The following is a 72089-nucleotide window of genomic DNA, read 5'->3' as shown; positions in this document are numbered from 1 at the left end:
CCCCTGTGAAAAAAGGAAAATTAAAAAAATCTTTTCAATTCCACATTATATGCTGGTTGGGTTTTCTAATGATACCAATATACCAATGTCAACTCTCTACGACGAACATACCGTTCGGCTAGAATTGAATGAAAAAAAACCATTTGAGTATATAGTTCCTCCCCAACCCCCTCCCCAAGTTGTTCGGAACAAATAAGTACTCATTACTCTATAATTTTATGTTAAAGACAATTCCACACAGTCCAAGAATTTTTTGTTATTAAAATTGTCATAAGGTATGTACAAATCCATTAATATCCTTGTAAAAATCACAAGATTTATTTCAATTATGCATAGTTAACGTTCATTTTATGCCCTGGAACATGAATCACTCTTTGATTCACAATGCAATTTTTGTAAAAGCAAGAGAAAGATGTTAAACAAAGTTTTATGTGGTGTATTTTGAGTGAACCATACATTTAATGCCCTCTTTCTTTTTATTGGAGAAAGAGGTTCTCAGCCCCAATCGGTTCTATAAAACCCTAGGTTGCATGAGTATTAAAACGAGAGAAATTGTAAATCATAAATTATAAGATATTTACATTAGAAATTACTGGATTCACAACTTTCTCGCCAAAGATTGCACGTTTAACCAGCACAGCAAAACGAAACTGCCAATTTCCTCTTTATGACAAATTTTTCGAGCTCTAGTTACCCAGCAAATTTCTTTCTATTATTCCGTTTTTCAAAATCGGTGTTTTCCTTTATGTTTTTGGGAGGGGGGGGGAGGGAAAGATTAGGATTATTTTTTGTCAGAACTTTATTTTTCAACGTTTACCGAAAAAATAGAAATTTATTGCATAACGATGTTTGGCAACCATTAGTCAATAATCCATCCTTTTACCGATGAAAACTGGCTATGATTGGCTCAAGGCAAAGCATTAGCGTTTTTATACAACTCTGCCAGCTTTGCGATTCTTTTCCACGTATCTTTCAGATGCGTTGGTGTTACTATCATTTTCTAGCTCTGTGAAAACAAAATTTTTAGTTTTTCTAAAATTATGTGAATTGAATTTTATTAGTTATTAGATTTGGAACTAATCCCATTGACTTGCTTATCATATACATTTTGCTAAAAATTCCGTGTTCTTTTCCCTATTTGTCCCCAAATAATTTGCTAAGAAGACCGACCAAGAAAACACTATTGCTTCATAATAGAATAATATATGTGAAACTGCACTTTTTTATTTCGATTCTGTTAATGAAACATTTTTGTAAACTTTTCAGTTTTCTCAATTTTTTTTAAAGAACTCCAGCTTTTTCTACTTAACAATAAGTTTTCAATTTCTGAATTTTGCCGTTCATCTAATCTGATCATCATTATGTTTTATTTTTCAATAGGTAGAGTACAAAAAGTATCAGTCCTTTGTTTTTGTTTGTCTATTGAAAAAAATAAAATGTCTATTGGTAAAAGTTTGCTTAATTTTTACCTCATTAAAAGTCGATAAACCCCTGTGAAAAAAGGAAAATTAAAAAAATCTTTTCAATTCCACATTATATGCTGGTTGGGTTTTCTAATGATACCAATATACCAATGTCAACTCTCTACGACGAACATACCGTTCGGCTAGAATTGAATGAAAAAAAACCATTTGAGTATATAGTTCCTCCCCAACCCCCTCCCCAAGTTGTTCGGAACAAATAAGTACTCATTACTCTATAATTTTATGTTAAAGACAATTCCACACAGTCCAAGAATTTTTTGTTATTAAAATTGTCATAAGGTATGTACAAATCCATTAATATCCTTGTAAAAATCACAAGATTTATTTCAATTATGCATAGTTAACGTTCATTTTATGCCCTGGAACATGAATCACTCTTTGATTCACAATGCAATTTTTGTAAAAGCAAGAGAAAGATGTTAAACAAAGTTTTATGTGGTGTATTTTGAGTGAACCATACATTTAATGCCCTCTTTCTTTTTATTGGAGAAAGAGGTTCTCAGCCCCAATCGGTTCTATAAAACCCTAGGTTGCATGAGTATTAAAACGAGAGAAATTGTAAATCATAAATTATAAGATATTTACATTAGAAATTACTGGATTCACAACTTTCTCGCCAAAGATTGCACGTTTAACCAGCACAGCAAAACGAAACTGCCAATTTCCTCTTTATGACAAATTTTTCGAGCTCTAGTTACCCAGCAAATTTCTTTCTATTATTCCGTTTTTCAAAATCGGTGTTTTCCTTTATGTTTTTGGGAGGGGGGGAGGGAAAGATTAGGATTATTTTTTGTCAGAACTTTATTTTTCAACGTTTACCGAAAAAATAGAAATTTATTGCATAACGATGTTTGGCAACCACTAGTCAATAATCCATCCTTTTACCGATGAAAACTGGCTATGATTGGCTCAAGGCAAAGCATTAGCGTTTTTATACAACTCTGGCAGCTTTGCGATTCTTTTCCACGTATCTTTCAGATGCGTTGGTGTTACTATCATTTTCTAGCTCTGTGAAAACAAAATTTTTAGTTTTTCTAAAATTATGTGAATTGAATTTTATTAGTTATTTGATTTGGAACTAATCCCATTGACTTGCTTATCATATACATTTTGCTAAAAATTCCGTGTTCTTTTCCCTATTTGTCCCCAAATAATTTGCTAAGAAGACCGACCAAGAAAACACTATTGCTTCATAATAGAATAATATATGTGAAACTGCACTTTTTCATTTCGATTCTGTTAATGAAACATTTTTGTAAACTTTTCAGTTTTCTCAATTTTTTTTAAAGAACTCCAGCTTTTTCTACTTAACAATAAGTTTTCAATTTCTGAATTTTGCCGTTCATCTAATCTGATCATCATTATGTTTTATTTTTCAATAGGTAAAGTACAAAAAGTATCAGTCCTTTGTTTTTGTTTGTCTATTGAAAAAAATAAAATGTCTATTGGTAAAAGTTTGCTTAATTTTTACCTCATTAAAAGTCGATAAACCCCTGTGAAAAAAGGAAAATTAAAAAAATCTTTTCAATTCCACATTATATGCTGGTTGGGTTTTCTAATGATACCAATATACCAATGTCAACTCTCTACGACGAACATACCGTTCGGCTAGAATTGAATGAAAAAAAACCATTTGAGTATATAGTTCCTCCCCAACCCCCTCCCCAAGTTGTTCGGAACAAATAAGTACTCATTACTCTATAATTTTATGTTAAAGACAATTCCACACAGTCCAAGAATTTTTTGTTATTAAAATTGTCATAAGGTATGTACAAATCCATTAATATCCTTGTAAAAATCACAAGATTTATTTCAATTATGCATAGTTAACGTTCATTTTATGCCCTGGAACATGAATCACTCTTTGATTCACAATGCAATTTTTGTAAAAGCAAGAGAAAGATGTTAAACAAAGTTTTATGTGGTGTATTTTGAGTGAACCATACATTTAATGCCCTCTTTCTTTTTATTGGAGAAAGAGGTTCTCAGCCCCAATCGGTTCTATAAAACCCTAGGTTGCATGAGTATTAAAACGAGAGAAATTGTAAATCATAAATTATAAGATATTTACATTAGAAATTACTGGATTCACAACTTTCTCGCCAAAGATTGCACGTTTAACCAGCACAGCAAAACGAAACTGCCAATTTCCCCTTTATGACAAATTTTTCGAGCTCTAGTTACCCAGCAAATTTCTTTCTATTATTCCGTTTTTCAAAATCGGTGTTTTCCTTTATGTTTTTGGGAGGGGGGGGGAGGGAAAGATTAGGATTATTTTTTGTCAGAACTTTATTTTTCAACGTTTACCGAAAAAATAGAAATTTATTGCATAACGATGTTTGGCAACCATTAGTCAATAATCCATCCTTTTACCGATGAAAACTGGCTATGATTGGCTCAAGGCAAAGCATTAGCGTTTTTATACAACTCTGCCAGCTTTGCGATTCTTTTCCACGTATCTTTCAGATGCGTTGGTGTTACTATCATTTTCTAGCTCTGTGAAAACAAAATTTTTAGTTTTTCTAAAATTATGTGAATTGAATTTTATTAGTTATTTGATTTGGAACTAATCCCATTGACTTGCTTATCATATACAATTTGCTAAAAAATTCCGTGTTCTTTTCCCTATTTGTCCCCAAATAATTTGCTAAGAAGACCGACCAAGAAAACACTATTGCTTCATAATAGAATAATATATGTGAAACTGCACTTTTTTATTTCGATTCTGTTAATGAAACATTTTTGTAAACTTTTCAGTTTTCTCAATTTTTTTTAAAGAACTCCAGCTTTTTCTACTTAACAATAAGTTTTCAATTTCTGAATTTTGCCGTTCATCTAATCTGATCATCATTATGTTTTATTTTTCAATAGGTAAAGTACAAAAAGTATCAGTCCTTTGTTTTTGTTTGTCTATTGATAAAATAAAATGTCTATTGGTAAAAGCTTGCTTAATTTTTACCTCATTAAAAGTCGATAAACCCCTGTGAAAAAAGGAAAATTAAAAAAATCTTTTCAATTCCACATTATATGCTGGTTGGCTTTTCTAATGATACCAATATACCAATGTCAACTCTCTACGACGAACATACCGTTCGGCTAGAATTGAATGAAAAAAAACCATTTGAGTATATAGTTCCTCCCCAAACCCCCCCCCCAGTTGTTCGGAACAATTAAGTACTCATTACGCTATAGTTTTATGTTAAAGACAATTCCACACAGTCCAAGAATTTTTTGTTTTTAAAATTGTCATAAGGTATGTACAAATCCATTAATATCCTTGTAAAAATCACAAGATTTATTTCAATTATGCATAGTTAACGTTCATTTTATGCCCTGGAACATGAATCACTCTTTGATTCACATTGCAATTTTTGTAAAAGCAAGACAAAGATGTTAAACAAAGTTTTTTGTGGTGTATTTTGAGTGTACCATACATTTAATGCCCTCTTTCTTTTTATTGGAGAAAGAGGTTCTCAGCCCCAATCGGTTCTATAAAACCCTAGGTTGCATGAGTATTAAAACGAATGAAATTGTAAATCATAAATTATTAGAAATTTACATTAGAAATTACTGGATTCACAACTTTCTCGCCAAAGATTGCACGTTTAACCAGCACAGCAAAATGAAACTGCCAATTTCCTCTTTATGACAAATTTTTCGAGCTCTAGTTACCCAGCAAATTTCTTTCTATTATTCCGTTTTTCAAAATCGGTGTTTTCCTTTATGTTTTTGGGAGGGGGGGAGGGAAAGATTAGGATTATTTTTTGTCAGAACTTTATTTTTCAACGATTACCGAAAAAATAGAAATTTATTGCATAACGATGTTTGGCAACCATTAGTCAATAATCCATCCTTTTACCGATGAAAACTGGCTATGATTGGCTCAAGGCAAAGCATTAGCGTTTTTATACAACTCTGCCAGCTTTGCGATTCTTTTCCACGTATCTTTCAGATGCGTTGGTGTTACTATCATTTTCTAGCTCTGTGAAAACAAAATTTTTAGTTTTTTTAAAATTATGTGAATTGAATTTTATTAGTTATTTGATTTGGAACTAATCCCATTGACTTGCTTATCATATACAATTTGCTAAAAATTCCGTGTTCTTTTCCCTATTTGTCCCCAAATAATTTGCTAAGAAGACCGACCAAGAAAACACTATTGCTTCATAATAGAATAATATATGTGAAACTGCACTTTTTTATTTCGATTCTGTTAATGAAACATTTTTGTAAACTTTTCAGTTTTCTCAATTTTTTTAAAGAACTCCAGCTTTTTCTACTTAACAAAAAGTTTTCAATTTCTGAATTTTGCCGTTCATCTAATCTGATCATCATTATGTTTTATTTTTCAATAGGTAAAGTACAAAAAGTATCAGTCCTTTGTTTTTGTTTGTCTATTGATAAAATAAAATGTCTATTGGTAAAAGTTTGCTTAATTTTTACCTCATTAATTATTTTATGTGTTGAAATGTTGTTTCGGGCTCGAATTTGGGGGGGGGGATTTGACATTATTCTGGGGCAATTGAACCCTATTTTTTGTAATTTTGAATTGTTTTGGTTTCTAGTCAGAACATTTTTTGAACAAAAGATGTAAAACTTGGAAAACCACACAAGTTCTTGTCATGATCTTGGAAACCCACGTGCGGATCTTGGAAATGCCCTTATAGGAATCCAAGTTCTTGCTTGGATTTGGCGTGAATATCGCCGGTTGGAACACTGGGAGTTCATTGAACTGGTTGAAATTCTTGCGAAATCCTTGCCATTATCAGTTTTGTCTTTTGTTTCAGTTTTTTATTGAACATTTTTTCTTACACATTTTTTCTTAAACTCCAAATGACATTCGTTCAGCTTCATTTGTTAGTTTACAAGGTTTTTTTCGAATTAGTAACTATGTTTTTGTTGCTATAATTAACAGTTTCTTTTCTGTCAAAACCATGATATTTTTTTATATTTTGCTGAAAAGAAGAATTTTCATATATTTTATGCGTTCTAACACTTTTTTTGATGGAAATTTTGATAGAACTAGAGATTTTGAAGTGTTATATTCTTTTATGTTTTTAAAAAAGAGCCTGAGTTGAAATTAATTTGGTAAGCCATCTCTAGCCTTCAATTTATATTGTTTTGTGGAATTCGACTCAGTTTTTCTGGATAGAAAAAGGCCACTTTTTGTGATTATTTGCTTTAGACTGAAACGTTTGAGAGCTTGAATTTTTAATTATTTCTGCAGTTATTAGCGACTCCATTGTTTATTCTGTTTTTCTTCTTTTGCATGTCAGTTAGAGTGACATAGAATCAGGAAATGTTTTCGGCTGTTTTGAAAACGTAAAGCGGCCCAAGTATCAGTCCTTTGTTTTTGTTTGTCTATTGAAAAAATTAAAATGTCTATTGGTAAAAGTTTGCTTATTTTTTACCTCATTAAAAGTCGATAAACCCCTGTGAAAAAAGGAAAATTAAAAAAAATTTTTCAATTCCACATTATATGCTGGTTGGGTTTTCTAATGATACCAATATACCAATGTCAACTCTCTACGACGAACATACCGTTCGGCTAGAATTGAATAAAAAAAACCATTTGAGTATATAGTTCCTCCCCAACCCCCCCCCCAGTTGTTCGGAACAATTAAGTACTCATTACTCTATAATTTTATGTTAAAGACAATTCCACACAGTCCAAGAATTTTTTGTTTTTAAAATTCTCATAAGGTATGTACAAATCCATTAATATCCTTGTAAAAATCACAAGATTTATTTCAATTATGCATAATTAACGTTCATTTTATGCCCTGGAACATGAATCACTCTTTGATTCACAATGCAATTTTTGTAAAAGCAAGACAAAGATGTTAAACAAAGTTTTTTGTGGTGTATTTTGAGTGTACCATACATTTAATGCCCTCTTTCTTTTTATTGGAGAAAGAGGTTCTCAGCCCCAATCGGTTCTATAAAACCCTAGGTTGCATGAGTATTAAAACGAGAGAAATTGTAAATCATAAATTATTAGAAATTTACATTAGAAATTACTGGATTCACAACTTTCTCGCCAAAGATTGCACGTTTAACCAGCACAGCAAAATGAAACTGCCAATTTCCTCTTTATGACAAATTTTTCGAGCTCTAGTTACCCAGCAAATTTCTTTCTAATATTCCGTTTTTCAAACTCGGTGTTTTCCTTTATGTTTTTGGGAGGGGGGGAGGGAAAGATTAGGATTATTTTTTGTCAGAACTTTATTTTTCAACGATTACTGAAAAAATAGAAATTTATTGCATAACGATGTTTGGCAACCATTAGTCAATAATCCATCCTTTTACCGATGAAAACTGGCTATGATTGGCTCAAGGCAAAGCATTAGCGTTTTTATACAACTCTGCCAGCTTTGCGATTCTTTTCCCCGTATCTTTCAGATGCGTTGGTGTTACTATCATTTTCTAGCTCTGTGAAAACAAAATTTTTAGTTTTTCTAAAATTATGTGAATTGAATTTTATTAGTTATTTGATTTGGAACTAATCCCATTGACTTGCTTATCATATACAATTTGCTAAAAAATTCCGTGTTCTTTTCCCTATTTGTCCCCAAATAATTTGCTAAGAAGACCGACCAAGAAAACACTATTGCTTCATAATAGAATAATATATGTGTAACTGCACTTTCTTATTTCGATTCTGTTAATGAAACATTTTTGTAAACTTTTCAGTTTTCTCAATTTTTTTTAAAGAACTCCAGCTTTTTCTACTTAACAAAAAGTTTTCAATTTCTGAATTTTGCCGTTCATCTAATCTGATCATCATTATGTTTTATTTTTCAATAGGTAAAGTACAAAAAGTATCAGTCCTTTGTTTTTGTTTGTCTATTGATAAAATAAAATGTCTAGTGGTAAAAGTTTGCTTAATTTTTACCTCATTAATTATTTTATGTGTTGAAATGTTGTTTCGGGCTCGAATTTGGGGGGGGGGGGATTTGACAATATTCTGGGGCAATTGAACCCTATTTTTTGTAATTTTGAATTGTTTTGGTTTCTAGTCAGAACATTTTTTGAACAAAAGATGTAAAACTTGGAAAACCACACAAGTTCTTGTCATGATCTTGGAAACCCACGTGCGGATCTTGGAAATGCCCTTATAGGAATCCAAGTTCTTGCTTGGATTTGGCGTGAATATCGCCGGTTGGAACACTGGGAGTTCATTGAACTGGTTGAAATTCTTGCGAAATCCTTGCCATTATCAGTTTTGTCTTTTGTTTCAGTTTTTTATTGAACATTTTTTCTTACACATTTTTTCTTAAACTCCAAATGACATTCGTTCAGCTTCATTTGTTAGTTTACAAGGTTTTTTCGAATTAGTAACTATGTTTTTGTTGCTATAATTAACAGTTTCTTTTCTGTCAAAACCATGATATTTTTTTATATTTTGCTGAAAAGAAGAATTTTCATATATTTTATGCGTTCTAACACTTTTTTTGATGGAAATTTTGATAGAACTAGAGATTTTGAAGTGTTATATTCTTTTATGTTTTTAAAAAAGAGCCTGAGTTGAAATTAATTTGGTAAGCCATCTCTAGTCTTCAATTTATATTGTTTTGTGGAATTCGACTCAGTTTTTCTGGATAGAAAAGGGCCACTTTTTGTGATTATTTGCTTTAGACTGAAACGTTTGAGAGCTTGAATTTTTAATTATTTCTGCAGTTATTAGCGACTCCATTGTTTATTCTGTTTTTCTTCTTTTGCATGTCAATTAGAGTGACATAGAATCAGGAAATGTTTTCGGCTGTTTTGAAAACGTAAAGCGGCCCAATTATTGGGGTAAAATTTGTTTAGACATTTTATTCTTGCATCATAGTTGAACTTTTTTTAGACATCGCACTTGTGCACAATTTTTGTCAAGGCAACGTATCAGATACATTAGTCTATAAAAAATGCTCCATATATTCAATCAATAAAACCAATTCTTCAATCGATTACTCGTACCGAACTCCAATTGTAAATCAGTACTGGGCAATTGTAAATACAAGTCTTCCATGTAATATAATTTGCGCGCTTTCTTGTTTGAAATTTGCTTGTTTCAAGCGTATTTTAAGGGCGTAAAATACAAAGTGGCACCAGTCACGGTGCCGCAGTAAGAAGAACAAGCATCTAGGCAGCAGGAGATCATTGTTGCGATCCCCGTATGCAACTTTATTTCCGCATTTGTCGTAGACTTGCCAAGTCTTGGCCGAGTCTGACAAGTCTTAAATGTGTTATGATCATAGCTCTGAATCGGTACTGACACCTAGACTTGTAGACTTGGAATTAGACTTGCCTGATATTGACTTGGCGTTAAGTACGGATATTCAGCGTTTAACCGGGACGAATACAAATTTTATGTGGTGGTGATGCAAATTATCAAACCTCCTTATTTTTATTCCTTACTTACATTTCAAATGTGAAAATGATACAATACCTAACCCGAGATTTCTGTTCTTTTCGAACAACTAAATGACTACACATAATTCTCATTTTGGTCCAGAAATTGAAAATAACCGAAGCGTGCGAATGAACAGATTTTGCTTTTCCGACAATAACGCATTCCTTAAACCAAACAATCTTTTATGATTGAAATGTAAGTCTAGGTCGTGCGACTCTTTTCAAGAAGCGTATTTTGTGAAATTAACGAGCATAGTGGCGACTCAGGATTTATAGTCACAGTTGTTAGATTAGATTGCAGTGCAAGAATGCCGTTATTCGCATGTGATTGTAAATTAAGTTATGGTCTAGGGAAATTATGTCCTTTTTAATACCCAACAAGGGAGATTTCAGCAGAGGTTGGATCACTTTAACAATTGCTGCGTGAGGTTAGTAAAATTTCAATACTAAATGGAAAAGAGTTCTCATTTTCAAAAGTTAGCTTCAGTCGAACTCAAATTTAGGATATTACTCCTTCACTTTTTGCTCTTTACTCAATATTCCAGCATAGTTCACGTCAGGGCCGAGTTACAGGGATAAAACTGATTGAAACTTTAAAGTTCAAAAAGGAATTTTTTGGCAGACGGTTCCTATAGTTTTTATAAAAGTTACTAACAACACCTCAGTCGAATTTCCCAAACTTTTTCCGAATTTTTTCCGAGAACTGACTGTTTTGATAATTGTTGCTCCAAAATGTCTATAAATTGGCATTTCAATTCAGACAAAGGCTATTTTCTGACCATGCCAGTTCTTCTTGTTTATATTCATTCACAAATTTGCTGACAATCTTTGATCTTATACACAGGAGCATTCTCCTGTTGAAAATGCACTCTGTGCCTTGAAAATGCAATTTTTTGGTCGTTTTTCAACTTTTCCAGATAAACTAGAACTTTTGGCTTGTTTGACGATCGTTCAAAAAGATTCTCTCAAAGATTGTTTTGTACTCACCAACTTCAGTGATCGCATTTCCAAACACAATTTTTTGGCGAAGAAACCTAGTTCTCTTACTTCGAAAAACTCTCACAATTCCTTGGCTGGATATGTATTGAGCCCGGAACCTTCATGGTGAAGTTTTTAAGCACGCTGTATGCTAGATCTCTAATTTAAGCTGACATTTTTTTCTTTTTATCCACAAAATTGTACATTTTGAATCGCAACAACTTGGCGAACAGCAAAAACAAAACCATCTCTGTGTAGACGTTGAAAACGAGGTTGAAATTTTTGCATTTTCACGCGTTAGCTCTAATCAAAAAATCAAAAGTTTTGAGCTACAATAACGCTTTAAGAGCGATTGTTATACGCAGTTTTTGGTACCATAATATATTATTGCTGATGCCAAATAACGCTATTGTCAACTGCGGAAAACTGCTGAAAGAAAAAAATACTTGCAATGTTTGATTGGAAGTTGACACGAAAATGAATTTTAATCTAAGAAAGTTTCGTAGTTAATGTTTCCGGATCTTACGCTTAAAAAAATTGATCAAACATTTTTTTGTTGGCATTTATACATCTGAAATTTGTTGAAATTAATCTTTAAAAGATTTGGAATACAATTTTTTATGAGCTGCAAATAGACATCAATTAGCTAAATAGAGATTTATCAAAAAAATGTTTTCTTAAACATCCTTTTAAAACTTGCAGCATCGTTGCCAAGCATTTAATAGTAAAAACGCAAATGAATGATACCATAAATGAAAGTTTAGGCAAATTGCTTTTTATTAAATTTTCCGGGAAACAACTCAAACGTGTAAAAACTTGTAGAATGAGAATACTCTTCAGCATTAAAATGCGGTTTTTGTGCTGAAAATAAGATACTTGAGGTGTTCTGTCTAAATTCATATCACGAAGATGAACTACTTTCTCAAGATTATAAATTAAAAATTATAAAATTTTAAATTAAAATTTTTTATGAAATGTCTGGAGTTGTAGGATTGAGCTCAATCCATCCAGTCTTGGTTGTTTGAATTTATTAAATCCCGTGACGTCATTTACTTGTTCGATTACATCTCCTTATTTTGAACACAGCCTTTTTCTATTTGACATATTTGTTCAACTAGCACAAAAGAGCAACACATGACTCTTTTTCTTTTAACTGTGTTGTGTCATTGTGTAAATTTACACACCAACTTAACCGTCACCCATTTTGCAGTCCGCTTCCTTTTATGTATTTATTCTTTCAGTATTTCATACATCTTTTTAAAAAGTACCAAATTAAACTTTAAACGGATAAATTTTTACCTGCACTTATTAGCTATTATGTTATCGATGAAGTTATTCAAGTTTGTGGCGTCTAAGATAAGGTTCAGTACCGTTTTTTTAGACACTCCAAACATGATTTTTTTTAATCGCTAACGCTACTCGGCTTGACGTTTCCTCATTTTCATTCAAGGACCACATATGATTTCACACTGTCCATGCTTTATATCACATATGACCTAGTATAATAACTAAGAATAAAATTTGACCTAGTATGATTACTAAGAATTATAATTTACCTACAATTATTACTTAAGAATCATACATGACCAAGTAAGAAATCAACGAATGTTGTATGCTGACCCGGGCACTCCGAGTTCATTTGATCCTCTCCTAAGGTCACCCATTCGGCCCTGTCAACAGCCTATATTTTCATTTTTGAGGAAACGATACTTCATTGCTACCCGAATTTCCCTAGCAGGGAGCAGACGAGGTTCCTGTAAGAAGCTATTATCTTGCAAGATCCTGCAGGATGATGACTACCTTGCAAGATCTTGAAAAATGAATGGTTACCTTGCAAGATTCTTGCAATTTTTTTCGGTCGAGCTCTGTTCTCATTGGTTGTTACAAATACATTATATTTCATCTTGCGTAGAAATCGTCCCATATACAGTTACATGAGTTTTAATAGATAATTTGAAACAAAACTAACTTAGATAATTGTGTTTTAATTCATGAGAAACTTGTTTTCAGCCAGATAATCAAAAATATTTTTGTGTTAAGAATTACGGTTACAAATAGAGAATACCTCAAAAAATTTTGAATTGTTCTTTTAACGTTCTCCGACCTCCACAATTACACTCTAAATCTAAATCAACCCTTCAATTTAAATTTTTAAAAATACACATTATTTATTAATATTTGTTTTTATCATTTGCTAACGCTTTCTTCATTTAACGATTTATATTAACAAATGAAGTTTCATCTGAACTATTGTTTTTTGCGTTAAAAAAAATATGCCATAGGTCTCTAAAAGGTATTGGTTGATAAATAATTGTCTTCAGGCAAAGTTACACTTTTTGCTTTAACTACAAATTAGTTCATTATATAATTTTCGTCACTTAAAAAAGAGGAATCATAAGAATTGTTACGGTTTTTCTTTGAATGCATCTTTCTATATTCAAAAACTATACCCCATTTTGATATACTTTTTAATTTCACATGACTGAATAAACGTTTCTTTGCAGAAATTGTAATAATATCGTTGCATAGTGTTTAAAGGATAGTCACACATCTACTGTTAATTTTCCATTCAATTCCCATCGAAGAGAATTGTCTTTTTGTGTCCTATTGGTTCTCTCATTAGAGGTTGAAAACAAAAATACTTTCGTTTTGAACATAATTAGCCAATTTTCGAAAAGGGGATGCCCAATATTTCCGATAAATAAATTTTGCCTAATCAAGAAGCTCTTGAAAAAGAAAATAGACTTTAAGCATTTTTCCGAAACTCTTCATCAAATTCGAAAAGGTGGAAAATCTTGGTACAACGTAGATATCAAAGTCAGCCCTTTTCAGGATAGAACGGGATGACCCGGAACGAGTTTCTAGTACTTGATAAAAATTTCGCCAGTTAAAAACACGTCTCGATTCGATGAATAAGTACTGTTCAAATCTTTTTCAAGTCTTATGACTTGTGAAGACCTTTCAAGTTTTGCTCGAGATTCGTTAAGTCCAAGTCCCTCCCTGGTCGCGACCTGGCAATTCCTTAGCCGAATCTTGGCCAAGATTTGACAAGCCTTGATTCAAGTCTTGTCCACCTTAGTTATATTTAATGCATTTAATATCTAGCCGAAATGGTTGACATTTCTTTTTGAAAAATTTGTTAACTTCAGCAAAATATTTCTGATATGAGCATCTACCAACTCAAATTGTCCCATATGTTCTATCAGAAGTCAATTTTTTTCAATAGGCAGAAAGAAGGGGTGGCCATGACAGATATGTATATGTATATATAAGTATGGGCGATATCTGAAAGTTTTTCACGCTCTATCAACTGGGCTTTGTGGTAGTGCTCGCAATTTATTGTACTTCTGTTTTCACTTTAGATAGTTTTGAAGGCAAGTCATTCTACTTTGCGGCCTTTTTTAACTAAAAACTGTGCAACGGATTTGACTGAAGGCTTGACAAGACGAAACTTGATTCAAGGCACGCCAAGTTCAAAAAGTGACTTAATCAGAGCTCTGATACAGTACTGATCCAAAAATCGCAAGTTCATTGAATCAGTTCTGATTAAGACTTGAAGTTCAGTCCAGCAGTGAAGAAGATCTGAGATTTCATTGAGGGGAAAAGACTTTAGGCACTTTCGCCATTAAAGCACAAATCTTAAAGGCATGAACACCATTATTAAAATCGTGAACACGTGATAAATTTTTACTTGATGGTGCAAATAACTTCCGCAGTAGCAAATGGAGAAGTGATTATTTATCTTTTCGAAAACCGTATTAAATTTGAGAGGTAAAAAAATCGAGTGCATTTGAAATAAGATGCATAAAATAAGCAATTGAATAGTTTTTTGTCGTTTAAAAACTTTCTCAAATAATACAATGTCTTAAATTTCCCCACAATTTATGAAATTGACGTTTCATAATAAACTCGATACCATAAGTGTTTTCCAAATTTCAAGATATGTTCATTACTGTTTTCTGCCTTTTCAGCCGTGAACTCTCGATGACACATTATCGTATAATAATAAATTTGTTTGAGTATGTTACAATCCATACATCACGTACGTCAATTAGGCTAGAAGCTTGTTTTCAGACGCCGTACAAGATTTTCAAAAGGGTTGCTCAATTACGTTTCAATTACGCTCATTAAGATTCTTTTTTTCTTACTTACTTTTTTTAAAAAAGAAAAACCTAGAGAATAAAGATAAATATCTGTTTAAAGAAAAAATTGTTCATTTTTAAAAAACGCTAACCAAAACAAATTAATGAAATACTGTGAGTCTGTTATGTACAGATCTCTGAATTTGTGGACAAAATTGTTCCATTTGCTGTTATAAAAACTTATAATATCTCTCATAATCTGTCGGTCCAAATTAAAGATTGAGTTGAACAATATCGTGAATGAATCGTATGCGTTGCTGATAGCTCAGCAGAAGCAAACTTTTTTGTGTTCGTTTTACACAAAGAGCACAATGTTTCTGAATGAACAGTTTTTTTCGAAATTCAGTACCGAAATGAATATCTGCAAAATTAACTGTTGTAACGGATTACTCTTTGGAATTTTTTTCCACTACGCTTTGTCGTAGACGCTTTTCCCAATTTCAAGTTCCATCTTAAAAGTGCATTGTTTGATGTAATTTTGGTTATTATGCTTGTTTTCTTGCCATGTAAATCCTGCTTGGATGATCAAAGACGAGAAATGCTTCTTTGAAATGCAAAATCTGATCATTTCAATAGTAAGTGGTTCATCTGACGTCACCTTTTTATTCTCAACAAATCTTCATCTTAACAAGGAGGCCCGGTTATGTGCGTTCGCACAAAAAGTTCCGACCCCGCTCATCCAAATTTTTGGCATAATTGTCTACCAAATGAACAACCAATAGTATTTCAGTTTTTTTCAAGTATTTTTCAAAAACAATGTATGAACAAAAAGATCGCCTCCAAAGCAACAGACTCAGTGGAGTAAAAAAAAGTTTGCATTAGATTGATGAGATCAGCCATTATTAGGAAGGCACGTCAAGACGAACAAAATCAAACAAAAAAACAACAAACATTAATTACATCCAAAATTTGTGTCGGCTTTTTTTTCTAAAAAATTATTAACAAGGTTAAAATAGCGTCAGATAAAACTAAAAAAGAACAAGTTAATCTCTGTTTCATTAAAAAAGATATGGGACCATTCCATAATAAGACCCGGTAACAATTAGACAAAAACGAACAAAAAAGAAAAATTAAAAAAATTTTGGCTTAAATTTTTAAAACAAATAATTTCAGAGTAATGAAAACCATTAGATAGCAATTGCAAACATTCACTAGGTTTATGATCACATACGATTTTCCCGGAGGGCACTAGGACTTGTAGTAATTCAATTTTTTTTTAGGTTACAAAAAGAACAACAAATCGAGACAACAAACAATAATTCAATTAAAATTTGCGAGAAAACGCTTCTGAAGACGTAAAGCCAAATTTTGCCCCTCAATATATGTTCAAATGACCATTTCTTGAAATCCAATAATGCAGTATGCAACGTCTCATTATAGATAATAGGTAAACAGTAGACAAAAACAGAATAAAGGGGCAAATGTAAGTAAAACTTTTGCACTTTTCGAAAAGAATTATGTTCAAAGTCATGAAAGCCACTAGCTAAAAAATGAATTGGTTAAATAGGTTCATCTCTTTGCCCAACAGGAGAGCTTGAGATCTGTAGTTATTGCGAATTTGTCTTACGTCTACAAAAAGAACATCAAATGTAGACAAAATCAAAAATTAGCTTATTTTTTTTTGAGAAAAACCCGTATTGTAGCCAGTAAATTCATTACGAATTCTTTCAAAAAGTTAGATTTTGTAAACTTGCACTTTCCCTTGAAAACACTAATGTCACATGGAAACTGTAATTAAGGAAACTAGGTAACATATACAAGAAAAAGAGACTTAAAATGCGAAGTTAAAATTGTTCTTTTTTATTTGTAAAAACATTGTTTTCTAAGTCATGAAGCCATCAGCTGGTTACTCATATCTGAAAATTGGTTCATTTTTCTTTCCATAGAAAACCAATGAAACCTGTAGGTATCCAGCAAATATCATACAACTAAAGTGACAAAATAAAAACAACAGTTAAAGACAAATGTAAAATTTCAAGTAAATTCTTCGAGAAAGGGATGTCGAAGCCGTTAAAACTTTAAAATTTTTTCTCTGTTCAATAGTGCTTTTTTTCAACTTCAATGATAAAATATGTGAACTGTCGATAATGTGATAATGTGATAAAACGAGAAAAAAACATGAAAAATAGGCCAATGCCAAAAAATCTAAAAAATTTACAATAACTAGTTGTATCAAAGACAGAAAACAATAACTTAACGCATATTACCGCAAAAGAGCTTAAAATTAAATTCAGTGGACAAAAGACGAAAACAATCTTTTTTGCTGACACTAAGTAACAGGTTGACCAAATTAAAAGAAAAGTTGTGGCAAATTTCAATAAGCCATTTTTATTCAAAATCAAACGTTTTGAAAGTCAAATCAACCATAACTTTTCCTGTGAAGAAACAAAATAATTTATTTTTCACATGCTTAGGAAGCCAAATAAACCTGTCAGCAGTGAGTTTTGCTTTGAATTGTTCTCTTCCTTAATTACAACAAAAAATTGATTTTTTTTAAAAAGACCGACTGATTACAATCCGAATTGTTTTTCGATCGTAACAGTTCAAGATTTGACTAAAACCAGCCTTGCTATTGCTGTTTGTTCATTAAGAACACGCAATTCTTTCGAATGTAATAGATGTTGATAATTTGTTAGTTAAAAGATCATAAATAGTTGCTGCGTTTTTGATAAAAAATAGAGTAAAGGTAGCAAAAACGGCAAAACTTTAATTCCAGAATACTCCCAATAGACGTGGAAGTAGAACTGGTTGTTTTTCGAATTAAAAGGGAAGTTTTTAGATGTTTTTGGGTGTGTACTTCCAGCAAATTGAATCAGAGTGGACTGAATCAGAGTGGTGTTTTGTTGAAAAATGACGAATTTCGAAATTTTTAGCCAAATCTTTAGCCAAAAAAATTTAATGAAAACAGTCAACAAAATTTTGTTGGCTCTCAAAAGAAAATCAACAGTATTATTGTTAACAATTTTTACATTTTTTACTAAAATTGACGAAATTTTAGGCAAAAATTCCTGAAAAGGTGAACGAAAACCGGTCTCAAAATTAACAAAATTTTAAACCACGATAACTCGCGTTAGAAAACGAGATTCATAAAAATCTTTTAAATTTCATATTCTACGCTGGACGGGCTTTTTAATGATACCACTCACAACTCTCTACGATGAATATATCGATCGGCCAAAATCGTTTGAACAAAAAAAGACCCATTTGAGTATATAGTTCCCCCTGCCCACGAAAAGTGGGGTCGGAACAATTATAGGCGGAATCGAATAGATCAAAAATCTTGCAAGATAGTTGAAAACTTGCAAGAATCTTGAAAATGTCTGACATGTATTCTAAATGCACTGAAAGTGTTCTTGTAGCCTCTAAGTGCAGTCACGACAGGATTATTACTTTTTATTGATAAAAATCTCGCAAGAAACAATTTTATTCAAAATCTCGCAAGAACCTTGCAAAATTCCGGTTAGATTTTGAGTTTCCAAAAAATTGGAGGAAATATGATCAAAAACAAATGATAAAACCGGAAATTTTTGTAATTTGGCCCTTGGGTCTTTTCCAGGCAATAATGGTGAAAAGTTCTTAGAAGCTTTTGGCCACTTTTTACATGTAAAAGTTATACTAATGACATATCTAACACGTATATTGTATGTGTGTTATTCTGGCCGACAAGTCTATTACAAGTGATAGATAATATGATAATGCTTCTATTACCAAAATATCAAAGAACAAAGTTACAACCATTTTGTTCACCTGCGCTTGCTTGATTAGTAGACGTTCTCTTTTTGTGCTTTCTCTACCATTGAATGCAGACGTTTGCCGACCTTTATTGCCTTTAACAGTTTGATACTTGATATCTTCTAGTCAAAATTATTACTTTTTTGACAGTTTTCAACAATTATTAATTTACTGATTTTGTTCATATTTGTTATATTTGTCGTCTTTCTTCGATTATTGAATAAAAGTAATCTATTGTTTTTTTTTATTCTATACGCTCCCATTTCCCTTGTACATTGTATATGAATTTGAAGGTCTAAGTTTTTCTAATCATCAGAAATGTGCAACATACTTGCAAGATTATCATTTTCTACAGGAATCTTGCAAAGATAACTATTTAGTCTCGCCTGGGGTAGAGACTCTTTCTCAATTTTTTGTCCAAATATCGGCGCTACTTTGGCTAACCCTGGTTGAAAATTCATTTTAGTCATGCAATGATTATATGCAATATCATACTATTCCTAACATATTTCTAAGCTTGATTTACATTATCTTGCCGAAGAGTAGCCTTACAAAAATAATTGTTTCAAAATTTGCCCTTTATAATACTTGTTGAAAGTTTGGACATATTGACCTCCAAAACGAGATTTATGAATTAGAATGACTGGATCAAACTGAGACCCACTCAAGACTCAAACGCATTTGCCCAATAATTGGAGTGTATTTGTTCACGCGGAGACGAATAAACATTAGCATGACACCCTGCCAGGCTAGGAGGAGAATTTCACCTGTTCGAGGGATTAACTAGGAAAGTGAAACTGTTTTGAAATGTAGTCACCAGATTTATATTTAGATTTAAAGACAGATATTGATACCTGAAGTGTGTTTAAGATTCAAAAGAGACTCTGATCTTTCGTTCACGCGTGAACTGAACTGTGGTTTAAAGAGTCTCCAAAATAAATCTACTGGTAATTATAAATGTTCTTAATGTCAAATTAAAAACCAAAAAATACCAACTTGAATAAAATTTAAGAGCAAATCGAAGTCTAAAAGAGACTCTCCTCTTCCCCCCCCCCCCCCCCCCCCCACGCCATTCGATCGGCCTCGCTTCAATTTGCTCTGCACGTTTTACTTTGGTCTACAATTGAACTAAAAAAAATAGAAAAGTAGTATATGACGCAGTAAAACTAAAAATGATGGTACTATAGAACTTTTAGTACATTTAGTACAGCCATATTTTTTTAATCATTTTATGGTTCAAATGCCCAAAGGGGGGTAGATCTGTATGCTAGCAGAGGTTAATGCGGGGGTTCTTTTGTATCGTTCTGGTCAAAGTGATCCAGTACTGATTTATCCTTTGTCTAATTCTGACAACAGAGCCTTAACCTTCTCTGACATATTTCAGTACACGGATTCATTCACTCAACTGCACTAACTATTACCAGTACTAACCAGTACTAACTACCACCTCCTCCAATAGACGCAGAAATGGGCACACGAGAACGTTGTTAATTATATGTGCTCTATTACCCCTTATTTCTTTTCAATTGCGTTCCTGAAATCTAACGTTTTATTTCAAATTTAACCCTGTATATTATGGAAAAATTTGCCTGTTACTTGAAAAAAAATGTTTGTCACTAATACATCATTTATTCGTTGAAGTGTTTGTTTAAAATTATCCAATCATTTTTATGGTTGCTCGTTATGTAATGAAGAAATTGATCTCACAGCAAGAGGTCTAAATATTTCATACACCTTAAATCTGCATTTTATATTTTACTTTTTTTCATTCACTAAATACTTCCCCCTATTACTCCATTGTTTCTTGAAACCTTCTTACAATTCCTTAAATATACGCTCGAATACTCTGAACATAATTTTCCCTGTTCTCTCTTACTTTTCCTTATCTTGTGAAAAGATTGGTATCCTATTACGAGCCTACATTTTCCACATAGCTGGCAAAGCGTCACTAATTTGTGCCTGTGTTAAAATAATCTCTGTCTAGAATACTTCCCCAGTTGACAAATTAGTTCCTCCCACCCAATTAGAGTGATGAAAAATTGTGACAAAACGGGTAAACAGACTATTCGGTTTATCATCAGTCTATTATCGAATGGCGAAATTTTTTGATTACAATAGATTAAAACCAAAGTAAGCTGAGAAAGAGTAATATTTCACCTCAAACGTCTACTAAACTGAACCTCCAATTAAAATAGCTTTATAACCAAGTCTACTTTTTTTTACCTCAAGTTATTTCAATTAATCAAATTCGCACTCAACTCTTTCAATCAGCTTACGGTCCTCTAATTTAATATCATTGCTATCATATTAGTAAAGAATTTTTATCTACTTTGCTTCAATTTTTTTAAAATTCACGATTGCATAAAAAGGCCTGGTTTCATTTTGGCCTAGCGACATTATTTTGTTTTTGTGCATTTTATCAAATGTTAATTTTATTGGAAAATATTTTATTCATTCAAAGCTTTCAATGATTCCTATTAAAATAAAGGCAGCATTATTATAATTTAAGAAAATTATTCAAATAGTAATTTTGTTTTTTTTTAAATATCTCAAATATTCTTTTAATTGAAAACCTTTATTTGTATCCGTAAAAATGAAGGCATTATTTTGCTCATTAGAAGCAACACCTTTGTTTATCTCTGTTAGATTACATACTTCATTACTCCTATATATTATAATCAGTCTCTTAGTTACCCCAAATGGAGCCTCAATGTTATTTGATCACGTGGATGGGTTTGGAGGAGAGGGAGGAAGTGGGCTGTATCCCGGAGTGTATAGCTCAGACCTGCACCCTAACTACGTCTATTTTACCCAGAGAGAGGGGAGGGGGGAGAGGGAGAACTTCTCTGGACAGTATCTCATGCAGAGGGTGCTTCGGAATGTGTCCAGACACTTCAGGTTAATCAATTCACATATCATTTCACCAAAGTGTTTTCTGCTGTCAAAATTAAAAGTTGCAAGCAGCCTTGACGTAAAAACTACATGCTCAAAAAATTTTTTATTCGTTCAGCTTTTGTTGATCGACGGAAAATAAGGTGTCACTGGCATAACCAAAAGTAAATTTTAAAAAAAAATGTTGCCCATTTTTTAATCCGTGGAAATAATTTTATCGAAAAAAATTCAATGCCTAGCAATCGTCCACTTTTGTTCATATCCTTGCAAATGCTCATCTTGTTCGTATACGGGCTGATCTTTTTCTCAGCAAAAGTGCTGGGACAAAAGTTTTTAATTGCTCTCGAACGCAGTTGCAAGCAATTATTGTAAAAGTATGTGTCGTTTCCATGCTAACTTTTTGCTTGACCTTTTTTTGTGATATAAATTTTTTTCTCATTGCGGGGAAAATGGCTCAGCTGTCGAGTAAAATTATCCGAGTTTGCTTACAGACCAGCACTACTGGTCACTCCTGATTGTTGATCAATTTCAGAAAAGTTTCTCGCATTGCTATCTGTGGATTAAGAAGACAGTTCACAGTTTGTAAATCCCATATCAATGATCACAATAACAATTAGGTCTTTGAATTAAATCCCAGACAGTTACGACTAAATTTCTAGCAATAAGAGTTTTATTCACGTTTTCAGTAATTTTTGCTAAAATTTAGCAGAATTATACTAATATTATTTAAAATAAGGTAAAAATTTTAATGGTAGAGTGTTATTGTTACCGTTAGAGATAGAAGGGCGTCGCTGAATTGTTTGATTGGAGTTTCTTTGGCTGAAATTTTTGATAAAATATTAAATATTCAGTCTTTGTTCTTTCAAAATTGCACAAAATATGCTTCTTCGGTACACTTTGCTTAAGTTTGCTGAAAGTGGAGACCTAAAAACCGCTGACACAATCTCCTGAAACTCCAAAAGAGCTGTTTGAAACTATAAAAGATTTTTGAAAATAAAAATTTGCCTTTTTTTACAAATATAACTCGATAATTATACAAACTGCATCATTGTTTTTTTTCAATATTTGAAGTGTTCCACTCAACAATCGGTCTAATTCGCAAACAATTGGAACACTTGAGCTGTTTGTCGGTGGTTCGGCACAATCAGGGATAGGTTTAATATTATCATGAATTCCTACAATCAGAATTTTTTTAATTTCTATTTTGATACTGCCTTTTTTCAAATTATTTTGATTTTGTTTCTTTTTATGTAAATTGCTGACGGAATTTTTCATGCACTGTTCCATAAATGACAGCCACATTTACATAAAAGTGAGGCCGGACGTATATATATATATATATATATATATATATATATATATATATACCTATATATATATATATATATATATATATATATATATATATATATATAAATATAATTTGTTTTCAGAGAGCCTAATGGTTTTATGGCTTTGAGGAAGGGTTTTAAAAAACTTTAACTGAATTCTTGTGTTTTGCCTCCAACTGTTATTTTCTTTGCAGTCAGAATACTAAGTCTAACCATCAAATAATCCCAAAGACTTCTTCAAGAAGTGTAAGTAAACCCGAGCCGTGCATTCGGTTGTTACCTAATGTCTCTTGTGTCACTGTATGTGTTTGTTTAAAGCAAATTTCAGTGGTTTTTTGAACTTGTCAATTTTTTTCTGTCAACTTTTAACTTACTCTCTCAGTAAATACGGGTCAAACGTTTTTGCTTATTGAACAAAAACTAATTTTGCGGTGGATTGTTTCACAAGAATGGTTTCTTGGTTTTGGTACTACGAGTTTTCATATAAAATTTTGCGATTTTTGTGCATAATTAGCCATTCCTGCAGTTGTTTTTATTTTTTTGTTAAATCTTTACATTACCTAACAATGTAACTGAAAAAACGTTATTAAACTCTTGACTAAACGTTTTTATTGTTTTCATAACATATGTTTTTAAGGGCGTCGAAACCGTTCTCTTACAGAATTTAGTAGTTTTTTGTTTTTGCTATGTATTTGCTGTTAATTTTTGTTGCCGTATGCCGAATATTGAGTAATTAAAACTATCAGTGAACAATTATTGATACATAATGAAATTAATAACTGATATCGTTATTTAGCTAACAGTTTGATTGACTTTCAAGTTAACTTTTTTCAAAAAAATAAAAGTATACTTCAACTTATCTCTTTTTTTATGCGCTTTCCTCGTTTTTTACAATGTTGTATCATTTTTATAACCTGAGATTATTATTGAGAGATTTCTGTGAGGTATTGTTGAACCAAACGAAAATTATTTTGTTGATTATACGTTTCGACTGATGTGTTCAGGGCTTAGACAATTTGTTTCAGAAGAGTTTTGTAAAATAAATATACTTTCCAATTTTTGCTGTTCTTTTTGCTGTCATTTTGAAATATTTTTTACAAAAAGATTTTGTGATGTTCAAAAGAGACGCAAATGAAAAATCAATTCTATCCTATTTTATAAACTTAATGGCTTCAATACTGGGGTTCCGTAAAGATGATTAGGAGCTTTTTTAGATCAACTTGTATTTAATGTTATTTTAGTTTCTTATGACTTAGTCACACTAATAACAGGCGCAATTAGTTTTCGAAGAAGTTGCAAGACAAACTGTCTACTCTTTTAGTCGAAATCTTATGTTGGCTATGAATTTTGAAATTATTTGTTTTTTTTAAAAGACTATGGTTTTCTGAGGTTTGCCTATCTTATTCCTGTTAAAAGCTTAGCATCACTATAGACAAGTCAGATGTCCTACCTGTTGAACTACAATTTGTTTTTTGTAACTTTTTTTCTTCAAATGGTCTTTGTTCTTGGTACAACCAGTTTTCAAAAAAATCTTCGTGATTTTTACAAGCTCGGCTATTTTTGTAGGTTTTTGTTTTTTTATATAAAATATCTCAATAATGAGCGGTCCCCTGGCCATTTGAAAAAAAAGCAATCAAATATTTTCAAAATTTTCTTTGAACAGCTGAATGTTTAATTGGCTGAGAAACCGTTTTCGTTCAAATTTCTTGCAAATTTGTTACCAAGTCGCATAGAGGAAGAGTCCCAATTTTTTTTTTCTAATGAAGTACATGCTAATCTTCAAGCAATTTAGCCGTCGGCAGTTTTGAAGTAGGGTCAAATTTTCAAATTTTTGTGGTCTGGTTGCACCTGTGACGCGAATAGGTCAGTGATCAGAGAACACATTGGCCATGAAAGAAATTTCTGTTTCCACTGAGCAGCTTTGACATAACATTCAAGGTTTCAAGAGCTTCGGGAGCGATGTATTCCTCGGTGATCTCCTAATGACATCATTAGGATTCCGCGGTGATGTCCGGACTTGTCATTAAGTAAATTCAAATGTTATGCATTACAGTATTCAGCTTTATATACTTAACAGTGAATCTGAAAATATAAGATTTGAGATAATTTTGAGTATCTTCCCGAGACAACTCCGAATGGTTATCTTGTAAGATCTTACAAGATTCTGACAAAATCTTACAAAATAAACATTCGTCTTACAAGATCTTACAAGATAACCATGCGGTCTCGCCCAGGATTAATGCATGCTTAATCGGTGAGTAGAAATGATGTGATTTTTTTTTGGGAGAGTTTTGTTATATTTATGTGTATTTAGGCCAGTGCATGACCAGAGGGAGAACACGACAGTGCAGTTCAGACTTCTGTTGTACCAGATACTGGGAGCAGACAGCATTCAGGGCAAGATCCACTTACACTTCTGGGTGGAGATGCTCTGGCACAACCAACACATCAAGTCTGTTTTCTAAAACATCCAAAACAAACAAACATCTCTAGAACAAACATTACAAACAGAATTTTCGCAAAGGCATCAAAAACGGACGCATGTATAAGATTTGTCCATAATAACCCGTACCTATGGCTCGGTGACAATCAGTACTGATTCAGAACAAATTCAGAGTTTTAGTACCATGATTTAGAAGGATTTCAGAACCAACTGTGAAGGGATCTCTGAATTGATCTGAATGAATCAGAGCAAAAATTAGAGAAAATGTTCCGTATTCTTCTGTATCAGAAGACAATTCAGAATGAATCACTGAATTAGCTCTGAATCAAAGAAAATCAGTGCAGAATGTAACATGAATAAGACTCTGAATCAGTACTGAGTTTGCCTTAGAGTTAGGTACGGGAAGTAATAAAAGCATGTAGATGACTATAAGAACAGAAGAAAGTAAATTTAAGAATGAAATTAAAAGTAACATTTTTGTTGTCACTTTGGAATTTTTTCTTCCCACCCTCCACCTGGCATGAATATAACGTTACTTAATGTTTAGATATTTATTAATCGAATGTACTGATCGAAAGGGGACATAAATAGCAATATTCCAATACTTTTTAGGTTATCTCGAGTTGCCATTTCTTAGTAGTCATACAAGGATCATATATAATGTCAAACAAATCATGAATCATTGCCAAGTGCGATGGTAGTGAGAGATAAAAGAGATCATAAATGATAGTTTGTGACTGTTCATGGCAGAAAAGGATATGAGGAGGCTTATTATAGTGAAGCATATTGACAGCTGCTTATATGACTTGTATGAAATAATTGATGATCCATCTATGACTAGTATGAAACCATTTATAATCCCCGTGTGAGTACATAGAAATCATACAAATCATAGATAATCTTGTATGACACCTAAGAATTTTGGGATCTTTTCCGTTTGTCCCCCCACCCCCAGTACGTTATGCTCCCCCAAATTACAGAGCACGTGCCATTACAGTAAATCATTATGTAAAAATATAGCACGTGCGTCTGGGCGGTGCAAATGATATGCACCCACTGAGCTCAAAGGGGCACAAATCCCAATTTTGTATAAGGCGCAACCCGTTATGCGAACCATCTTAAGTGCAAAAAGTTTCAAGTATAATCATTTGTTCAGCCTGAATTATTAAAACAATAATTATGCTCACGGAGAAGGGGAGGGGAGCAGTTAAGCAGTTACTTGTAGTTGTGTTTTTGTGATTCTCTGCAGATGGAACCCGCGTGAGTTTGCCAACATCAGCCGGATAGACCTGAACCCAGAGGACATGTGGATCCCAGACATCATCTTTTTTACCCAGTTGTCAGGGAGACACTTCAATCAGGACTTCCCCTCTCCCCCCGCCCTGCTGTTCGATGGGTTGACAATGGTGTTGAAGCCGTTCAGGGCAGAACTGGTGTGTGTTATGGATGTGTGGTTCTTCCCTTATGACAGACAGGTAAGATCAACTCCCTTAATCATAATTTTTATAATAGAACAGTTTTTTAGCGGTGTGAAATAGAGTTGTCTAATTATGTATTATGATAGAAATTGTATGCACTGTCTTTTTAATTTCATAACTCCGAAAAAAAATTGCATGATTTGTAACAAACTCTCCCGAGTTGAGGTGAATGGGTAGGCGTTAAAAAAGCAACAAAATTGTAAGAAATACAGCGAATTCGGTGCATAAGCCATCGTCTTGCAAGATCCTGCAGGATATAAATTGTCTTGCATTATCTTCAAAGATCTTGCCTCTTTTTGAAAGAATCCTGCAAGATTATGCAATAAAAATATCTGGTCGCGACTAGGGTTAACATCAAATAAAATCAGCTGCTCTTCATTGCTAGCCCTAACAAGAACAGCAAGTTATTCAATCCACTAGAAAGGTCCCTCCGATAGCATCTGGTTCGGATTACGCCACTGAAAATAGATCTGCTGCTATGAATGAAATTTTGTGAACTGGAAAATTTCAAATCATTTAAGTTGCATTCACAGCGGCGTCCTGTAATCAGAAATTGTTGAAAAATTTTTTGTTCTTTTGTGAAAAAATTAGAACCACTGTTTTCATTTGGTTCTAATAGCATTCTTCAAGCGTCCCAAAATCTGTATAAATGCAAATTCATATTATTGCGAATGTTTCATGAAACAACTGCTTTGTAAGCAAAGTTTCAAAGTGGTCATTTTTTAACAGAAAAGCAAACGTGCCACTAAATTTTATTGCACTATTTGTTCAATTGCTGTGGATTTTGAGCAGAGAAATGCCTTTTTGAAGTTATATAACCTTGCAAAAGGCACATAGATCTCTATCGAAGTTTTGTTTTAAAAGTTTAACAAATATGAGGTAAATCTTAAGGTCGGAAGAACTTGGATAGTCGCCCGCAGTTTGGTCTCCGTGAGAAACAGCACTGAATCATTCAAATTTTCTTTATGGTTTTTTCAATGTCCTTAGTTCTGTTCATGTCAACTTTTAGAGATTACAAAGTATATTACACAAGACATGAAAAAGATTTTTTTGTTTTCAATCTGGCCATGTTTACTTACTCGATGCTTTTATTATTGGCATGATAAAATTCCGTCTTGATTCTCATAATTATTTACCCACTGCTATTCAGCGGGGCATGATCAGATGCCGGCTTTTCTTTATCTGGGCATAATTATTCCCGCGCTAAATCTCTCTCTCTCTCTCGCTCTCTCTCTCTCTATCTCTCTATCTAGCGCAATTATCTCTTTAGTTAAATGTAGCGCGTGGGTTTTGTCTACCACTTCTCACTCAAAACAGAATTCAGATAAATGAATTTAGAAACGCATGCTGAAATGACTTACAAATGTTTACTTATTTATATTTCATGAAATCCAATAGATTTAAACATTTACTAAATGATATGTATCAGTTCCGAACAATGTATCCGTTTAATGTCTCAGTTTAATGTCTGTTTCAGTAAAAAAATAATTCATTCCTTTGATTCCACCTCTTTCATTCTGTTTTGTACGTTCGACTTGTTTCCGTTGTCCCCAACATGCTGGATTGTATTCTCAACCTCTTCCTGGATCGAATAGTTGGGCTTTTCCCAAGCTGATATCAAACACTGTCAGATGTTCTGGAGGTTTCGGACATCACTGTTATTGCATTGGAATGTGGAGAAAGATGGGATAGAACGCTATTAGAGTAGGATAGCTCTGTCATACCTCTGAAACGTACAAAAGGGGAAACAGATCGAGAAGTATTACTGAGATGCTAGATACGAACACATTGAAAGCTCAATTAATAGATAAAAACATAACCGACTAACGTCGGGCGAGTAGCTCTCAAACGACCAATTGTTCGTCAGTAGCTAGAAAAGGGGGGTGCACCGAGGGCTGATGGGGGGCAACAGTGGGTTGGGGGGTAGCAGCACTAAGGGGGGGGGTAATATTCGGGGGTCAAGAGTGGGATGGGGAATGAGTCAACAGTGGCGGGATCTTCAACCTCTAAGAACCGCCCTTCACACCATAAGTATAAGTTTCCAAAACAATTTGAGATGCATATTTGAAGCAATTTTTTATTTAAAAAGTTGCTTCATTTCACTCCCGAAAACAAGAGTAATTAGGGATAATTTTGCAAAAAATGATCAAGTTGTGGGCTACTTATCGATTAGTGATCTATGAAAGTTTTCTACTTGTCCATCCCGTTTTTGAGGACGAAAAGTCAGTCCAACCAAAAATCGCAGGAATGAAAGACCGACAGGACTAATATAATTGCTACAAACTTCGTTTGAGAGCAAGTAATTAAGCAACAGATGAACATTATCAACAGATGAACATTTAAATTAGACAAGCAAATCAAAAATAAGCAGATCTTGAAAAACTTTGGGTACTACAAACATTCGCTAGAAATTTTTTTGAGCACCGAGAGTATCATTACAGCCATATGGCGATATCCCTCTCCAAATTTATCAAAATGATATTTACAGTGGTCACTGAAGTCCTCACGTCTTATAATTTTTGTACTTTTTATTTGATAACCAAGTTTAATCCTGAAGAACATATTATTTTTAGCAACCAATCATACAGGTCAACTTCATTATGGTTTTAACCATGCCCAGAGAAATGACATTGCGCATTGAGTCATGCCCATTAAATGAGCATTCGGTTTCTATTCTGAACAGTACGAAACTACTGTATAGAGTATGTTTCAGTCCTGCTTCCTATTAATTTAAGCTGTTACAGTTCTGAAGTGCTATGACACCAAAGTACGGGCGTTAAAGCAGAAAATAGTGTCATGAAAAATGGTTCTCACCGTAAAAGTTGTTTTTCCATGAGGAATATTGAACTATGCTATAAAAATGCTCCAAGAGGCTTCTTGAACTATGCTATAAAAATTTTGAAGGACTACGGTATTTGAAAAACTGTAAATATGTAGTTTTTTTGTGAAAAAATGCTTTTCCCTTTGCTGCAGGAACTTTTTTTAAATCTATAATGGATCTTCTGGCTAGATTTTGGTCTCAATTTTTATGAGGTCAATTATTTTCAAACAAATCACAGCGGCGTCCTGTAATCAGAAATTGTTGCAAAATTTTTTGTTCTTTTGTGAAAAAATTAGAACCACTGTTTTCATTTGGTTCTAATAGCATTCTTCAAGCGTCCCAAAATCTGTATAAATGCAAATTCATTTTACTGCGAATGTTTCATGTAACAACTGCTTTGTAAGCAAGGTTTCAAAATGGTCATTTTTTAACAAAAAAGCAAACGTGCCACTAAATTTATTGCACTATTTGTTCAATTGCTGTGGATTTTGAGCAGAGAAATGCTTTTTTGAAGTTATATAACCTTGTAAAAGGCACATAGATCTCTATCGAAATTTTGTTTTAAAAGTTTAACAAATATGAGGTAAATCTTAAGGTCGGAAGAACTTGGATAGTCGCCCGCAGTTTGGTCTCCGTGAGAAACAGCACTGAATCATTCAAATTTTCTTTATGGTTTTTTCAATGTCCTTAGTTCCGTTCATGTCAACTTTTAGAGATTACAGAGTATATTACACAAGACATGAAAAAGATTTTTTGTTTTCAATCTGGCCATGTTTACTTACTCGATGCTTTTATTATTGGCATGATAAATTTCCGTCTTGATTCTCATAATTATTTACCCACTGCTATTCAGCGGGGCATGATCAGATGCCGGCTTTTCTTTATCTGGGCATAATTATTCCCGCGCTAAATCTCTCTCTCTCTCGCTCTCTCTCTCTATCTCTCTATCTAGCGCAATTATCTCTTTAGTTACATGTAGCGCGTGGGTTTTGTCTACCACTTCTCACTCAAAACAGAATTCAGATAAATGAATTTAGAAACGCATGCTGAAATGACTTACAAATGTTTACTTATTTATATTTCATGAAATCCAATAGATTTAAACATTTAATAAATGATATGTATCAGTTTCGAACAATGTATCCGTTTAATGTCTCAGTTTAATGTCTGTTTCAGTAAAAAAATAATTCACTCCTTTGATTCCACCTCTTTCATTCTGTTTTGTACGTTCGACTTGTTTCCGTTGTCCCCAACATGCTGGATTGTATTCTCAACCTCTTCCTGGATCGAATAGTTGGGCTTTTCCCAAGCTGATATCAAACACTGTCAGATGTTCTGGAGGTTTCGGACATCACTGTTATTGCATTGGAATGTGGAGAAAGATGGGATAGAACGCTATTAGAGTAGGATAGCTCTGTCATACCTCTGAAACGTACAAAAGGGGAAACAGATCGAGAAGTATTACTGAGATGCTAGATACGAACACATTGAAAGCTCAATTAATAGATAAAAACATAACCGACTAACGTCGGGCGAGTAGCTCTCAAACGACCAATTGTTTGTCAGTAGCTAGAAAAGGGGGGTGCACCGAGGGCTGATGGGGGGCAACAGTGGGTTGGGGGGGGTAGCAGCACTAAGGGGGGGTAATATTGGGGGGTCAAGAGTGGGATGGGGAATGAGTCAACAGTGGCGGGATCTTCAACCTCTAAGAACCGCCCTTCACACCATAAGTATAAGTTTCCAAAACAAATTGAGATGCATATTTGAAGCAATTTTTTATTTAAAAAGTTGCTTCATTTCACTCCCGAAAACAAGAGTAATTAGGGATGTTTTTGCAAAAAATGATCAAGTTGTGGGCTACTTATCGATTAGTGATCTATGAAAGTTTTCTACTTGTCCATCCCGTTTTTGAGGACGAAAAGTCAGTCCAACCAAAAATCGCAGGAATGAAAGACCGACAGGACTAATATAATTGCTACAAACTTCGTTTGAGAGCAAATAATTAAGCAACAGATGAACATTATCAACAGATGAACATTTAAATTAGACAAGCAAATCAAAAATAAGCAGATCTTGAAAAACTTTGGGTACTACAAACATTCGCTAGAAATTTTTTTGAGCACCGAGAGTATCATTACAGCCATATGGCGATATCCCTCTCCAAATTTATCAAAATGATATTTACAGTGGTCACTGAAGTCCTCACGTCTTATAATTTTTGTACTTTTTATTTGATAACCAAGTTTATTCCTGAAGAACATATTATTTTTAGCAACCAATCATACAGGTCAACTTCATTATGGTTTTAACCATGCCCAGAGAAATGACATTGCGCATTGAGTCATGCCCATTAAATGAGCATTCGGTTTCTATTCTGAACAGTACGAAACTACTGTATAGAGTATGTTTCAGTCCTGCATCCTATTAATTTAAGCTGTTACAGTTCTGAAGTGCTATGACACCAAAGTACGGGCGTTAAAGCAGAAAATAGTGTCATGAAAAATGGTTCTCACCGTAAAAGTTGTTTTTCCATGAGGAATATTGAACTATGCTATAAAAATGCTCCAAGAGGCTTCTTGAACTATGCTATAAAAATTTTGAAGGACTACGGTATTTGAAAAACTGTAAATATGTAGTTTTTTTGTGAAAAAATGCTTTTCCCTTTGCTGCAGGAACTTTTTTTAAATCTATAATGGATCCTCTGGCTAGATTTTGGTCTCAGTTTTTGTAAGGTCAATTATGTTCAAACAGATAACAAAGGATACCTATCTAGGATAAACAAATTTTTATGCTTTCAAGAAATATACATGGTTGAGCTTTCGACTGGTCGGAGCTTTACGGGTTGATGGTTTTGGAGTGAATAAATATTGACCGTTCTCCATGCTTAATATGAGGAGAAATCTGGCGGATACAAGTTGTAGTGCCTTCTCTGTTTATCCTCTGTTTGATTTGAGATTCATATTTATCAATAGATATTGATTGACATTTTAAGACAGGGCTAACTATATAATAGGGTTTGTTCCTGAAGGCCAGCTGAATAGATGCGTAATATTGCATGGCCAGTAAACAGCTCGACAGAGCATCCAACGATATCATAAAAAGTGTTTCTTGCTCGAGCGGGATAGCGAGATTGTGCAAGATCAAATAAGAATCATATCAGATTTCGGCAAGATTGCATATCATCTTGAAGACTCTTGCAAGATCTTACAAGAAAGGCGTCTTTGAAAGATACATGCAAAATCATTAAAAAAAGATAATCTTTTGGGCTTCAATCAGAGTACATATGTTAATAGCTAGAAGCACTTCGCATTTAGTTGTTCTGTTGTTGACAGGTGTGTGAGTTCGACGTGGGTTCCTGGGCCCACTCAGCTGGGGAGGTGGACATTCGCCCTAAGGAGGAGGGGGCAGCTGACATGATGTTCTTCCAGAGGAGTTCAGAGTTTGATGTTCTGGACTTCACTGGCAGATACAAACTATATCAAGGCAACACTCTTCTTCTGGCATTTTCACCACCTCAAATATTCTTGCTTTGTCTTAATTTACGGCATACTGCTTTGCTTTGTCGCAATTTTTAGCGATTGGTAGATTTCTATCACATTTTTGGCACGACCATAGCGCGACCAATCTTGGCCGCAACAATAGCACCATGTAAAAGTTTCATACAAAAATGGCAAACATCACCGAGAAAAGAACTTCTCTTCGGTGACGTTTGCCGCTTTTTGCGTCTGAAACAGTCTGAAATGCTGAAACGTGGGAAAAAATGACAACAGGCCGATGTTACGCTGAAATCACAATTATTAATTAATTACTTTAAAATCACTAATTGACCCCAAAAAAAGACGATGGATGAGGTCACCCCTCTCTGGTACTAGCTTAAATTCTCATCATCGTCCGCAACCCATTTCTACTTGTGGCTTCCTCTGCCTTATATACCATCTCTAAATTCATAGCCTCGACCGTGACTCTTTTAGTTGACTTTTGGTTTTCGACTGAGAAAATGAAGAGTGTGATCACTATTATACCCCTTTGGTTCCTAATATCTTGATTGCGTTCCTTATCTTTTTCATGTCAAACAATCAAAAATAATTTGTCTTGCCCCCTCGTTGAAATGAAATTTCATAAAAGCTGTTTGTCTGTTTCAGAACCTCACCTTAACTCAGTGGGTCCAGAAATCAGTCTTCCCTTTGGGCTCCTCTCTCCTTCTCCCTCTCCCTCGCCTTCCCACTCTCATCAAGAAGATTCTTCACCCACCCCGCAACCTCCACACCGTGCTTCCTACCCCTCCCCCTCTTCTCTCCAGATGCTGAACTCATTCCACTCTCAACAGGTAAATAAAACGTCTCATTACCACTTTAGCCCCTACATCTCAGTAGAGTTTGAAGGTCAAGCCACACGAAGTAACAGAAAAATAACATTCTGAATGAGCTCTAATTTTATCTGTAAGATCTGTCATGGGAAGGAGGAGCCGACAACACTGCTTCTTTTATGAACATAATTTCAAGACAGTAATGAAAAGATCCAACGTGCGGTTTTTTGCCTTTCGCTGATGATGATGAACAAAACATATTCTCCGAAAGTCAGAAACCATTGGATCTACAAGTCTCCTGGTGCACACTCCCACAAAACACTTATACATTTACAGTGATTCAAAATAACACTAACCGTTAGAAAATATGATAAAATGCATCAGCGAAAACATAATCAAATCATCTGACCTGTTCACAAGCATCATTTAAAGTTATGCTTCATATTTTGAAAGAGAACTAAGTTAAAATGAGTGCATTGATTACTTATCGCGTACCTTCGGATCAAATTCCAGCTTGTGCAAAAAGTTCAGTGCGGCAAACATTTATCCGGTCATGGCAGACATCCCAAAAGCGAAACATGCTAACCAGTCTTTTCCCTTTACAAACACCGGACCTTTGATTGCTTGGGCCCAATTTAGGTGATCACTCGACCGAATAACTTGTCTGACAAGTCCTGCTGCCCATGGCAAAAACTTTCGCTCCATGAACAACTGTTCCTTTGTAAGGGAATTGGAGTGCTTTGTCTCCAGCCGTGGTACGCCTGCTAAGATTTGGTCAGACAATGGTAAAAAAATTATCGGAGCCGAAGAGGAGCTTAGGGAGTACATTAAAAATAAAATGTCTACTTGGTAACCAAGCAACTGGAATTCTGTCAATCAGTGGTTTTGACGTAAGCAAACAGTCGCAAGCAGTACGCTAGCGCGCTCTCTTACGCCAATATAGTTTTAGCACGTTGGCTTAAAGAGTATGTAACTGCTCTGTTCTGTAGATCTATCAAATTGGCAGACGCCTACCGAACAGCACCTTAGCACATATGACTCAGTCAAACAAAAGCAACACCAAGGGGAGAATTGTAGCAGCGTCTTCTGGGTTGCTCGTCCTTCTGCTCTTTAAGCATGTCCCGATCTTCCCAACACCTCGTTCCGGGCCAGAGGATGTTACCGATTAGATAAAGCTACGCTTAATTATCCAACAAAAATGTTTTGCATCATTCCTTAACCATAAAAGCCTTGCAAAAATGATTAGCCAATCAGAATCGAATAATCAAAAACGCCTCTAATTCTTAACAAAATCCGTCTAATAACATAATTTTAGCCAAACTTGCTAACAAACTATTTCAATTGCGCTCCTTTTAAGCTAAATTTTTGTAGACTTTCAGAAAGTTTCGTTGACCGATCTGAGACCTGATTGCCGAATAATTTTGTCACTTCAAGTTGGATCTTCTTGGTCTCCTTGGCCTTAATTTTACGGCTTTCAGGAGCGTGCGATGCACTAACTATATTTGGATTATGACTTGAACAAATTCTCCAAAAGATTGTTTGTCTTCTTTAGTTGTGTAGGCAAAATGTATCACCTCGCCATACTTACTGTAGACTTGGGAGTTCAGTTAGAAGCCAGAGAAATAAGTTGGCAGCCAAAAATTGTGCCTAGAATTCATTACTAGAATTCATTTCCTTTGCTGCTCATATCGACGACAATTACGCAAATGTCCAGATTGGAAAATTCAATATAAATTTTTTTGTGCGTAAAAAAACTTTAATAATCTTTTTGGGAATGACTCTTTTTCTAGTTGGACTATAACTATATGCAGTTGACAACCGTTTACGTTGCTAATGATAACTCAATTCCCAGTTGGGTGTTTGGCGGTGAATTTATGTAAGAAATACGGTGAAATTCGGTGAAAATAAATAATTTTTACCGCGTATTTCTTAAATCTTTTTGCTGTAAAAACGGTAAATCCCGGTGAATTATTCATTTTCACCGCAACCAGCGGAATTCTTACAAAAAGGAAACTTCCGTACACGGGTTCGAACCTCTCACCTCCTGCATGTCTACAACTTCTCATTCCATTGCAACATCTGTTGCATACTGTTTTGGTATTTCTTCTGAATTTAAATCAGATTCAATGAACGTTGCAAACAAATGCGGTAATTTTTGTAAGAAATGCGGTGAATTTCGCGTCGAATTTTTGTAAGAATTGCGTTGAAGCGCAGTGAATTTTTTCACCGCATTCACTGCATTTCTTACATTAATTTGCCGCAAAATTTGATGCGGTGAATTTTAGCGAGAAACGCCGCGAAATTCGCGGTGAGAAATGCGGTGAAAGGCGGTGAGTTATTTACACCCCATAAACCGCAATCACCGCATTTCTTACAAAAATTTACCCAAAAACCTCGACCCGGGTTATAATGACTCGTCCCACGTCTTATCTAGCTACGATATCAAACCATCGTTAATGCAAAAAAGGCACGTTAGTTTATTGAGGCATTTCTATGAAAACAAGAATATTTTCACGAGGGAAGGAAAAGGAAACAGTCCCATCTTTTGCATGAAATATTTTCAGCACATAATAAAGGTAAAATTACTTTTTGTAATTTTAAAAAGCAAATTACGTAAGTTTCCATCAGCCCATCGAGGGTCCAGCTGGTTATGCGGTTGTTTAGGACTCTTTCGGCACTGGCGCTGCATATTCTGACGAGGACGACAACAATATTTTCCAATCTGGTCCCTCCTCCTCTTCTCAACTGGCCAATAAAAGGGGCTTCAGTTGTCTCTCCTTCAGTCTGGTGTTTGAAAGGAAACCCACCTACTATGTCCTCAATGTCATCCTGCCCTCTATCCTCATAAACTTCCTCTGTGTATTCAACTTCCTCATCCCATGCGAAACGGGCGAAAAGGTACCCAAAATTTCCCGCGCAAATATGAATATTGATTGAAAATATAAATTTGAGTCTGGTGGGATGACGACCCTTACGGTTAAACTATACTTCATCAAGTGACGGGTATTTACATTCAATCAAGTATAGTAACAGGGTGGCCGACGCGACGCGTCAACGCTAAAAACACAAAATTACTTAAGACTGGCGGCAAATGCGTTGAATTTATGTACGATCTACGAATGAGCGTACATCTTACATAATTTTGCGCTTTTTAAGCGTAGATCTTATATAATTTTTGCGTTGAATTTAGCGTTGATTTCGAATAACTTATGAAGAATGTGGTTCATAAGATTGATCAGTGGTTTAAAAGATTGATCTGTGGTTCATAAGATTGATCCAGCTACGGTGTCACAGTGGTAGAAGAGGCGACAAGCATGTAGGAGGTCGTTGGTTGGAGTATCACAAACAGAGCTCTAAGAGTTGAATTTGTAAGATCTACGCAATGAAACCCAAAATTACGTAAGATATAAGCTTAGAATTGCAAAATTATGTAAAATATATGCTTAGAATTGCATATTTTACGGAAAAAATATGTACTCCTCATTATTGTTGAGCAGCGAAATTTTATCTATTTTAGGCCAAACTATTTCAAAAACTAAAAAAAAAGTTCCTGAAAAGTCTTTATTGTCATTTCCTCAATTGCTGTAGGCAACACGTTCGCTCGGCATTTGGTTAATTTCTTTTGCCACGCTGTTTTGAAGTGAAGAAGACGAAGAGAATGGAAGTTCCGAAACTAAACACGTTCAAATATTAAAAAAGGGAAAACTAATCTCGCAAAAATTGAGACAATTTCAAGTTAATTTACACCAATACTTTCCAAAAAGTGGAGGAAAGACTATTTAAAATATCTTGCTTAAAAGAATTTTCAGAAGTAAAACAATGTCAAAAACAAGGAGAAGCAAAGTAAGCAGAGCAGTTAAAAGATTCATTAAAAATTCAACATAACTTTTTGTAGCACAGATTTGCTTTGAATATATACTTTTATAACTGCCTACTATATATCTAAGTGTATTGACCTACTTTTGAAGATCTTAAGAATAGTTTTCTGTTCTTTGTTCGGTTTTGCAGAAACTTATTTAATGGATTTTCTTTTACATTTATTTAATTTGAAAATTGTATTTAATTTTATGATTTTTTGACAGTTATTTTTTGACTCCAACTGTAATCCAATGGATGTAAAGATAGAAGGGATTATTTCTCATTAATTGAAAACTTTAAATGATAATACCAATATACTGCTTTTCCTCTTAGGCTACAGGATCAATAAAGCAAGGAGTCTGGGACTCGGAATATAGGAATTTTATATTCCGAGTGTGCTATAAGAACTTTAAAAATATTGTTTCTAAGAGATACAAAATTAATGCGTTTTTGCTTGCTTCAAAGCTTCTATGCCTGTAAAAATTGAAGCAATGAGCAATTGCAGAAACTTGCAGCAATATGAAGACAAATTAATTCTCTGTATTTATTAGTTGTCATTTCAAAACTCTAATTTCCCGCACCACCAACCCAGCCATATCCAATTTTAATTCAAAAAATGCTACTTTTTCTGTCTGTGAAAAAAAAATTTTCTTTTGAAACTAATTGTTAGACTTAAGATTTTTAAATTCTTGTCATGAGTAACCAGGCAACAATGATAAAGAATTCAATGCATTTCATTTTAAAAATTGTTGTTGCTGATCATGTAGAATTATTTTTAAACAACTACAATGTTCTTCTGTGTTAAAACAGATTCATTCTGTAGTATCGCTTAACGCTCTCGTATTGTAATGTTTCATTTCAATACAACCAGAAAGCAGAGTAGACAAAATTCAAAAGGGCCTTGGTTTTTGGGACCAGGAAATCTAAAAATGCCATAAATTTCAGGTAGGTATTTTTGTTTTGAAGCAAAAACTGCTTCACTTCACGTCATTCTCTGCTGGTTTCCTCACTTTTTCAATACTTACTGCTCTTCTTCGAATTTTTGTAAAGTTTTTTTTTTAAAAAAAAGAAACAAAATTGTCTTCCACAAAAGAGTTCTTCAGTTATGTTTTTAAAGCAGTACAAAAAGTAAGTTGTTCGGTAAACCCACAAAATATAAACAGAACGAGCCTTGCTGGTTGTCCGCCTGAATTGACAGTTATTTAGTTGGAACCTGGAAACATTTTTGAAGTAGAGAGCCTTAAAGAATGAAAAATTCTCTGCTGTCAATGGATTTTTCAAGGGCAAGTGCAAAAACTCAAATCTGATTGCAGGCTTAAGTTGAAAATGTCCAATGAGTGAATAATGGCTGAGCCTATAGTATTGAAAATGGAAAAATCTGCTACTGCTTTGTTAATAAAGCTATTTATAACTCAATCTATTAGGTTATCAGTGGACTGATTACTTCTCATGCTTATTGATGTCCTCAAATTTTAGAAGTTGGTCACATCGTAAGTGGGGTGTATCAAAATAATCTCCCTAGCGGCATTGGTGGGTGGACGAGGAGGCACGGGGGGGTAGGGGGGAGGTTTTAGGTCAGGAAGGATTCGACATAGAGCTACAGCGTTTCTTTAAATTTGACTATTTATGCCTTAGGTGCAAGTAAGTATATTACAAACTAAAACACGCTGCCATAATTACCACATACTTACTGCTGCGTCCGCATTCTAACTCCAAGATAGATTCATATTTTTTCACGACAAAAGAGTTGAATAAATCAACTTCCACTAAATTATGTGAAACACGAAGAGTTATCAACTTATGAGCTGAAAAAATATTTTCGACAAAAATGACGGCTAATAAAAGTTGATCATTTGACTTTTTTCGCTTAATTATCAACTGACAAGCAATGATTACTAAATTTCATGTATTAACTTCTTTTTTTAAAAGATTTTACAAAATCTCCATGTTTTTAGTAGAATGTCACATGTCATGTTACTGGACCATTGTCAATATAACTAATACCGCTCTGGTAAATCTTAAAAGCACACCCTCTAATCCGATTAGGTAGCAGCTACAAAAAGAATTCGGAAGCGGTCAGATATTAGTTCAGGCGAGCTTAACAAAGAGGTAGAACATATCAAAACAATGCTTGCTGTTATAATTGGTTTCAAACGTAACCAGTTTATCAAAGTAGGTGCCTAGTATGAACACTAAGTATCTGAAACACGAATCTTATATCACAATCGGTCGCTTTTAGGTTTTTGTTTAATCTACTGTTGTTTTTGATGTCACGAAATTTACACACCTTTTTTTAGAGTTATCACCAATTGAGATAGGTGGTTTATTAGTGAATTCTTTTCTCACTTATATCCAAATTATCAAAAAAAAACAGTTTCATGACAATATATCCAATGCCAAAATACCCAAATTAACTAACAATAATTCAACCAAAATAATGAAAAATGCACATTTGAACAAGAATAATTATTTTCTGTTCCAGAGTGAAATAACATCGAATCCGCTCGAAATGACGTCATCTGCTGTGATAAAACTCAAAAAAATAACTATAAAATTTCAAAGATCCAAAAAATGCTAATAGGTCAACCCATCGTTTAGGTTTAACCGCCTTTTAGATCAGAGTGCCTTTTACGACACACCGTTTCTTCCGTCAAAGTTTTTTCGAACATTGAACTTTATTTAAAGTATCACCACGTAATTCAAAATGCGTTCAAAGCGCAGGCTTTGGATGTTGCCAGCCACAGAAATCAGTAGGAAAATCACTTTGTGTTAAAAATATTATCAAAATTTAAAACTCTCATGAAGTCTCCAACCCAAGAGTTTTTGGATATACCGGCCTGGGTCTGATGGCTGACTTGTGGGTTCCGATCCCACGCAATGATCTGGAAAATTTCTCATTGCTGTGTGAATCTGGCCAAGACACAATTTTTTTCTGTTTTGTCTGGCCAATTTCCACATTCTGGTCTGCTTGGTCTGGCCAATGCGCACATATCAGTCTGTTCGGTCAGGCCAACGCCGGGATATCTCTTAGGCAGATCTGGTCAAAAGCCACTTATTGCTTTTTGGCGACTTCGCGTGCATTATATTGCACTTCGAATTTTCGTAAAGTTTTTTTTTAAAAAAAAAGAAACAAAATTGTCTTCCACAAAAGAGTTTTTCAGTTATGTTTTTAAAGCAGTACAAAAAGTAAGTTGTTCGGTAAACCCACAAAATATGAACAGAACGAGCCTTGCTGATTGTCCGCCTGAATAAACTGAATTGAGAGTTATTTTAGTTGCAAAACTGGAAACATTTTTGAAGTAGAGAGCCTTAAAAATGAAAAATTCTCCGCTGTCAATAGATTTTTCAAGGGCAAGTGCAAAAACTCAAATCTGATTACAGACTCAAGTTGAAAATGGTCAATGAGTGAATATTGGCTGAGCCTACAGTATTGAAAATGGAAAAATCTGCTACTGCTTTGTTAATAAAGCTATTTATAACTCAATCTATTAGGTTATTAGTGGACTGATTACTTAGTGGACTGAACACGAATCTTATATCACAATCGGTCGCTTTTAGGTTTTTGTTTAATCTACTGTTGTTTTTGATGTCACGAAATTTACACACCTTTTTTTAGAGTTACCACCAATTGAGATAGGTGGTTTATTAGTGAATTCTTTTCTCACTTATATCCAAATTATCAAAAAAAAAACAGTTTCATGACAATATATCCAATGCCAAAATACCCAAATTAACTAACAATAATTCAACCAAAATAATGAAAAATGCACATTTGAACAAGAATAATTATTTTCTGTTCCAGAGTGAAATAACATCGAATCCGCTCGAAATGACGTCATCTGCTGTGATAAAACTCAAAAAAATAACTATAAAATTTCAAAGATCCAAAAAATGCTAATAGGTCAACCCATCGTTTAGGTTTAACCGCCTTTTAGATCAGAGTGCCTTTTACGACACACCGTTTCTTCCGTCAAAGTTTTTTCGAACATTGAACTTTATTTAAAGTATCACCACGTAATTCAAAATGCGTTCAAAGCGCAGGCTTTGGATGTTGCCAGCCACAGAAATCAGTAGGAAAATCACTTTGTGTTAAAAATATTATCAAAATTTAAAACTCTCATGAAGTCTCCAACCCAAGAGTTTTTGGATATACCGGCCTGGGTCTGATGGCTGACTTGTGGGTTCCGATCCCACGCAATGATCTGGAAAATTTCTCATTGCTGTGTGAATCTGGCCAAGACACAATTTTTTTCTGTTTTGTCTGGCCAATTTCCACATTCTGGTCTGCTTGGTCTGGCCAATGCGCACATATCAGTCTGTTCGGTCAGGCCAACGCCGGGATATCTCTTAGGCAGATCTGGTCAAAAGCCACTTATTGCTTTTTGGCGACTTCGCGTGCATTATATTGCCAATCTGGATGCTAAAGACGGCTGCGTAACATCATCGTATCCCATTGATAATAGACTGTGATGATGATGGCCCTGGCGCTCTTCTTCAATTGTCCAAGAATCTGTTTAGCTTCTAAAAATCTGGAAGACTTAAAAAATATAATTATAGTCGGCATTGTTTGATGATAATTGCTTTGCAGTGGCAATGGTGGTAACTTGACATTTATGGGAGCTCCATTTGCCATTGGTACGCTCTCTTGCCATTTTCTCAATTCATAACAATGAAAGATTAAAGTTAATTGGCCCAACAGGACGTTCAATATGAAATTTTGCTCATGTTTAGTGTCTATATTGTTGTTAGATATATTTAAGCCTAAAATTTTTTTCTACCACCTACGTTAAGTCACAATTTTGCATCTTGTTGAAATCTTTTGCGTTTAGTTACTTAATTAATGGGCGCGTAATTGTGTTCGCGCACGTTAAGTGTATGATTGTAAATGTATTGTAATTTAGGGTTCTCCGGCAGAGTGCTGTGTATTTTGTAACATTGGTTGTTCTCAAATTGAGTCATATGGTATTGAGTATTTTGTTGTTGGGCGTCTTGTACTTACACCCACGGTAAGCTTGTTTAATAATTGATAGAAAACGCCGAATTTTAAAATCATTTTTTAAACATAAAGCGCAGATATAGTATGAAATTGCTTCAAATGACAGAAAGCAGCTAAAACATGGTAGTTATTTGCATCTAGCGAACTGTGTTTGTCAATAAATGGATTGATCTGTAAATAATTTTTTCCATTATAATCGGAATTTTTAAAATTATAATCTGAAATTGATTTAACAACCGTTAAATAGAAAGTTTTCTTGCTGAATAAACTTTCAATAAATCTCAAAAATTCTCATGTAAAACCTTTTCTACCCACTTTTTTTTCGAAGACCTGATCTATATAAGATACGGAAATTTCAAAAGATGAAGATAATTGATAGATATTGAAACCTTGCTAGCTTGATCTAGGGTGTCATTGTTTGTAGGGGATGTCTGTATTTAGGTGACGTATGGTATGACAGTGTTCCTTGCCCAGAGTGTGAATCTAATGGTGGTGAGTGAGATGGTACCTCAGGGGGGCATCTCAGTACTCGGTCTCTTCCTACTCGCATCTCTATTCATGATAGGCAAGTATTACTATAACACTACTACTACACAAAGTTTAGGCTAATTATTCTTTGTTGTCAATTGATTAAAATTTTTGTTCAAACATTATAGAACGAAATGTCGCTTGTTCGGACCTATCTACACCAAAAAGATATATGACCAAACTGGTCATTATGACTTTGGTGCGTTAAAATGGGCCATGATTAGTCGTCTTTGGGCGAACGATGACTTGAGTCCGTGACCTAGTCCAGCGATTTCTAAATCTGATCAGAGATCGCTCAGTTCTTAAATTTCAACCTCAGTTTTACCATAGAAATTATGTAGGACACATGAACAGTACTAATTCCAAGCAAACGTCACAGCGTTTGCTTTTGTATTGCTCCCAATAGGATTTTTCTCATTTTCAAACTAAAAATTGGTAGAGCTTTTCTTAGTTCGGTAGAAATATACTTCTATGTCATTTTGCATGTCATTTTTTTGAAGAGATAGGAATATCTGGAACAGATGGAACCTCAATTATTGTTTTATCATTATTTTCGCAATGGGGAAATAATATGCGAGGCTGGCGCTTTCTTGTTTACGTATCGCAGGAAATTGTGCAGCCCTCAGGATCTAGTTTTGATTTATATTTAAAAATTTCAGTTTTTTAGAATGTTGAAAAAGGGAACAATTTAAAATTTCTCAGGAAAAATTGAGAAGGAAAAAAAACAGCGGTTGGTGTAGATGGTGGGGGATATTAAAGCTAAATACAAACCGACAAATATTTTCAACTTACATGGAGTTTCGAATTCACGAGCAATTCTTCACTGTTTCAAACCTAAAAACTAACGACTTGAATTATTTTACCCAAAGAAAATCGAAACAAAAATGTTTCCTTTTTGAAATAGAATTCGTGAAGAAAAATTCCCTATGCGTCTCTTTGTTTCGTCAAAAACTACTTAAGAATCAAAGTTTTCTGCTTCAGTAATTTTTATTGGTAAACAGAATACGTCAGGCACTTTAGAGCTCTCAATACAGCCAAAATGAATTTTGAAAATCTAAAGCTAAAAGCAGAAAAAACCTTCTCTTCTAAATTCTAGAGTTGATATTAAGAATGTTTTATTGCTTTTTCATGACAAATAATTCAAGTCCGCAGAGACATATAGAAACCTATTTTCATGAAATGAACAACAACGAATCAAAAAGATTCGCTTTTGAAAAATAGGAACGGAAAAAGTTTTCATTTTGAAATTTTATTGTGTCAGAGATCAACGTTCAAAATAATATCCTCAAGCATAACACAATACAATAGAATTTGAAAATTTAAAAGATTGCCAGTTTCAAAAACTGAAGACAAATATTGATAATTTAATTTGAAGTCTATAGAAAATTTGATCTTCAACTCTCTATATTTTGAGGCTACTCTTGTCTAGTCGGTAAGATTTTTTGTTGAGTGAAAGGTAAATTTTGTTTTCTTTGTGAAAATCCTCAATTAAACAAGAAAGAGTTTTTCGAAAAGATTTTAAGAAAATGTTTTTCGAGTTCCAATAAAAATTTTCTATTTCTATGAAAACATTACAGAAAGGTATCATCGAAAAATATTTCTACTAATTAGCATTTTTTAGATCAACAGAAACGTTCCTTTACGTTTTAGACACAAATAGAGGCAGAGAGCGAAACGTGTCAGAAATCTCTTTAAAAATTGGAAAAATTATCTAATATTTGCTACACACTGCGGTTTTAATTCTGTTCAAAAACTCATCTGTGAGATGTTAAAAAATTAATCGGCCCATTATGATTGTGAAACATCAAAATTTGCAAATTTTTATGAGAAACTGCAAAACAGTTTTTTTTTTCAATTTAGTGTCAAAATTACAACTACCTCAAAAAAAATTACGCCTCCTTTTCTATAAAAAAATAAAGAAGACCGAACTGAACTGTGGCAAACCTTGAGTAGAGACCAATTGCAATAAAGAAAATTTTAAAGGTGATTTTTTTGGTGTTGATACCACTAAATGAACCTACTACTATAAGAACGGATAAACAATCGGTCGCAAAAATTCTTCATCCACAACCTACGTAGACCTGTTTCTGAATGATATGTGTACCAAATGATAGACGGGTAAATGAATCGGGGATAAAGGGTGAAATTAATTTGACTGAAAATTCAAAGTCACGTGTTTTGTAAATTGTACAGCTATTTATTTATGAATTGTTTGTCGTTTGTTTCAGCTCTCTCTTTGTTGATGCAAGTTGTGACCATGTGTGTGTTCTTCTCAAGCATACACTCCAGGGCATCTCGCAGACTCAGAGTTATAGGCGAGAGACTGAGGAGGGTGGTAGGACCCAGAGGGACATATAGTCTACTCAAGAACATCTACCAGCCCCCTCTCCACCCCTACCCACACCAGTCCAGACTGTTCGGGGGTTTCCTGGGTACACGACCGTCTGTTGTTGGGGGTAGTCATGGGGGTGTTGCCACTACTGTGAATAATAATGGGGGTGGGGGACAGTATTCCAATATGCACTCCAAACACGTTTCCACGACTCCCAGTCCAGAGAAGGAGCCATTCCTGTCACACGATGGTGCTTCCAATGTTTCATCATGGCTCAAGTTAGTTGGTTACTTCATCACAGTCCCAAAGTCGAGGTACGCGTGTGAGCACGATTATGACGAAGACCAGTTTTGACTGTTCTTTGACTGTGCATAGCCAATTTTTGGATCTTTTCCGTTTGTGCCCCCCCCCCCCAGTACGTTATGCTCCCCGCAATTACAGAGCACGTGTGATTGCATGGTAAACCATTATGTAAAATTATTGCACGTGATTCTGGGGGTTGCAAATTATATGAACCCACTATATGAACCCACTATGAACCCATCCGCTCACTATTGAAAGAGCACGTGATCAAGTATCATATTCCAGCCGATTCTACATCATGAACAAACTAATTTGAGCTTGGAGATGGACCTTTTGGAAGCTATTTCCCAATATCGTATAACCTTAGAATTCATGATGAACGCTTGTCTTAGAATCTAGCGAACAAGATCAGCTTCAGTTCCTGTGTCATCAAAACAGAGAACATGAACTTAAATAATTGCATAAGGATTACAATAGGAACAATTGAGGTAAATGGAGCAAAATCAAGCATTATAGATTAAAAACAAATAAAAAATCAGCAATTTTTCTATTTTGAATGAACTTTAGGAATGGTTCTGCTGTCGGTGGATTGGGTGGATCGGGTGGATACCCCACTCAAGTGGATGAGGAGGACAGATTAGAGTCAGAGTGGCTGGCGGCTGCATCACACGCGGAACTCAACAACATCTCCCACAAACTCAACAACAACAACAACAATAATAATAATAGCCAAACCAACAACAACAGCAAGAACCATGTGACATTTAGTGAGAAGAACTTCCCCAGTACACCCAGACCCACCCCTACTCATTTTAATCACAGCAATCATCACCATCATCAGAGTACACATCGCAACTATGGCATATACAACAGGTTCACTTCATCATTTTGCTTTTTATCAAAAAAGGAGGCTCGGTAATGTGCGTTTGCGCATAATGTTCCGACCCCGCTCATCCACGTTTTGATTTAAATGTCTACCAGATGCCCGGGCCGAGGATTTTTCCCAAAAATAACGGGGAAAAGCGTGTAAAAGTGTAAAAATAATATTTTTACACCGTTAGTGCTACCCTTAATTAGGGTGGAATTCCATTTTAAAGTGTAATTTTACTGGTGTTAATAAAACGAATGGAGTAAAGAGTGTAAAGAGTGGAGTAAAGAGTGTAAAGAGTGGAGTAAAGAGTGTAAAGAGTGTAAAAAAAGTGCAATTTCCTCAAAATTACACTCTTACCCGCTTTTCCCCGTTATTTAAGAGTGGAAATTGCTTTACACCCTTATTCTCGCTTAATAACGGTGGAATACGGGTGGACACCTCGGCCCGGTTGAGGAAGAGATGAAAAAATTTCAAAAATTCACACTTCGTTAAACAAACAACTAATTGAAAAACTTAATGCTGGGTTCGGGGCAGAACAGACTTGCCATTAATGAGAGTACGGGACAAGACAAACATAAAAGTCAAATAATTGAAAATATTAGTTATGATCAAAACTCGATGTCCATATTTAAAAAAAAACACTGAATAACAAAATGAAAATGAATTTAGATAACCCTGAACTAAACAAATTAAACTGTACTTCATCAGATAAAATATGAGACTCAGTAACAGGTCGACAAAGACGAGAAAAAAGGAGCCAATTTTCAAGAATACGCTTCTAATTTTGAAAACAACCAATTACTAATTGATTAAAACTGAGCTCATTGAGAACGTTAATTTATAACTATTTATTACTCAAAACAAGCAATTGAGACTAGTCAGTATCCGTAATATGCCAGAGAACTACAAAGAGAAATCAATTAAATTTAACCAGAAGGCAGTGTTGCGACCTTTAAAACCATAAGCTGTTCATGGCGAATCTTAAACATCTTCAATTGTTCAATTTTCAATGCGAATTGGGCAAACCTAATAGTTTGGTAATGTGGCGAGCAATTAAAAAACACAAGATTGGGAAAATATCCATAAATCAAATTTTTTAAATGAAAATGCGTAGTGCCACCAAGACATTAGTTCAATATAAAACCATTTCAAAGCTTGGATCTTGGTCACTGGAATGAAGATACCGCTTGTCGTTACAGAGACAAGTGTAAAAATTGACAAAATTTTACAAATGAGACAACGTTCAAATATTCACAGATTTTTTGAAAAAGTATTTTCCAAAAATCTAACAAATTATGAGCTCTCAAATTATATAAAAATTACGAAAACACATTGTCAGTGCAATAAAAAAACTTAGTTTTTCTCTGAAGACATAATATACATTTGCTTGGCCTCATGATATTGCAAATAGACTCTCTCATTAATTGGGCCTTGGTTTGAATTCACTCTCAGTAATTAAATATAAAAACGAAAATGCGAATTTATTTTGAGAAAGATTGCACTTAAACCTAACCCAACTAGTTATTGACTGTAAGATTCCAAGACGAGTCAAAAACTAGCCTCGAGTTTGCTGCGCATCCAAAAAAACAGCTAAGCAGTTAGTTATTCCATATGTTTCCCAATTAGATCAATTAGAGAAAAAATATTTCAATAAACCAAAAGTAAATGATGCTTTTTATATAATTGTTGGTTTAATTTTTCAAAAATTCGGTAAAGTTTGAATTTCATAAGACTCATATGGTAAGGAAAAGTTTAACTAGCTCTTTTTGGTGTGTTCAAAGATTGTGACAGCACGTGTTAGTTCTAAACTTGTGGAATATTTAAACAATGTGAGATAAAAAAAAAGCCTACTTGGAGCGATTTTTGATTTAAAAGTCTCAAATTCGAAAAAATTAGCGACATTTTAACCAACAGACTCGAATAAAATCAACTGGCCAGCGTCCTTATCCTTAAATTTAAAACCAATAACATTATTAAAGTTTTTGCAAAATTGACGATAATTTGGTCAAAGTTAAGTAAAACAATATTTTGAAGTCCAATTAAAATCGCATGAGTGGAACACGGCAGAATTAGATTTTGAAAACATCCAATCAGTGTAAGCGCAGATTGAGTTTTCGCTTAAAACATTCATGATTTCATTTTCTCTGATTTTTATATCCTGGGTCCATTTGCTACGGACAAAGTCATTGTTGGCCTAAATTAATAAAATTTGGAATAATTTTAAAAAGATTTCCTTGAATAAAAGTTTTTCATTAAAAACACATTTTATATCTTCATTTTCAATTTTAAGTTTGCCAAAATTGCAATTTTATCTACCTAAAGAATTCTCTACTATTGCAAACAACATTTACAGCATATTGAATTGATCAGTACATTATCAGTTTCCTCAGCTTTCGAATATTGTTTTGTTCTAAAAATTGTTGTTTTTGTAATTGGTATTTACATCTTTTTTTAGTAATTTCCGATGCTTCCTTCCTCTTGTTTTCTTTTGTCGTTGCCCGAAATATGTGTACACTCAGATATTGCAATCCTTTGTTTTTTACGAGCTGCTAAGGAACCTAGAACAGTTTGCGCATGCCTTTCTTGCTGTAGGAAAGGCTGGAAAAATTGGTTATCTTGTAAGAATTTGGTAGAGAAATGGTTATCTTTTAAGAATCTGGCAGAAAATATTGGCTATCTTGTAAGAATCTGTTGAATAATTGTGATCTTTGAATACGTCTAGGAATCTGGCAGAAAATGCTTATCTTGAGAGATTATGCCAGAAATTTCTGCCACATTCCTACAAGATAACCATCCATTCTTGACTAGGGCATAGTGATGAAAATTTCAGGAGAACAGATGAGTAATGTACATTTTTCAAAACTGGTCTTTTTAGCCGGTTGGTTTATCTATAATTTTATCTTTTCTATCTTAAATAATTCAAAGCTTGTACGCCAGTTGATTTTATTCTAAGTGCGTTTATTGATGTGTTTAATGAATTTGAGATTTCAATTTTTCTCTCATTAATAGGGCCTTGGTTTGAATTCACTTTCAGTAATTAAATATAAAAAACGTAAATGGAAATTTATTTTGAAAAAGATTGCGTAGAAAAAACATTTATCCATCTTTGGCTTTATGGCAGCTGGTGATTTTACGTCTAAGATGCTATGTGTTTCAGAAATTATTTAAAAGATTTTGATACAGGTCATTACTCGTGGTCATCTTTTGTCTTTTCCCATTAGACCCTTCCCTTCGAAACGAAGCATTTTTGATGTTCAAAAATATCTTAATTAAAAATTTATCATCTATTCAATTGGTAGATTTTGATTTCAAAAGCTTTAATAGTTTGTTTTTGTAACATCAATTGTTGAGTTTTTAGGTCTGACTGTAAGCGTTGTAAGTTTGTTGTCTGAAAACTTAGTCTCATTAATTTTGAAGTACAATTGGCTTCCCATGAAATTGATTTTTTCTCATTAGTTATAGTTGAATATTTAAATTGAAAAAAATTTTAAAATTTTTTGGTTCAAAAGTCTTCATAATCTTTCCGAATTTCGGTGATTTTTTGTCTAATTTCTGCAATTTTTCTACAATTCCTGACTATTTGCTACAAAAACTCTATCGTAAACACAGCTTAAATTTTCCTTCTAGCGAAAAAATTTTTATTGTTTTTCACTAGATTCTGTTCATTTGTAGTGTTGTGGCTCCGTTATTTTGTGTTTTTATAAATCTTTTGTTATTTGATTAAATTATAATTTTTTTGTGCGTTTCCTGTTGTTTGTTTACGTGTCATCTATACAACATTAATGACAACATCCATTATTTATGACGAGAGCAGTTAATTATTTATAATGGCTCTAATGAAAAGCTCATGGTTTTAACGACACCCATACCATTTTCTATCAAATTTTAATTGAATAATTGATTTTAAGATGTATCTGTCACTTTCAGTCATAGTCTTATGACAAAAATGGATAATGAGAAATCACGTTGGCCACCTGTGAGAATGTATAAAAGAGCAGATGCAGCATTTTCAGTTGAGAGGTAATGGTTTTTTTTTCTTTGAAGTTGTTTTCAAAAAGATAAATATAGTTTTAAATTTTGCTCTTTTGTTCTTTTTCTGTCTACATGTTACCAAATCTCAGTAAGGAATGGTCCTACATTTTTTCGGGAGACGTAAGAATTTTTTTGGTTTTTTGGATGATAATTGATGTTTTATTTGGAACTATTTACACTTGTCTGGTATTATCCGTTGCCATTTTGGCTCCTTTTTTAAACGCTTGTGAATAGATGTTGATTTTTGGTCGTATTTGAAAGTTGTTTTCGTTAATTGATTTTGTTGTTTATCTTGTCTTCTAATCTCGTCAATGGCAAGTATCATTGGTTTTCCAAGTTGGCATTATTTATTTCGTTTTCTCGCTAACGAACGGCTCCGATGGAGTTACATAAGACTATCTAGTGTTTGTAGTTGACAACTGATGGTTAACTTTGCCTGATTTTGATCTTGTTCTTTTTGACTTGTTACAAAGTCTCATTAAGGAAAGGTAACATCTGCTTTGAGGTGAAGAACAAGTTGATTTTTTAGTTTAGATTGTACCTGACCTTTTCATTGGCTTTTTTAAAAAAATAGATTTTGAGTTTGACGGGAATTGATGTTTTGTTGTTTTTGTTGTTTGTCTTGTCTCGTAGTTTAATTAAAAGCAAATGTCATCTCCAAAGCGGCAGTAATTAAGTCATCCATCGGTTAGCACTTGAGATTAATTTCTCAGTAACCAATTATTTTCGAAGAGTGTGTGTGTTTTCGACAGGTTTCGTTGCCTTCCTCATTTGGTAGACAATTAAGTCAAAAATATGAGCAGGTTAGGAACACTATGTGCGAACGCACATTACCGGGCCTCTTTGTTTTCCTTCATACCATATTTCGGCATATAGACTTTGAGGCATCAGTATGATTTATCGAGATTGCCTTAAATTATTTCAAAACACTTTATTTGACCAGTTGTCGAATGATCGAGTTATACTTCACAGCTGCGATTTTTTCTGAGTATCTGAGTAGTTGGGGGGAGTAGGAGGGGGAGAAGAGCTCTTAATGTATCTATGAACAGTTTTGAATTAATTACAAATGGACCGGACACCCCTGTCTGCGACACGAGTCGGTCTCACCAATACCTGTCTTGGGTCGCGCACCTTATCCTGGGAAAGTTGAATATTTGTACAAGGTACTCTGACTACGACATGTACAACAACAACAGTGGCAACTTTGAACTGAGTGAATCAGTGGTGGGAGGAGAGGGGGGAAGTGGGAGCAGTAGACCCTTGAGTATCTCCACAGCCAGGAGGAGGTCATCCGGAGTGCTTCCCTCGGATGTGTTCCAGTATGACTTGAAGCACATTGACAAACAGAGGGGAAGTGTGGCTGTCTGTCCCAGATACTACTCCACAGATGGATACTACACCTCTTCTGGGGGAGGTGAGACATTTTTATAATTCAGACGCACACTCAAATGTCGGTCTTTTGAAGTTATTAACCTTTATTTGGCCATGGTTAATTAACCCTGAAATCTAAAAGTTAATGATCGCAAGTTGGATAATCAATGCTAACTAATCTTTTCATTTTTATTATGAATTTTAAGAAAGTTGATTATATGTTGTCTATATCTTTTTAATTTTTTTATTCAGAAAAATTATTGCTCTAAAGTTTCAAATGAAAGAAATGCTGAATTGTTTTTCCCAACGTAAAAAAATTAATAACATAACCGAAAGGATAAAGTTTACATGCCTTCAGAATGATCAGGAATATATATTGGAATAAACAAAATTAAACAAATTTTCTGGTTAGTGAATAATGTTACCCATTAAACTGTTTGTTCCCCTATGTGAAAAAATAAGATCCGAATGACCTTAATCGAATGTCCATTGGTATTTTTTCATGCTGACATTGCAAGAACTCTGTTAATTTTCTGCTGAAAAGAGTTTTTCCCCCGTCGGTCTTACACTAACAGGTAACTTATTCCTCTTTTGTATGCTCTTCAACATCAATGATCTTTTACCCTGCTTAGTATACTTTTGCGTTCTAATTATCAGCTGTTTTGTCCGTTTGTTTTGTTTTAACTGTAGGTGGTTTGCATACATTCTAGGTTTCTAATTTTTTTCCTCTGCTTTAAGTCTGTGTGAAGTTTCATCAGACTAAACTTTGAAATAATTAAATCTGCTGGTAGGACAGGTGATTTGAAAAGAAGATCACGACAATGATCAAATTTACGACGCATATAACACAATGCCCCATTTAATCTTTCGATTTTTACGCTGTATTTTTTTTACTGACAATGTTTGTAGGAAAAAATTTAATGAATGAAAAACGAGAGAGGACTAAAGATTTAAAAACATGCAACCTTACTTGCAAAGATATGTTGTTTCTTACCAGACATGGTGAGCAATGATAACCGCTACTTTTCATAAAACTACATTTAGATGTACTTCAAATGACAATTTTGGGTCAAGTTGTATTCCTAAAGAACGACAGCCCTCAGCAGAATTCCATAAACTCCCTTTAAATGTAACTTTTGGTTCTATTTCATCACTCGCAGAAAAATAAAGTAGCTCCGTTTTATCAGAACTCAAAGTCAGTCGATTCTCGTTCAAGTAGCTGTCTCTCTCTATACAACTTTGCAATTTTCGTTGCAATTTTTTTCCTGGTTCAAATTTACATAAATAACTAGTATCGTCTGCAAATTGAACGAACTCAAAGTCACCTTTTATTTTTCCCGAGAAATCGTTAACTTAATTAAAGAAAAATTAAAGGTCCTATAACTGTGCCTTGTGGTACTCAATGATAAATGAAAACTTTTGTTGATATCTCGGCGCCTTTTAACGCATTACGATCTTTCGTCGAGAAAAGACTTCAAAAAAATTGCAGGCTCAGTGGAACGTGTTTATTCCCATTTTCAATGTTCTCCATTACGGTCTCAGTGAAAAACAATACTGCATCTATTGACGATTTTTGTTTTGTAATACGAAATGCTCTTTTTTCAACAGGTTGCTTTCATTAACCAAATCCATCAGTCGGTTAAGGACAAGCTTCTCAAAGGGTTTTGTCAAAACGTGTAAGCTTGAAATAGTTCGGTAGTAGCTCATTTGTGTGGTTGATCATTTTTGATGAAAAGCTAAGACATAAATGTGTTTTAGAATACTTGGAAAAACACTGTTTTGAATACAATCATTAAAAATCCAGATGCGTATCAATTGCGTATTTTCATTTCTTTAAAGCCCAGATATGGACAATTCCAGGACCTGGTGATTTTACAGTTGTCTAAACTCTCAATGGTTTTGTAGATTTCTTTTAAAGCCAATATCTAAACTTGAATTTATCAGAACAGTACTCCAAGTTTTGGAAATTCAGAGGAATTAAAACACCAGAATATTTGCCCAGTTCCGCAAACGTTTCATTGAATGCGTTGCAGATTTTCGTTTTTGTCTGTGGTCTTTACTCTGCTGAAATCTCAGACACATTCAAATTTTTGTTGTGTCTTCTTAATTTTTTCTTAAAGAAGTTCCATTTCCGTTTCGATTTTTCACATCGAGATTCTCTTAAGGCTTTATTATTCGAAACAAATAAATCCAATTACAGCCGAAAGGTTAAAGATACTTGAAACAAAAAATATGGAATTAAACTTCATAAAACCTTGGGGAAAAAAATTTGAACTCTTTGTATTACAGGCTTCGCCTCCGGCCACTTCGGTTTCGGTGCTTCCGGGATGTCTGGCTCAGTGCGGGGTGCTCACGGGGGAGGAGGGGGTGGGGCTGCCTCCTTCTCTCGGAGTGGAGGGGCGGAACCGTACAGAGACGCGAGGTGTGACAGCCAGATAATCTTCGAGTGGAGACTTCTTGCCAATGTCCAGAACAGAGTGAACACTTTGCTGTTTGTGTTCATACTTGCTATCATTCTAATGCTGTATTATATATACCACGCACCTCCCCCACTCAGTCATAATATTAAAGAGTAAATATACGCGGGCCAATGATTCACTTTCGGGATCAAGGGGAAAGAGGCGGAAAGTCTGTGAATTCCCGGATTTGAGTTCTGATCATGGCATCTGATAGCCATTTCATGGTAAAACTCATAGTAAAATCTAAGTATCGTCATAATGAACTTATTAAGATCTTAGTATGGTCATAATGAACTTATTAAGATCTTATTATGGTCATAATGAACTTATTAAGATCTTAGTATGGTCATAATGAACTTGTTAAGATCTTATTATGGTCATAATAAACTTAGTAAGATCTTAGTATGATCATAATGAACTTAGTAAGATCTTAGTATGGTCATAATGAACTTATTAAGATCTTAGTATGGTCACAATGAACTTTTTAAGATCTTAGTATGGTCATAATGAACTTATTAAGATCTTAGTATGGTAATAATGAACTTATTATGATCTTAGTATGATCATAATGAACTTAGTTATGCATATACTATGAAAATAATGAATTCTAAAAAAGTATATTTTCAGAAAGAAGCTAGGCGCTGAGTTTGAAATGAAGATGCTGACGAGTAGCTGTAACTTGATCAAGCTACTCCGAATTCAATTAGAAACACTACTCAATCGTCGTTTTACTATTGGATGTAATGATTCAGTACTAAAAGTCTATGGCACTCGAGTCCGGGTTCCAATTTCCCTCTCCTTTTAGACATATCACTTTTAAAATCCACTTTTTCTACTTTTATTGAGCGGAAAACTACGGGTTTAAAATTATTAAAATTCCGCCTCTTGCTTTGTTTCCTCCGTTTTTTTTACCGAAAGGCCGCGGCCCGGTTCATTGTTTGTTCATTTTCAAATTTAGATTAGCCAATATTTTGTTTTGTTTCATCATTTTCTCTATTCCATTGAGGTAAACAAAAGTGATCAATAAACTTTTTCTACGTCTTTTTGAGAAAAGAAAGTTTTATGAGAATCGTGAGCTCATGTCCAAGTTTTGATTAAAAGTCTCATTTCAAGTCTAAACTGCTGCAGAAAAAAATTGTTATTTATTTTATATTGTATTTGAACGCCCAAGATTGAACGAAAGACGCATTTTTTAATCAGAATGCAGAAACTATTCCGACGGGTGATTCTGATAACGTACTTTTTCCGTTTGTGCCCCCCCCGTACGTTATGCGCCCCCAATAACAGAACATGTGCCATTACATAGTAAATCGTCATGTAAAAATATGTCACGTGCGTCTGGGGGTGCAGATAATATGCGCCGACTAAGCTGGGGGGGGCACAAACGGAAAAGACCTGATAACAACGAAATCGAGTGGTGTTTGATTGTGAATTTAGGACTGAGCTTTTGGCTGATACATTCGACAATCAAACAAATGAAGTAAGCAGTTCTGGACAGTGAAATTCGTCGGCGACAGATGTTTTTACACATTGAAAATAGGTATCTATTTTTTCTGAGTATCTGAGTAGTTGGGTGGAGTAGGAGGGGGAGAAGAGCTCTTAATGTATCTATGAACAGTTTTGAATTAGTTACAAATGGACCGGACACCCCTGTCTGCGACACGAGTCGGTCTCGCCAATACCTGTCTTGGGTCGCGCACCTTATCCTGGGAAAGTTGATTATTTGTACAAGGTACTCTGACTACGACATGTACAGCAACAACAGTGGCAACTTTGAACTGAGTGAATCAGTGGTGGGAGCAGAGGGGGGAAGTGGGAGCAGTAGACCCTTGAGTATCTCCACAGCCAGGAGGAGGTCATCCGGAGTGCTTCCCTCGGATGTGTTCCAGTATGACTTGAAGCACATTGACAAACAGAGGGGAAGTGTGGCTGTCTGTCCCAGATACTACTCCACAGATGGATACTACACCTCTTCTGGGGGAGGTGAGACATTTTTATAATTCAGACGCACACTCAAATGTCGGTCTTTTGAAGTTATTAACCTTTATTTGGCCATGGTTAATTAACCCTGAAATCTAAAAGTTAATGATCGCAAGTTGGATAATCAATGCTAACTAATCTTTTCACTTTTATTATGAATTTTAAGAAAGTTGATTATATGTTGTCTATATCTTTTTAATTTTTTTATTCAGAAAAATTATTGCTCTAAAGTTTCAAATGAAAGAAATGCTGAATTGTTTTTCCCAACGTAAAAAAATTAATAACATAACCGATAGGATAAAGTTTACATGCCTTCAGAATGATCAGGAATTTATATTGGAATAAACAAAATTAAACAAATTTTCTGGTTAGTGAATAATGTTACCCATTAAACTGTTTGTTCCCCTATGTGAAAAAATAAGATCCGAATGACCCTAATCGAATGTCCATTGGTATTTTTTCATGCTCACATTGCAAGAACTCTGTTAATTTTCTGCTGAAAAGAGTTTTTCCCCCGTCGGTCTTACATTAACAGGTAACTTATTCCACTTTTGTATGCTCTTCAACATCAATGATCTTTTACCCTGCTTAGTATACTTTTGCGTTCTAATTATCAGCTGTTTTGTCCGTTTGTTTTGTTTTAACTGTAGGTGGTTTGCATACATTCTAGGTTTCTAATTTTTTTCCTCTGCTTTAAGTCTGTGTGAAGTTTCATCAGACTAAACTTTGAAATAATTAAATCTGCTGGTAGGACAGGTGATTTGAAAAGAAGATCACGACAATGATCAAATTTACGACGCATATAACACAATGCCCCATTTAATCTTTCGATTTTTACGCTGTATTTTTTTACTGACAATGTTTGTAAAAAAATATTAATGAATGAAAAACGAGAGACGACTAAAGATTTAAAAACATGCAACCTTACTTGCAAAGATATGTTGTTTCTTACCAGACATAGTGAGCAATGATAACCGCTACTTTTCATAAAACTTCATTTAGATGTACTTCAAATGACAATTTTGGGTCAAGTTGTATTCCTAAAGAACGACAGCCTTCAGCAGAATTCCATAAACTCCCTTTAAATGTAACTTTTGGTTCCATTTCATCATTGGCAGAAAAATAAAGTAGCTCCGTTTTATCAGAATTCAAAGTCAGTCGATTCTCGTTCAAGTAGCTGTCTCTCTCTATACAACTTTCCAATTTTCGTTGCAATTTTTTTCCTGGTTCAAATTGACATAAATAACTAGTATCGTCTGCAAATTGAACGAACTCAAAGTCACCTTTTATTTTTCCCGAGAAATCGTTAACTTAATTAAAGAAAAATTAAAGGTCCTATGACTGTGCCTTGTGGTACTCAATGATAAATGAAAACTTTTGTTGATATCTCGGCGCCTTTTAACGCATTATGATCTTTCGTCGAGAAAAGACTTCAAAAAAAATTGCAGGCTCAGTGGAACGTGTTTATTCCCATTTTCAAAGTTCTCCATTACGGTCTCAGTGAAAAACAATACTGCATCTATTGACGATTTTTGTTTTGTAATACGAAATGCTCTTTTTTCAACAGGTTGCTTTCATTAACCAAATCCATCAGTCGGTTAAGGACAAGCTTCTCAAAGGGTTTGTCAAAACGTGTAAGCTTGAAATATTTCGGTAGTAGCTCATTTGTGTGGTTGATCATTTTTGATGAAAAGCTAAGACATAAATGTGTTTTAGAATACTTGGAAAAACACTGTTTTGAATACAATCATTAAAAATCCAGATGCGTATCAATTGCGTATTTTCATTTCTTTAAAGCCCACATATGGACAATTCCAGGACCTGGTGATTTTACAGTTGTCTAAACTCTCAATGGTTTTGTAGATTTCTTTTAAAGCCAATATCTAAACTTGAATTTATCAGAACAGTACTCCAAGTTTTGGAAATTCAGAGGAATTAAAACACCAGAGTATTTGCCCAATTCCGCAAACGTTTCATTGAATGCGTTGCAGATTTTCGTTTTTGTCTGTGGTCTTTACTCTGCTGAAATCTCAGACACATTCAAATTTTTGTTGTGTCTTCTTAATTTTTTCTTAAAGAAATTCCATTTCTGTTTCGATTTTTCACATTGCTCAAAAAAGTCAACAGAGTACTTGTGCTGCGCATCTCGTATATCAGGGTTTACTGCGTTACTGCATTTTGTTTAACTCGTTGAAAATATTGTTATTTTGAAAAAGCTTGTATTGATTGTACAATTGATGTTTTTCTGCTAATAAATTTTCGAGTTGCTTCGATATCCATGGTTTAGCACTTTTTTGATTTTATTTCTTGAAGAAATAGAGATCTGTATAAGTGCATGTTGCTCAAGTAAACTTTGAAAAACTTCATTAACTTTTGTAAACATTTCACCGCAATTTTTCTGTTGATACGTAGGTCGCCAAACCGAAAAGTTTTTAAAATAGAAAGTGGAAATTCAAAATTTTTAGTTGAGAAAAAATTACCTCGTTCGAGGTTTCATGCATTCAAGATTTATTCCGTATAGATTCTCTTAAGGCTTTATTATTCGAAACAAATAAATCCAATTACAGCCGAAAGGTTAAAGATACTTGAAACAAAAAATATGGAATTAAACTTCATAAAACCTTGGGGAAAAAAATTTGAACTCTTTGTATTACAGGCTTCGCCTCCGGCCACTTCGGTTTCGGTGCTTCCGGGATGTCTGGCTCAGTGCGGGGTGCTCACGGGGGAGGAGGGGGTGGGGCTGCCTCCTTCTCTCGGAGTGGAGGGGCGGAACCGTACAGAGACGCGAGGTGTGACAGCCAGATAATCTTCGAGTGGAGACTTCTTGCCAATGTCCAGAACAGAGTGAACACTTTGCTGTTTGTGTTCATACTTGCTATCATTCTAATGCTGTATTATATATACCACGCACCTCCCCCACTCAGTAATAATATTAAAGAGTAAATATACGCGGGCCAAGGATTCACTTTCGGGATCAAGGGGGAAGAGGCGGAAAGTCTGTGAATTCCCGGACTTGAGTTCTGATCATGGCATCTGATAGCCATTCCATGGTAAAACTCAGAGTAAAATCTTAGTATCGTCATAATGAACTTATTAAGATCTTATTATGGTCATAATGAACTTTTTAAGATCTTAGTATGGTCATAATGAACTTAGTAAGATCTTAGTATGGTCATAATGAACTTTTTAAGATCTTAGTATGGTCATAATGAACTTATTAAGATCTTAGTATGGTCATAATGAACTTTTTAAGATCTTAGTATGGTCATAATGAACTTAGTAAGATCTTATTATGGTCATAATGAACTTTTTAAGATCTTAGTATGGTCATAATGAACTTATTAAGATCTTAGTATGGTCATAATGAACTTTTTAAGATCTTAGTATGGTCATAATGAACTTATTAAGATCTTATTATGGTCATAATGAACTTTTTAAGATCTTAGTATGGTCATAATGAACTTATTAAGATCTTAGTATGGTCATAATGATCTTTTTAAGATCTTAGTATGGTCATAATGAACTTAGTAAGATCTTATTATGGTCATAATGAACTTTTTAAGATCTTAGTATGGTCATAATGAACTTATTAAGATCTTATTATGGTCATAATGAACTTTTTAAGATCTTAGTATGGTCATAATGAACTTATTAAGATCTTAGTATGGTCATAATGAACTTTTTAAGATCTTAGTATGGTCATAATGAACTTATTAAGATCTTATTATGGTCATAATGAACTTTTTAAGATCTTAGTATGGTCATAATGAACTTATTAAGATCTTAGTATGGTCATAATGATCTTTTTAAGATCTTAGTATGGTCATAATGAACTTAGTAAGATCTTATTATGGTCAAAATGAACTTTTTAAGATCTTAGTATGGTCATAATGAACTTAGTAAGATCTTATTATGGTCATAATGAACTTTTTAAGATCTTAGTATGGTCATAATGAACTTAGTAAGATCTTAGTATGGTCATAATGAACTTTTTAAGATCTTAGTATGGTCATAATGAACTTATTAAGATCTTAGTATGGTCATAATGAACTTTTTAAGATCTTAGTATGGTCATAATGAACTTAGTAAGATCTTAGTATGGTCATAATGAACTTTTTAAGATCTTAGTATGGTCATAATGAACTTAGTAAGATCTTATTATGGTCATAATGAACTTTTTAAGATCTTAGTATGGTCATAATGAACTTATTAAGATCTTAGTATGGTCATAATGAACTTTTTAAGATCTTAGTATGGTCATAATGAACTTATTAAGATCTTATTATGGTCATAATGAACATTTTAAGATCTTAGTATGGTCATAATGAACTTATTAAGATCTTAGTATGGTCATAATGATCTTTTTAAGATCTTATTATGGTCATAATGAACTTAGTAAGATCTTATTATGGTCATAATGAACTTTTTAAGATCTTAGTATGGTCATAATGAACTTATTAAGATCTTTGTATGGTCATAATGAACTTTTTAAGATCTTAGTATGGTCATAATGAACTTATTAAGATCTTAGTATGATCATAATGAACTTAGTTATGCATATACTATGAAAATAATGAATTCTAAAAAAGTATATTTTCAGAAAAAAGCTAGGCGCTGAATTTGAAGTGAAGACGCTGAAGAGTAACTGTAACTTGATCAAGCTACTCCGAAGTCAATTAGAAACACTACTCAATCGTCGATTTACTATTGGGATGTAATGATTCAATGCTAAAAGTCGATGGCACTCCAGTCCGGTTTCCAATTTCCCTTTCCACTTTTAAACATTTCACTTTTAAATACCGCTTTTTCTATCTTTATTGAGCGGAAACTAAGGGTTGAAAATTATTAAAATTCCGCCTCTTACTTTGTTTCCTCCGTTATTTTTACCGAAAGGCCGCGGCCCGGTTCATTGTTTGTTCATTTTCAAATTTAGATTAGCCAATATTTTGTTTAGTTTCATTTTCTCTATTCCATTGACGTAAACAAATGTGATCAATAAATTTTTTCTACGTCTTTTTGAGAAAACAAAGTTTTATGAGAATCGTGAGCTCGTGTCCGAGTTGTTGGGTTATGGACTTTCGCAAGCGGAATAAAAAGCGTTTTTAAATAAGTAAAAGAATTAATTTCTCAAAAAATGAGAGAACAACAAAATGATATTTTACAGAAGAATTTAGAGATTTACAGGAGAGATCTGATTATTAGATCAAGATGGTGATTTGAATTTGGGGATGAAAAAAGACTCAAAAATCAGCTGTATATATACCCATTATCAGTGTGAAAAAGTCAAGATACAAAACTAATCTTAGCACCGTGATTTATAGTGGGGGTCGCAAGGGTTACCCAATATGGGTTGCTTCTGCAAATCAGTCGCAAGGGGAACCATAAATGGAATGCATTTGCACTTTTCTAAGAATTCATTCACACTTCCGGAGATATCATCATCATTTAATACATGCTGGGAAGATTTTATATCAATTAATCTAACTCTAATAATAGTTATCTAGATTCACCAATTTGAACCGAATATTGATTCTCAGCACCATTTCTTGACGATTCATTTATATAATTTCTTTGATCGAAGTCATATTGCTTGTCTTTCTAATCTGGTAAGTCAAACTTTCTTTCTAATTCTCACTAAGTTTAAGACTATAGTTTGATCGATATTCTAACACGAGTTTTGCTGATTAAAAGTCTTATTTCAAGTCTAAACTGCTGCAGAAAAAAATTTGTTATTTATTTCATATTGTATTTGAACGCGAAGATTGAACGAAAGACGCATTTTTTAATCAGAATGCAGAAACTATTCCGACGGGTGATTCTGATAACGTACTTTTTCCGTTTGTGCCCCCCCCCCCGTACGTTATGCGCCCCCAATAACAGAGCATGTGCCATTACATGGTAAATCGTCATGTAAAAATATGTCACGTGCGTCTGGGGGTGCAGATAATATGCGCCGACTAAGCTGGCGGGATAATAACGAAATTGAGTGGTGTTTGATTGTGAATTTAAGACCGAGCTTTTGGCTGATACATTCGACCATCAAACAAATGAAGTTAGAGGTTCTGGACAGTGAAATTCTTCGGCGCCAGATGTTTTTACACATTGAAAATAGGTATCTATTCTGTTTCCTATAACGTGTATGCCCAGGGCGCACCTTCTCTTTTTTACATAGTAACATGCTATATAGCAACAGTGTAGCTATCATGTTACTATTTAAAAAAAATCGAACTTTAAATAGAGTCGAAAAATAGTTTCCTATTATCAACTGATAAAAACTGAGAAGCTAGAGAAATGGTGACGGAAATCGTGATGACAGACATAAGCCACCGATGGTAATACTTGCAATACTTCCGTGCGATAGACATCGCAACGGCGAGATTATGGCGAGACATCGCAATGCCGGACCGTCAGGGTTGTCTCTGCAGTGTTGATGGATTTCTGGATATATTCTGTTCCCCCCCCCCATTGATTTTGGGTCTTTCCCATTATAGCCCTCCATGAAATTATAGCCCCCCATTGTGGTATTATTACCATGATGGGGGGCTATAGGTTATCTGACCACTAAGCTGGGGGGCTATAATGGGAAAGACCCGTGATATTTCTCTCCCCCCCCCCCTCCAATTTCAATGTATCTGTTGTTATATCTGATGTTTACTATGTAAAACAGTAGCACGTGAGCCTGGGGGCGTAAATGTTTGGAAAAAACTCCCAAGTCCGGAGAGAATATCATCAAGGATGACATAGTATGTGTTACACGGGCTTTAGAATACCTTGTAATAGAACGCAATATCAAAATTGGACTATACTCAAAGTTGTTGTGAAAAAGCCCGTACGCCTAGTTACATTTTTACAAACTTACCAGGGCTTTTCGAGGTTTAAATGTTTCTGAACTTTGAAATTTGACGAGTTTTGTTTACTTTTAGCGTCACAATTGTTCAATTTAAGCCTTTTTATGATCAAATTATTGTGTCAAACTATGTATTAAGCTATTAGGATAGGGAACGAAAACGTGTTTTTAACAGATGCGAAGCAAGAGAAAGGCTAGCTTTAGTCTAATTTTAGATTTTTTATAATCAAAGGGATTCGATTTGAATTGGGGGGCTACTTTTTAAAAATTGTTTAATTTTCTTTTTTTGTGACTTTAGCTCAATTTTCAAATCCAATTTCTATCAATGACAGATATAATGAGCATATATCATGTTTTCATAGAATAGCTCCATAGAAATCTCATGGTTTTTATGGCTTGGATACTACCTTATCGTAAAATTTAAATGAATTTCTAAGTTAATCTGAAATTGAATACAAGTTCATTTCAATACTTTTGACTACTAATGAAACTAAGCTTCAACGCTTTTGTTGCTTAAGTATAGCTTTTTCAATCCAAGCGGAAACAAACTTGTCGTGCCAAACATTTTTGTGATTGTATTAGAACACGTGGTAGTTTTTGGTTCCAGTTTTGATGAGACATTAACAATTTCTTTGAACTTGAACTTAAAAGTTTTTCTCTTTTTGAGGTCTTACGATTTAATTTCAATAACCACAATTTCATGCGACGTCCTGAATATGTTTAGCTGAACCTATCTAAAGATTTTACTGAAATCGATTGCTGATATGTCATTAAAATTACTTTTCGTCAAGAGACGTAACAGTACTTTTTTTCAACTTTGTCTTTTTTAATCTATTTTCTGTCAACTTTTACCTTGGTCTCACACTATTGACAAGTCCCATCTCCTTTTTACTGGAATACAAAAATAATCTGTTCAGCGGGCTTTACGTTCTAACTAACTGTTTTATGACAATAGTTTAACAGTGAAGTCTGCCATTGAAGTCAAACAGAGGCTCAATTGAGCGCATATAAAATTTGAATGAATAGCTTTTGGTTGTAATGGCTTTGAGATTTTGTTGCGCTTTTTTCATTGATTTTGTAAATTTTGCATGTAGTTGTTGTTATGTTTGTAGTTGTAGGCACTGTTCAGAGTGAAGACAGTTGTCAAGGGCGTCCTATTGAAGTATAATTTAACCTATTTAATGCCTTCAAATCATGACCAACGGTTCTAATAAGTTCAAAATTATTCTTTTTTCAAAACTATGGGGTAATTTTTAATGTTGTTCCTCCTTGTTCATCATTGTGTCATCCCAATCCTTATTCTCATCAATGACAGTTACCCTCCACTTTATCATATTGCAAACACTAACTTAACTTCTCTAGTGGTTTTTTGCACTGAGGTTATGTTTGATGACTAAGATACTATGTGTTTTCATGAAAATTTTGTGAATTTTTGCTTCTGTTCAAAATTTTTATTTCACTTTGTTGTCTTTTCACATGATCCCTTTAATAAGAGTCCCATTGATGCTCAGAAGTGATGCTACATAATAAACTACCTCAATTAATAGATAATGACTCTAATGTCATTTTAATTTTCCCTAGACGGTTTCCTGTTTTATGTTTGTGTAATTAGTCATTGTAAAGCGTGGCTACTAAATTCGCAATTAAAAAGGTGACGCAAGATTAGATATACCAAGCATTTATCCTCACAAGACTGCAATCAAGTTTACACCATTTCACATGTTCTAAGCTATAATATGTGTGCAGTGAGAAACCAAAATGGGACGGACTAGAAGTGTTTATCCAACTTCCTCGGGCCAGAAATGAATGAACCACGCACAGATAGCGGTATAAAGAAACTGTAACAGAAAAACCAATAGAAATGTTTTTTTAATTTTGTGTTCTCAAAGACATAAACGAGTTTCAAATTTTACTCTCCACTAACCGTTGATTAGAAAAAGCAGTCCTACAGAAAATGCTGTCATTTTGAAAGCCGTCAAAGTTTGATCAAACAGTTTTATGCCATTGAAATAATTGCTCGCTCTTATCAGAGCAAACACACCCAGAGCCAGTGTTCTCATTTCTGCTCGAGAATAAAATTTTTGATCCTTTGAAAAATCGTGACTTTTTGTTCGGACGGTTCCTTGAGGGCATCCCAGACTAACAAATGTGGTATCAAAATTAAACTGTCTGCGTCTAGATTTTCACTCTTCAAAACATTTTTTCTTTCTCGAGACAGTATCCCAGACTAAGCTTTACGTTAGACGTTTAAAGTTGTCTCAGTCTAGAAACCAAACACAGCAGAAATTGTAGAAAAAATTGGCAGCATTTCATGTCAATTCAGTCAAGTTTCCATCAATTGTTTCCAAAAACAATTTCATATTTCCATCATTTCAGAGAGCTAGTGGAATCTCGAAAGGCATCTCAAAACAATTTATGTTAACTTTCTTACGCTGTCGCTGTCTAATGTTTGAAAAGATTAAAAATGAAGGTTAGAGCAAAAAAATATCTGAGACAAATTTTCTATAAATTTTTAGCCAACTTCTTTAAGTTTCTGCAATTTTTTTTTGGCGGTTTAAGAATTTATGCTAGATCACGAAAAAAAACATTTGACGTAATCAATAGTTGAAATACAGTCCATATTGAGGATTTTGGAAATTTATGATAATGACGCGTACCAAACTTACAGATACAGCTCTGAAAAGTTATATGCTTCGAGCATAGTTTGGTAAAGGAAAATTTGGCAAAATAAAAAATTGGCAGAAGTGGCGCAATACAAAACGTATTGGGTGTAAAAAAGTATTGGGTGTAAAAATCATTGGGAATAAAGCTAAAAAGTATTGGGTGTAATTAACGTTTCCCTTTTGCAACCTTGGTTTCTTTCTACAACTGAGTTTTTATTCCCACAACGGAATCGTGATCAAATAGCGCAAGACTTTTTCTAAGGCATATTTTTTAAAAATATCTGAGAATCTTTTTCTGCAGATAATTTAAAAAATTAAGCCCTCATAAGTGGATTACTGCTTTGAATCCAATTAGATTCGAGATTTTTGTTCACTTGCAAAGTTCTAGTTACTTTTTTCAACTGTCTGCTTTTTCCTCGATTTTGCTGAAAAAGAATGAATAAAAATTAGTCGCCCGACTTGCAACTGAACAAACCAACGTTGATACGTTTTTACACCAGAGAAAGTGAGTTTTTTTGGTTTTTCCCAAGACTCTAATTTGTCACTTTGCCTCAATTTGGCTTCGTTAATAAGTTTTACTTTTTAAATTTAGCTTTTTTCTGTTGAACTAGATTGTAAATTATAGTTGGTTTTAAAATATTGTTCTTTTTTCAACTTTGTGTCAGTATATCTATCAAATGCTTTCAGTGTGCACTTTCCTCTAAATTTAACCACCTTCCCAACATGCTTTTTTTCATTTAGCATTACAGAAACTGTACGACAAAACAAGTATTAGATCCTTCGCCTTTTATAATTTGTTAAGACTCAATTGCTTCATAAAAAAGCAGACGCAATTTGTAATGTGATCAGTCGAAAGTGACCTTGGATTCGTTGAGTTGGTTTTCACAAATTGCCTCGCTATGGTTTGAACTCGTTTTCGATTCAAACAATTAGTATCATTCTTTCAACCAAATTAAAATAAATTCATATAGACGTTGTTCAGAAAAGAATTGGCAAACACCATCAAAGGTTTGATGTTGGGCCAAATTTTCCACAACAGAAATCGGCTAGTGAGGAAGCAATTATTTCAATTTACACTGCTGTTAGTATTGCGGCTTGTCTGAAACAAATCCTCAGGTTCCAAATATGCTTTGGTGCCAAGACTTCTCTGCGTCAATCACAGTTAATCACAGGGCGACGATAATGCATTTGCTCTCACATTTCGCTTGTTTTCTTTAGTTTGCGTCTTATTAACAAAAACAATGTCAAGCATTGATTTAATTAATTGTCTACAGCCGTTTTTGCTATTTTTTGCGCGCAAAAGAAACAAAAATTAAGTTACTATGATAGTTAATTGTCAATCAGATTGATCAACCTGAAAGCGTTCTCTGGTTTTTAAATTTTGGTTTTTTCTGTTTTTAACAATTTTAAAAGGCTGTTACGTTTTAATGAGCTGATTCCACTCAACTGTATAAAACTAAGTAAATTTATTGTTTTGCCTTCATTTGAAAGATAAAATCAAATTGTTTTAGTTGATATTAATGGTGCATTCCGTAGTAGACTAAACTTCTGGAACACTTCAAGAAATAAGAAAGCTAAAAAACTTGGATTCTGCTCTCTTTTGCCAATATAAGTATTTTATTCAAGATCAAGATGCAAAATTTAAAAATACACCTATACTTACACAAAATATTTGCAATTTGTATAGGCATATTTGAACTTATTCTGGATTGCAGAGTAAAGAAAAGACTACAGCCTCATTTTCAGTTATTTATGATGCGAGTGTCAATCAAAACGACTTTAAATTTGTTAAAGTTTTGAAACCTCGTAGAACTTATTACTAAAAGCCTGACTCGTCGAGATTTTCACTCTTTGAGAAAACATTTTTTTTTGGAAATTTTGGTATTAATTCTCGCCAATTTGTTCCAACTTTAGGCCAAATTGACCAGATTTGTTGATTTTTGAATTTTTTCTTTCTCGACAGTATCCCAGACTACGCTTTACCGCTTAACGTTTAAAGTTGTCTCAGTCTAGAGACCAAACACAGCAGAAATTGTAGGAAAAAATTGGCGGCATTTCATGTCAGTTCAGTCAATATTCCAATTGTTTCCAAAAGAATTTCACATTTCTATCATTTCAGAGAGCTAGTGTAATTTTGAAAGGCATCTCAAAACAATTTATGCTATCTTTCTTACGCTGTCGCTGTCTAATTTTTGAAAAGATTAAAAATGAACGTTAGAAGAAAAAATATTTGAGACAAATTTTCTACAAAATGTTAGCCAACTTCTTTAAGTTTCTGCATTTTTTTTGCTGTTTAAGAAATTATGCTAGATCACGAAAAAAACACTTGAAGTAATCAATTGTTGAAATACCGTCCATGAGATTGAGGATTTTGGAATTATTTGAAAATGACGCTTATCAAACTTACAGAAAAAAGCTCTGAATAGTTATATGCTTCAAGCATAATTTAGTAAAAGAAAATTTGGCAGAAAAAAAAATTGGCAGAAAATTTGGCACCTTATAAAACGTATTGGGTGTAAAAAGAATTGATTGTACGAGATATTGGGAATAAAAGTAAAAAGTATTGGGTGTACATTACGTTCTCCTTTAGCAACCTTGGTCTCTTTCTACCACTAAGTTTTTTCTCACAACGGAATCTTGATCAAATAGCGCAAGAATTTTTCTAAGGCTTATTTTTAAAAAAAATTTGAGAATCTTTTTCTGAAAATATTTTAAAAAGTTAAGCCCTCGTAAGTGCATTACTGCTTTGAAAGCGAAGGGAAAAGATTCGCGATTTTTGTTCACTTGCAAAGTTGTAGATACTTTATTCAACTGTCTGCTTTTTCCTCGATTTTGCTGAAAAAGGAGTAAACAAAATTAGTCGCCCGACTTGCAACTGAACAAACCAATTAATGAAATTCTAAAGCAAGTGACCTCGGCGCTGTTTGTTTTAGTAATGGCAGTTGTCCAGCTCTGAACCTATTTACATTTCCTCTTAGTTTTTTCGAGTTTCGAAATTGAAAGCAGGTCCATAGTTAACAAGATCTTTTGGCTGTTTTCAAAGTTGTTGTGTTCACCGTCCCTTCGCATCAATTTTCTCAGATCCTTTTTTAGTAATGCAATTTAGTTAATTCTGAGTTGTTATTTTTTTAATTTTGACACATGTTTTTTCTGTCTTGAAGCCCAATAATAATAATGTCATGTAATATTTAATTGTGCATATCAGACTCTGCTAAAATTCTTCTGTAAAAAGCTCACAGTTTCAAAACTTTGGATACGTTTTTACATCAGAGAAAATTTTATCTTTGTGTCAGTACATCTATCAATTACTTTCAGTGTGCATTATTCTCTAAATTTGACCAGCTTCCCAACATGCTTTCTTCATTTGGCATTACGCAAACTGTACGACAAAAAAAGGATTAGATCTTTAGATTATATAATTTTATAATTTGTTAAGACTCAATTGCTTCATTAAAGAGCAGACGCTTTTTGTAATCTGATCACACGAAACTGACCATGGATTTGTTGAGTTGGTTTTCACAAATTGCTTCGCTATGGTTTGAACTCGTTTTCGTTACAAACAGTTAGTATCATTCTTTCAACCTAATTAAAAAAAATTTATATAGACGTTGTTCAGCGAAGAATTGGCAAGCACTATCAAAAAGTTTGATGTTGTGCTAAGTTTTTCACAACAGAAATAGGTTAGTGAGGATGCAATTAATTCAATTCAAATTGCTGTCAGTATTGCGGCTTGTCTGAAGCAAATCCTCAGGTTTCCAAAATGATTTGGTGACAAGACTTCTCTGAATTAATCACAGTTAATCACAGGATGACGAAAATGCATCTGGTTTCATTTCTACTGTTTTCTTTAGTTTATGTATTAACAAAAACAATGTAAAGCATTGATTTGATTAGTTTTCTGATATTTGTACATCCTTTTTTGCTAATTTTTTCCGCGCAAAAAACTCAGAGAAATCAAGTAAGATATATTGATTGTTAATGGTCAATCAGATTTAACAACTTTAAAAGCGTTCCCTGCTTTTTAAAAAATTATGGTTTTTGAAAGTGTTTAAAAATTTACGTTTACGTTTTCAGGCTTACGTTTTAATGAGCTGAATCCACTCAATTTTATAAAACTAAGTAAATTTATTGTTTTGCCTTCATTTGAAAGATAAAATCAAATTGTTTCAGTTGATAGTAACGCCGCATTCCGTAGTAAGCTACACTTCTGGAATACTTCAAGAGATAAGAAAAGCTGAAAAACTTGGATTCTGCTCTCTTTTGCCATGATAGGGATTTTAGTCATGATCAAGCTAGCAAAATTTGAAGAAACACCTATAGTTACACAAAATATTTGCTATTTGTATTGGCATACTTGACTTTATTCTGGATCGCAGATTAAGGAAAAGAATACAGCATCATATTCAGTTAACTATGATTTGAGTCTCAATCAAAATTAATTTAAATTCGTTAAAGTATTGAAAGTATATAAAACATATGAAAAAAAGGATTGATTGAATTGATGGTACAATACAGTTAAAGAAACAAAATTATAAGAACAACAGGTTTGGTGCTAGGACAATAGATTGAAAGACAACAGATCGAAAACGAAAATTGGTACAATAGATCGAAAATTAAATTGTTTAATTTGCGTATTAGTTAATCAGACTTGAGCGCTCATTTATTATACAGCATAAAACACGTTCTGTTGGGTGGTGGTCAAGCAAGCCGATAGGCAAGCAAGCCGGATTTGTGAAATGAGTTCAAGTAAGCAGAAAAATTTTGGGATACCCGTTTTTTAAGTTGCCCCTGGCGGGGCGGTGGGCGCGCTTCGCCGCGATAACCGTCCCGCCATTTCCGGATTACATCCCACAATGGATGAGAGGCATAGCCATGGAAAGCGGTCCACTGGGCCCCTTAGCCATTAGATGTCTAAAAATTGACGTAATTTTGTTTCTTTGGTGCATTGGAATACATTATGCACTATAATACTACGCGCAGTATTGATTGTAACATCTAACAATGTATTACTTCTGATAGATTACATAACTATTACATAACTTTCGGCTTGCTTTTCTGTCGGCTTACTATTACTTTGGCTTCAGTTGCGTTTGCCGTTCTGTTGTGATATCTTGTTCGGTTGTGATAGATTCATATCAAGTCTCACGGGCCGTTAAGGCATGGCCATGGCTCGCGAGGCATAGTGAGATGTGGGATTATATTGCAGCTCGCAAAGAATGCTTAATTTCAACCAATAAGAAAAGAGATCAGTTTTCTGTTTTCGATCTGTTGTCCTTTTGACCTTTTGTCCGGTCACCAACTGATTTACGTTAGTATCATAGCAGCAGCACTTTGACAATATTAAAATTGCAGTTGAAATTTTTTCATCAGATGCATGCAAATGAGGTGACATTCTGTACAAGGCACAGAATCCTGTGAGCCGTCTTATTAGCTTTTATGACCACCAACGACTGTGTACACAAAATCCTTGTTTAAATTTCTGCCCTCGAGTCTACTGCACTCTGTCAAATTTAGGGGGGGTTTAGGGTGCCGACTTGATTTTGAGTTCATTGATATTCGGATTTTGTCGTTTTTCTACTATCTCTTAGAAAGATTATTCAAATCCTTTTAGAAAAAAAGCGTTATTTAACAATAATCATCCCAGAATAACAAAATTTTATCGAATATTCAACAAAGGGAAAACCGCTACTTTTTTCCGATTTCAAAGACACTGAACATGGGCCCAATTTTCCTAATCCTTTCAGTTTTAAGGCATCAAGAAAACCGCAGTATATTCGCTCACCAGCAGCTTTGCTGCACAACCAAAGTTTTGCATACTTGGTTTTAGATATTATCAATGTGCAGT

At 34.0% G+C, this 72089-nt stretch overlaps 2 protein-coding genes across 2 annotated transcripts; both read left to right on the top strand.

The window, feature by feature from the left end:
* Positions 1-21443: 21443 nt before the first annotated feature.
* LOC142340460 (uncharacterized) lies at positions 21444-54903 on the top strand. Its single transcript, XM_075391034.1, has 11 exons — positions 21444-21631; positions 25271-25408; positions 26649-26874; positions 33031-33181; positions 33841-34025; positions 36669-36902; positions 43300-43423; positions 45615-45996; positions 46589-46894; positions 52088-52338; positions 54585-54903. The coding sequence occupies exons 1-11, from the start codon at positions 21444-21446 to the stop codon at positions 54869-54871; spliced, it is 2472 nt and encodes an 823-aa protein (XP_075247149.1). The 3' UTR covers positions 54872-54903.
* Positions 54904-56474: 1571 nt separating this feature from the next.
* On the top strand, positions 56475-59751 carry LOC142340155 (uncharacterized). Its single transcript, XM_075390659.1, has 2 exons — positions 56475-56737; positions 59391-59751. The coding sequence occupies exons 1-2, from the start codon at positions 56503-56505 to the stop codon at positions 59675-59677; spliced, it is 522 nt and encodes a 173-aa protein (XP_075246774.1). The 5' UTR covers positions 56475-56502; the 3' UTR covers positions 59678-59751.
* Positions 59752-72089: the final 12338 nt, after the last annotated feature.

This window comes from Convolutriloba macropyga, chromosome 5 (genome assembly GCF_964194025.1).
Source record: "Convolutriloba macropyga chromosome 5, txConMacr16.3, whole genome shotgun sequence".
In the NCBI taxonomy this organism is placed as follows: domain Eukaryota; kingdom Metazoa; phylum Xenacoelomorpha; order Acoela; family Convolutidae; genus Convolutriloba; species Convolutriloba macropyga.
Note: the sequence above shows the minus strand (reverse complement) of the source record. Positions and strands in the feature narration are given on the sequence as shown.

Excerpts from the sequence above, each read along its gene's own strand:
- LOC142340460 (XM_075391034.1), top strand. The coding sequence starts at position 21,444 with ATGTTATTTGATCACGTGGATGGGTTTGGAGGAGAGGGAGGAAGTGGG. Across the intron at positions 25,409-26,648 it reads TGGCACAACCAACACATCAA|ATGGAACCCGCGTGAGTTTG; the intron begins GTCTGTTTTCTA and ends GATTCTCTGCAG. Across the intron at positions 52,339-54,584 it reads CTACACCTCTTCTGGGGGAG|GCTTCGCCTCCGGCCACTTC; the intron begins GTGAGACATTTT and ends TTTGTATTACAG.
- LOC142340155 (XM_075390659.1), top strand. The coding sequence starts at position 56,503 with ATGTACAGCAACAACAGTGGCAACTTTGAACTGAGTGAATCAGTGGTG. Across the intron at positions 56,738-59,390 it reads CTACACCTCTTCTGGGGGAG|GCTTCGCCTCCGGCCACTTC; the intron begins GTGAGACATTTT and ends TTTGTATTACAG.